Source organism: Dendropsophus ebraccatus, chromosome 1 (genome assembly GCF_027789765.1).
Source record: "Dendropsophus ebraccatus isolate aDenEbr1 chromosome 1, aDenEbr1.pat, whole genome shotgun sequence".
Classification (NCBI taxonomy): Eukaryota; Metazoa; Chordata; class Amphibia; order Anura; family Hylidae; genus Dendropsophus; species Dendropsophus ebraccatus.
Window position 1 is genome coordinate 28,883,695 of NC_091454.1, and position 72,089 is coordinate 28,955,783.

Sequence of the window (72,089 nt, forward strand, 5' to 3'; positions counted from 1 at the left end):
CTCAGCCTGAAACAATTTCCTGCAAGCTTAGTAGGCCAGATACAAGTACACCGCAGAAGAGAGACGTGAGGTTAAAGGGGGATTCTGATTTCAGCAATTAAAACCTAATAGTATCAAATTATATAAATTGATTATATACTTTACGTATACCTTTCTTATAGCTATGTAGGCTCGTTGTTGTCGTTTTGACTATGAATTTTTTTTTAACGGGAGAAATAAAAACAACTTTTTTTTAGCCCCATGTGAACATGTGTCAATTCTGTAATACCCTAGAAGGCTATGTTCACACATTTATCAGTGTCCATTGCATAGCGATAACATAGTTGGCGGCTTTGCATTGACTTTAATGCAATGTAACCCCTGCAGTAAAGAGTGGACGCTAATTCCAACACAATCAGAGTCCATTCTTTACTTAAAAAGAACGAAATGTGAACATAGCCGGAGGGTGCGTTCACATGTGCTGGATCCATAGCAGATTTGATATCAATGTATCTAAATAACTGAACACAGCATCAAATCTGCTGCGGATCCTGTACGTGTGACCGCACTCTAAGGCCACGTTCACACAACGAATATTTTGAATAATTGCGTTGAAATAAATGGGATCCCAGCCGGAGTGTATACCCAAAGTATATGCCCTAGTGGCTGCAGCAAAAACTGACATGTCAGTTTTGTGCGGCCCTTATTCAATGAATAGTGGCCGCACAAAAGTGTCAGTTCACACAATGGAAAGTGCAGCTTTCCACACTTTCACACACTTTCACTTTACACACTTTTCACACTTTACACACTTTCCAGCTTGCCCACACTTCCCATTGTGTGCAGTGTTGAAAGGAGATGCCGACGCACACCGATGTGCCCACATCCCAATTCAACATAAATGAATTTAAATTCTAATTTTAAATTTTAAACGCCTTTTAATTGTTCGGTTTTTCTGCTCTGATGTTACTTGAGCATTAGTTATGAAAACTCTCAATGTTTATCACAAGTGGGTAACTGAGCGGAGAAAACATACCCAAACCTGGGACAAGAGTGATACTGTTTCTGGAGGAAAGCTACCATGTTTTTGAAGCCTGGATAACCCGTTTAATGGAAGGGGTGGAAATTAAAGGGGTATTTACTTCTCCATAAGATGATGTAGCTGATCTGTAATAGACCAACAGCTGGGACCACCTATCTCAGCTCAGCCCAGCCCTCAGCTATGTTTGGAAGCCCCATAGAGAATCAATGGAGCTCAGGTCATGTACTGTTTGTTTCATTAAAGGGGTTATCCAGCAACAATCTATTTCTTTTACATCAAGTGGTTTCACAAAGTTATATAGATTTGTAATTTATTTCTATTCAAAAATATCAAGTTTCCCATATTTATCAGCTGCTGTATGTCCTGCAGGAAATGTTGTTTTCTTTTCAGTCTGACACAGTGCTCTCTGCTGACATCTCTGTCTGAGACAGGAACTGTCCAGAGCAGTAGAGGTTTTCTATGGGAATTTGCTACTGCTCTGAACAGTTCCTGTCTTAGTCAGTGGTGGCAGCAGAGAGCACTGTGTTATATGGAAAACAACATTTCCTTCAGGAGATACATCAGCTGATAAGTATGGGAAAACAGGAGATTTTTAAAGTAGAAGTGAAGAAGTAAGAAGTAAATTACAAATCTATAACTTTGTGAAACCAGTTGATTTAAAGGAAAAAAGATTTTCGCTGGACAACCCCTTTAGTCTAAGGGGAGACAATTTTCCTCCATTCTCATAATCAGTATAAGTCGTAGTGGTCGGCCTCTCACAGATAAGCTTGTTATTGTCTATGGAGATAAGAACACCGATTTAACACATATTCTTTAATCAACCTATCCAACCCTTAAGGCCTTAGGGTCCATTTACACAGAATGATTATCTGATAGACTATCTGCCAAAGATTTGAAGCCAAAGCCAGGAATGGATTTGAAAAGAGGAGAAATCTCAGGCTTTCCTTTATGACCTGTTCTCTGTTTATAGTCTGTTCCTGGCTTTTGCTTCGCATCTTTGGCAGATAATCTGTCAGATAATCTTTCTGTGTAAATGGACCCTTAGTGTAGTAGCGCATGTTAACCAACATGCACAATGTCAGCCGACCGTGGTCTTTCAACATGTTCTAATGTTTGATCTGCTGCTCCACCAACAGGAGTGGTGGCGGCAGCAGACAGCGCTGACCCTAATAGGCCATCCGGACGATCTAAGGATCATCCAGGCAACTCCTCCTGCTGCTCCCCCCTCCCTGCTCGCTGTCTGTGCATGTAATAGCATAGGAAGTAAATGATGGGGAAGGGAGCGTTGACCTTACAGATCGGCGCTTGTTTCCCCCTGCAAATCGCCCCATGTAAGGGTAAGGGGGTGGATAAACCTGGAAAACTTTATAGAAATGTGAGGCATGGCAATGGCATTTTTAGGTTTATTTTATATATTACATTATGCTGAACAGTTCCAGTTTATTTTGAGCCTTAAAACCATTTATTGAAAAAAAAAAAAAATCTAAATATAATATACAGTTATAAACATGCGAGTCTCACGTGGAGATATAAAAAGCTTTTTCAATGTCAGCCAGGAAAAGGTTCCTACGAACAGTGGGATCTTACAGGAAACAAAGGCACTTTCACCTTAAAAATGTACAAACATTCCTCAGTAGGCGGCCATTGTTTTAAGGAACAATAAATCTGAGAAGTTTAATTTTAGGAGTTTGTTGTTCTTTAATATAAGTGAATAAGCGTTTGCTGAACATTTAAAGGTTTAGATGTTTACAAATTGCCAGTATTAATATAGCCACAGACGCATTTCGGCTTAGATGTGATGTTACCTCGAAGAGAACCTGCTGCTTTAATTAGTGGAATAAAAAGAAAAAGAGGGAAAATTGCATTGTAAAAAAGAGCAGATAGCTAGTAAAATACACATTTTAATAGAGCATTAAAATTTGATAATAGTTCTGCTTCATTAGTCGATTTCTCTAGAGAGAGGTTCCAGGTAATATTACTTACAACCAGAAGCTTTAGTAATGAGATATAAGTCTTGGGCACAGATTGAAAGAAACATATAAATTGGAAAAAAAAAAAAAAAACAATCTGGTAAAGAAAGTGTGGTTCGAACCTTCAAGAAGGCGCTTTCATCTACTGTATGTCGTATTGGCAGCCATGTCTTTTCTATTTGAAAATGCACCGAAATGGAACACCAGTGAATGACAACTTTGTTTATTGGTTTTGTTGGGAGGCGGTGGGTACGCTACCCCCAGGGGGGGATATTTTTTCAAGATCTTCTTCTAATATATATATACATAAAAAATAAATATAAATAAATATAAATATATATATATATATATATATATACATATACACACACACACACACACACACACACACACACACACACACAGTCTTCCAGTACTTATCAGCTGCTGTATGTCCTGCAGGAAGTCATGTCATCTTTTTAGTCTCTGCTGCCACCTCTGTAACAGGAACTGTCCAGAGCAGGGGGATTTGCTAGTGCTCTGGACAGTTCCTGACACAGACAGAGGTGGCAGCAGAGAGCGCTATGTCAGAGTGGAAAAAAATAAACAATGTTCTTTCTATGGTCATGCTATAAGTATGTTATGGCATTTGTCTTTATACTTTTTTAATTGTATCCAGTCATATACTGTAGCAGCAATTGTAAGTTGATGTGGATAAAGATGTAGCACACCGTACAAATGTAATACACACATGGTGGTGCAACATCAAGATAAAATAGTGTGCCGGCGCACAGTGTCGGACTGGACCATCAGAGGATCGGAGGATCCTCCAGTGGGCCCCCAACTTTAGAACCTGCACAAACACTGACTGACATGTTGTTTCTCACTGATTCTTCATCGGGGGGCCCACAGGATCATTTCCTATGGTGGGTCTCAGTTACCTCAGTCTGACACTGCCTGTGCGGTTGTCTTCTTTGTAGCACATTGCAAGGTGAGAGTCAATGCATACAGTACTGTTCAGGAGCGTAATGCTGTATTAATGCATGCAGTCCACCGTTCACCCCACAGTTGCCGACCAACTTTGTTTTATATAATTACAGTGTACATTTATATCTCAATGTCTTACCCTTGCATTTGGCTCAGCAAATATACAGCATTATATATATCAACACAAGTGTATATTGCCAGGCTGGGCAACCTCACCTAAGAAATTAAGTAGCCAGCATTACATATAGTATTGTATGCATTATAGCATTGTACCAACATTTGCACAGAATCCCTGGAGAGAGACAGGAGTTTTTGCCCCTGTACAGCACTGTATCCATTGTCGCTTAATACCTACTGTGCATTAGAAGAGAATCCCTGGAGATAGACAGTCCCAGCTCTTGTACAGTACTGTAAAAATTTCCACTTGGTAACTATTGTGCATTTGCAAAGAATCCCTGTTGATCAACAGGAGTCCTTGTCCCTGTACAGTACTGTATGCATTGCCACTCAATAGCTACTGGGCATTAGCAGAGAATTCCAGGAGATAGACAAGAGTTCCTGCCCCATTAGGGTTCTATTACACGCAACGATAATCGGCTGAATCGGCCCTACCTGGCCGATTATCCTTCTTTGTAATAAACAAAACAATCAGACAATGATCGTTGTCCTCGGCTGATCATTTATATAGGTTCTGACCTATAATTGTAGGACACCGACCGATTTCTTTTGCAAATCACCATCTGATTTGCAAAAGAAATACATTACCTATCCATGGTCCAGGGCTCCTCCTGCTCCTCTTCTCCCCGGGTCCCGCGCGCTGCAGCTTCAGAGCGGCCTTTCTTAGCTGACAGGCCGCTCAGGCAATCACAGGCCGGGACCGCCGCAGCCAGTGATTGGCTGAGCGGCCTGTCAGTCAAGACAGGACGCTCTGAAGCTGCAGAGCGCGGGACCCGGGGAGAAGCAGACCGCAAGAGGAACCCTGGACCCGGAATAGGTAATGTATGTCAGTTTAGCAAGGGCTGCAAGGACATCGGTAACGATGTCCATGCAGCCCTTGTTACACGATTATCGGGCCGTGTAATAGGCAGAGTAAAGAAGTGCCGATCTAGCAGATCGGCGCTCGTTTACTCCTATTAACGGGCCCCCATTGGCCCATGTAATAATACCCTTAGAGTACTATAAGAACTAAGTTCCTACTGTGCATTTGGAGAGAATCCCTGTTGATCGAAAGGAGTCCTTGTCCTTGTACAGTACTGTATGCATTGCCACTCACTACCTGCAGAGATTCCTGGAAATAGACAGGAGTCCCTGCCCCTGTACAGTACTATATGCAATGCTTCTTATTACCTACTGTGCATTTGCAGAGAATCTCTGTTTATCGAGTCCTTGTCCTTGTCCCTGTACTGTATGCATTGCTACTCATTACCTACTGTGCATTCCTGGAAATAGAAAGAAGTCCCTGCCCCTGTACAGTACTATACGAACTAATTACCTACTTTGCATTTGCAGAGATTCCTGGAAATAGACAGGAGACCCTGCCCCTGTACAGTACTATACGAACTAATTACCTACTGTACATTTGCAGAGATTCCTGGAAATAGACAGGGGTCCTTGTCCTTAAAGGGGTTGGTGACTTTATAGTAAAATAGGTCAGTACAAAGTATTAGTAAGTGTACTCACTGCATATACTGACAGCAGCTCCCTGTGTACCTCATAGAGATAAAATCAGACTCCCCTTCACCAGGCTGGGCTGCCCTGCTCTGTTTTGTTTCAGTCTACAAAATGGCTGACATGGAGTAGCATGTGACCAGGCCCTGTCCACTGTGTCCTCCATAGACATATACAGGCTCAGTGGTGGACACAGGGGGGCGGGGCCTGGTCACATGCTCCTCCATGTAAGCAATTTTATGGACCAAAACACCACAGAGCAGGGCAGCATAGCCTGGGGGAGGGGAGTCTGATATTAGCTCTATAAGGTACACAGGAGCTGCTGTCAGTATATACAGTGAGTACACTCACTAATACTGTACACTGAGCAATTTTACTAAAAAGTAGCCAACCCCTTTAAACATTACTATATGCATTATGCATACTGTGCATTTGCAGAAACTCCCATGTGATAGACAAGAATCCCTATAAAGTACTATATGCATCACCGCTCAGTACCTACAGAATCAGAGTGTCTGGAGGTAACCAGGAGTCCCTGTTCCCGTACAGGTTATTCCATGGTGGACTATGCTGACATCTTGGCGAAACAGAACTACAGACCACCTATCACAGTGCTGACCCCTTACTCTGGATGTCCTTACTGCTTTTACGTGGGGATAAAACAAGCATCAATTCTAATAAACAATATGACTACTTTAGCATGCACATAGTATCCACACCACTTGTAACTACAACTTTGCTTTCATCAGCAACTTCTGAAAGATTTTAAAACTTTTGAAAGCCATGTAACCAACTGCACGAGCCGGCCAGGAATCGACAAGGAAAACCAGATCAAATTAGCAACCGTCACTGAAATAGCTAATTAATAATTTTAATGTTATTAATCATGCTGCTTATAGCTTCCTGGCTGCGGGGCAGTCAGGGTGGACAGGCAATGGCGGTATAATTAGCTCATCTGTAAACTGAGGGCTGTTGACTTCCAGCCGACCTTGAGAGTTGTTTACAGTGGACCGTGCTGTCACTCTGACGGCGGTGCTGTCACTGCACATTCATCACATGACTGACAGCGTCCATCAAAACTTAACCTCCGTCAAAGCCGAATAGATAAAAAAATTAAAAAAATAAAATAAAATATATTCTTTGTAACTAGCTCTGCATAATCCCACAATTAACGGAGCTCTACTATAACTACATTTATTGGGCTTTAAAAAATAACATATTCTAATTGAATAAAATATAATAAAATATTACTTTCCGCTGAAGACGTGTCTTAACGGCTTCCGGCTAGAAGTAAGAGGCTGTGTATCAACACCATGCATCAACTGGAAGAGAAAATAATATATTCGGTATTAAACATTAGGAATGTTGAGATGAGGCTGTGACCTAATCTCATTACTGTTACAAACTGCTGCTGGAAATGCAGATCTGAAAGAATGCTATGTACTGCCACGTGAACCTGGGTTCATTTTTTTGCGGAATTATAGCTTGAAATTCAGCTCTGGGTTTGTTGATGCTATTTTAGAGAGAGATGGGTAATGAGATGAGATGCAACGTATAAATGGGGTATAGGCAGTATCCTATGTCAAACCCTTGTCCATGGGTTGGGTTTGATATTACCACTTAGCTCTATTGAAATGAATAGGACTGAGCTGAATTACTGTGTTCCTGGTGCTGTTTCCTAGATAACCCCTTTTAACCCTCTCCCGCCTCTGCAGAGTAAATTAACATTGCTGCAACCTATGCCCAATGCTGCAGAGATGTTAATTTTCAATGCGGCATGACACAGGCACAGAGGCTGTGCCTGTGTCATCAGCAGCGGGTCCCGGTCAGTGATAGCCAGGAACCAGCCGCAACTGTGAGCACCAGAGCCGCGCTTCATCGTATTGTCCATGACCATGAAATCTGCTTGTATCCTCCACAGTAGTCATTGTTTCCTATTTAGTCCTTTCTATTCTGGCTCATGTTGATGTATGCTGTGGATCTCCATTGTTGACGTCTATTACCTATATGTCTTATGAATTATATCACCATCATCAACAAGCACTGGCACATAATAGAACAAAGTTATCCTCATAACGCCACATTGAGGAATAGACCATTGAGGTCATACCAAAGGGCCAGAAACATAAGGGACACAGTAGTGAAAACTGAAGTGTTAACAAAAAGTTCAGCACTTACCTTTCTGGGTCCCCGTAACGTGGGGTGTTATCCTTGCGACAATTGTGGTAATTGCAGGTATGTTCAGAAAGGACAAGAATTTAAACACACTGGATTAGAAAAAAACTACAAAATTTATAGATTTATTAAAGGGAACCTGTCACCCCCAACGCCCGACCCCCCGCTATAGACCCTTATACTTACCCCTTCTCTCCAAGTCCCGCGCCTGGAGACAGTCCCAGGATGGAGATATCCCCGTCAGAAGCCCGGCGCGCACTCTGCAGAGATGAGTCCGACGCCCATAGAGAATGAATGGCTCCATCTATTCTCTATTGGCGTCGGACTCATCTCTGAAGCGCGCGCACCGGGGCACCGACGGGAATATCTCTGTCCCGGGACCTGCTCCAGCCGTGTGAGTGAGCCATGTCTTTTCCTATGGAATATACATATCCCCTACGTTGATGTATTTCATTACAAATTTGCATAGGTCATCTTATCAGTGTATCAGGTGCAATTGTACACGTGACTAATTGTTAATCACATGATGTATATTAAGCACTTGTTTGCATTGAAGTGTATTCACTGGCTTGAAAAAGACGTCATTGGGACTTCAAAACGTCGCTTATGCTCACCGTGTGTTTTTGTATGGAATAAACCACCAATACAAGTTTATTTTCTCACAAAGTCCTGTGTTCTGCAGTCGTTTTGTATTTGATATCTCCATCAGCTATAATGAGTTTATGTACTATGTTTTTTGTGCTAAAGCCAGATACTACTGCTTCAGTTTTAATAGCTCTTTAGATTATTGCCCCTTCACGGAAAGCCATTTGACTGCAAGGACTATATTTAAAGTGATACAAAGCTTTAAATGTACTGCTGTATTATTTCAGGTGGAGTGATTTAGCTGTGGCATATTTCTCATTTTTGAACATGTGTATATATGTATTGTGCATGTATAATGTAGCACTTCCCATTGTACAGAATAGCCCTCTGTCCTTGAGTCATACCGCGATTGCTCTTAGGTGAATATTTAAACATATCTCTATTCAGTCCTTTTGTTACTTGCCTTCTCTTTCTTTACAGCTTTTTACAGCTCTTAAAGGGGGAATTTAATCTTTAAATATGATGTGCTAATGCTTGACATACAGTAAAATGTATCACTTACTAATGTAGTATCTATAGTTGAGATGCCTCAGTAAGACAGTCTTACATGCACTTACATGACCTGGCTCCTGCTAATAGTCCCCTATTTGCGTGGCTTCCCCTCTCCTCTACCTGGAATGTCATACATCCCATTCCTCTAGTGTCCACTGCTTGCTGGCTATTCCTCTCCCTCCCCATCTTAGGGATCTTGTAACACATGCTGGGCAGCAGAAAAGTCAAAATCTGTGACTAATAAAATACCAAAGCAGTTATGGAGGTAAATACAAAAGCATTGTCCGTTCGAGGAGAGAGGAAACATGGTAGATAGATAGATAGATAGATAGATAGATAGATAGATAGATAGATAGATACGTGGGAAAAATTTTAAAGCCCTCCCATCGCAGTTAGCGCTTTTTGTTAATCTAATGACCATGCAGGGAGGCTGTGAGGGACCCTGGGAGTACACGCAGCGCGAAAACGGCGTCTACCCTCATTGGATAGCTGAACCACATGACCTCAAATCTTAAATACTTGGCTCCCCCCTCTCGACAGCAGATGAGCTTTCAACCTAGATCTTGGAGCAGGGAGAGATAGTTTTTAGTAGCGTTTTGGTTAGGCAGGATTACTACTGAACCCAAAAGTCCTTTTCAGGGCTAAGATCCAGCGAAAAAGTCATCTCTAAATCCAAAGCACTTCTCAGTGCTAAGAAATAGATGATATAACAGCAGCATCAGCATCAGCAGCAGGTGTATTCATTCCAGTACCCTGTGTGTACTAGTGACTTATAGTGTCCTTGTTTAGCACCACTAAGGGCATGTTATACATATTGTTCCAGTAGCCCACTAAGGGCACCTGATATATACTGTTTCAGTAGCCCAGTAAAAGGCACGTGATACATATTGTTCCAGTAGCCCAGAAAAAGGCACGTCATACATACTGTACTGTTCCAGTAACGTTCATACAGCAGTACGCATGATATGCGCGAATAACATGACGCTCTGCGGACGCACATTGGAATCATGTATGTAACACTGCGCAAGAAATACGAACTAAATGTGTGAACATTGCCATAAATGTTCATAAAGCGTTTGCAAATATTTTTCCTTCGCAACAGCAGAGAGTGGCATTATACTGCGATTTTGGGGTGTTGGGTGCACCCAGGCATGCCCCCCCTAATGTCCCAGTGTCATTCCGGAGGTGTTTGCATCGTTTAGGGAGGTTTCATGTGGGACGTGGTGACCTCCAAGTGGTCGAATTTTGATTTCCAAGTGCTGCAATTTTTTTTTCCCATAGACTATAATGGGATTGAATACTCGTTTGAATAGTCGAATATCGGTGACTATTCGATTTGAATTCTCGAAAGTCGAATATTTCACTACTTGCTCATCTCTAATAGATAGATATTTGCCCTGGCAGTATTAAAACAAAGGTGCTGCACAGAGCTGGGCAAGATAATGAAAAATAATTACTTCTGATCTACCAAAACATCATATATAGTGACCATTTAGATACATAGGAACATGAATAACAACAAAAGTAGGTATTCTAACCGCTTCAGCTCTTGGGTCTTTTATTCTGCACTCCTCTGCTGTTCTTCCTTCTTTGATGATGTCCCATTCCCTGCTCATCCCACAACAGAGCTAAATGGAAGAGTGTGACTTCGTCAGAAGATTAGTCAAATTCGTATGGTGGAAAAAAGAACACATAGGTAGTACATGCCCTACTGCCCTTATGACCAAATGAAGGTTTCCTTCCTTCCTGTACTTGTTTGTTTATGCTTTTCTTCATCCATTGGCTGGTGAGCATGTTCTATCATGATATGCGGGGGATGATATTTTGGCTGGTGGGGTTTGAGTGCCAGGGCTGATGTTCAGTCCTAGTCAGGCCCTGCAGCAATAGTAACCTTTAGAATGGATAACTTATGGGGTGTCAGGGATGAGGGGCTTTGGTTTAATTCTGGGACACAGAGAGGATAGTGTTAATATAATTCTCAATAACACATGATTTACAAAATGCTGATGTTGCTTATCAGGGTGGGTCACTCTGACCCATCCTCAGGACACTTATCTGTGCTTTGGTTTACAGAGCACAGATAGGGAGCTACAGACACATCATAATTGAAGATAACTTGATTGAATAAATAGTAACAAACTGATTAGCGGGAAATCGATCGATACCAACCTTTAACCAACCACGATTGGATGTTATTCTTATTAATTTCCCTTACGCTGCAAATAAGATATTTACTCATATTGATCACACTGCGCATGACCGGATATAATCACATGACTTCATCTATGGAAAATACCTAAAGATTCTTGGTTAATGTTTAATGAGGTGTACACCCCGCAAGGGGTATAAAAGATGATGACTTTGTTGCAATAAACATGCTGCTACTCAGAACCATCTCGAGTTGTCTGCATCCTTCTCGCGAGTTGCCCCTCCAATCTGGCTACCATCCAATATACCTGAAGGTCTTACCTGAAGACCACCCTAACAGGGGCTACTCCCTTCACCAAGTTGCAGTCTTATGGAGGGGTTGCCTTAATGAATGAAAGAACATGGGCGGGGTTCTAGAAGAAGAGGTGATTTTGTAGTCACAAACGTTATCTGGTCCTGGTAACCTGCAGAAAAACAGGGAACCAATACACACATTTTCATTATGGACCTGATGAAGAAGGATTGATTTCTTCAAAACGCATTGCCAAGTTCTTCAATAACAGCAAGTTGTTTTTTTTTTACTTTACAATTGTCCATTATCAGTTCTTTTCTGTACTGAGGGTTATCAAGACCATTAGGGATTGAATCTACACAATCACCACTTCTTCCAGGACTCTATGTACAACCTACACAATCACCACTTCTGCCAGGACTTTGTGTACCTTGAGATATTGATTAGTCGTCTATAAAATTAAATTGAAACAACATTTTCTAGTATGGACCAAACCCAACACCAATGGGTGCGATCTTCTGAAACAATGTTCTTATAGTGAGTAGCCAATAATGCAGCACCTTCCAATAATGAGATAACACCAATGTCACTTGTTTATTATCTAAGAAAATTGCAGGAGCCAAGTGTAAAAACAATGTTTTCTGCTATTTGCCAATATCCAGTGTATACTAGCACTTACAGTGCTTCTCATAATAGGTCTATAGGTTTACGATGATATACCTATTGCTATGCGTTAAAGCTATACATTCACTAAAAAAAAATCACTGCTAAATACGGTATACCAATACATGAGTGCTGAAATTAACAACACTAGTAAGACATTTAATCAGGGGCATTGCTAAAGGGGGTGTGGAGTTAACATTTGCACCAAGACCCCATTGCCGTGGGTTACCCTACTTCCCTATAATAAGTCATTAGTAGTATTAATTGCAAATTGGTGATAAGAGCTGGTAAAGATTTTGCAATGGGCCACAATTTATAGGATTGCGCATGTAACAATTGGTCATTTTCATTAATATTTCCCATTTTAAGACTCATTCTTTCCAATAGAATCATCCAACCAACTAATCTTTTTTTTTTTTTTTTTTGCACTCCCCTTGCCCAAGGCTAAGTTTGCTTGTATAGATTTTACTCTCACTGAGATTTACTTTCCTTTAACTCAACCCATCAATTACTAGGATTTGTTTACACCGCACTAGCACAATAATACAAAGAATAAGCTAAACTACTCAAGAAATGAGAATACTCATGCATCTCTTGTAGAGCGACCCAAATATTCAGGAATATTTGGCTATTCAAAGCTAAACTAAAAGCAAATGAATGTAATACCAAAAGGGTTTCTTGAGACCATGATACATACTTTGCAGTTCTATAACTTTTTTTTTCTTATTCTTCTATAGTTACCCCAATATACATTGCTACGCCACTGAGAAATATATATATAGGTGACTCCTTTATTAAAAAAAAAAAAAAAGAAAAAATTGCCACCCATACCCTTTCCATGTCAATTGTACATCCAACATGGCCCATCCTGGAATTCCAAACCTTCCATGCCCCAAGCTTGGATTACACTCTTTTACCATTTAGACAGTCTAGGACCACAATCCTTATAACAGTGAAACTAAAGTCCCTATTCCATGTCAGCGCTCATTTGCTCCTCATTCCCCGCTCGCTTCTGCTACTATTACACGCGGCAGCAGTGAGTGGGGGAGTCCGAGGGGGGCTGCCCTGGTGATCGCTAGATCGTCCGGGCAGCCCATAGCATACAGCAGCGGTCTGCTGCCGCCGCTCCTACTCCACAGAGCAGCGGCAGCATATCGTTGCTGCATGAGTCGTTTGTCTTTGACCGTGTTTGAAAGACAAACAACGCAACGGTCAGCTGACATGAACGATGTCGGCTAACACTAATGCCTCTCGGCTACATTTAAAAACCAACGCCAGGATGTTGGTATATAATTTGATCAAACCATATTGCCTTATGTACCACTTGCAGGTCCCCTGGATCACATTAGTCCCTACACTAACCCAACACTGTGTCAGTCAGTGACCTCAAACACCGCAAAGCAAGCACAAGCAGGTAAGGGAGGCCATGGAATAACCCTACAACCCCAATGGTTTTGGGGGAGCCCTTTGGGGATTGGTCCTGTGACAGTGGGGTTGCAGGGCAATTCTATGGCCTCCCTTCCCTTTTTGTGCTCACTTTTCAGGGTCAGTGTTCATTGACTGACACAGTGTTGAGTTAGTGTAGGGACTCATGTGAACCAGGGGACCTGCACGTGGTACATGGGGCAATATGGTTTGATCAAATTATATACCAACATTCTGGCCTTGGATTTTTAAATGTAGCCAAGAGGCATTAGTGTCAGCTATAAGTGTGAGGTGCAGCAGCTCCTTTCTCTCCATGTCCATATTTTATGTTTCTTTCTTTTCTGAATGTTAGCACTCCTCCTGGTTAGACCCATGTGACCCCAATCAGCAGGAGGCACTAGTGCACACATGACTATTACCTTCGATTGTTCCCATTCTACCTGCAGGAGCAATGGTGAGTGATAAGGCCATGTTCACACTTGGTGGCAGTGCCTGCTTGGTTTGGGGGGGGGGGGGGCTTTGGGGATTGGCCCTGTGACAGTGGCAGGGGCAGTTTTAACTTCACCATGGGCCCCGGGCTGTTCACCTCCCCCCCAACCCACTGTAACTATGCCTTCACTAGCTTTAGTCTTTTTCCTCCATAATGCAGCCTGTAATGGACCTGGGGTGACATGATTATCTCTTGATAAGGTCCTTAAATATGTTCTATAATGTTACTGCATTGTCTCCTGGCTGCAGTTTTGCCCTGATTTGTGCAAAATTGCAGTTAAAAGCAGCAATTTTTATGCAAATCATGGCAAAACTGTAGCCTGGAGATAATACACCACTAAAAGTAAAAGTCTGTTTTGGGGGCCATTGCCCCCCCCCCCCCCCAGGAGCTCAGGGCCCTGGGCTACTGCCCAAAATGGACCTTTTAAAATCTGCTACTGGACAGTAGGGTTGCAGGACCATTCAATGGCCTCCCTTCCCTGTTTGTGCATGCTTTGCAGACTCATGTGAGCCAGGGGACCTGCACGTGGTGCATGGGGCAATATGGTTTGATCAAAATACATACCAAGATCCTGGCGTTGTTTTTTTAAATGTAGCCGAGAGGCATTAGTGTCAGCCATAGGTGTGAGGTGCAGCGCTCCTTTCTCTCCATGTTCGTAAAGTTGTACATTTGCTGATTACATCAGAAAATAAATACCCCACCCCAATCCACCAAATGAAAGGCTCTAAATAGCCAAGAAATTAGTATGAGAAATGATATAGCGGTTCTTTGAATTACAATAAAATCACAAAAATAGGTGTGTTTTTTTTTTTTTTTTAGAAAACTACTAATTTTCTATACAGAACAGAAGTAAAAATTATTTGTTAGTTTGATACTGATACTTTGTTTAACAATGTATAAAAATTGACCAAAAAATCTTTAAGAAATACAATGCATGACTTTCAACTGAAAAGTAAATGGGGTTCTCTAATTTAGAAAATTCTTAATTTTTTCACTAAAACATTCCATATACCCTATCATTGATTAGCTGTTATCTGTGGGGAAACCAGTTAATAAGTGTTCGATTTCCCTACAGCACCATCACAGGTGAAATAAAGCATTACATTCAAATCAATGGGCTGTCTGCGTAATGCAGAACATGACAGGTCCTCCACAGCAAGGGAAGCTTTGTATGGACTCTAGTCAAGAAATGAAGATTGAGCAGATGACCCTTTTAATAATTTAGGACTGCCTAAAAGAGAACATAAAAATTGTTTTTCTAGACTGGACAACCAAGCTTCTTTTACTATGTTCCAAACCTGGTCACGTTTACCTACCCATACCAGTGACATGTCTCAAAATAGGAGGAGAATTAGGTGACCCAATAAGTAACCATCGTATAAAATGGTAGTCACTCTCGAAAGTTGTTTCATTGTTCATTGTTGTAATGAAAGAACAATTGCTTCATACTTTTTGCTCATTTTAGTGTTGGTCGAGACATCTGTTCAAGATAAAAAAGACCATCCTGAGTTGGGAATCCAATGACTGCGCCCGCAGCAGGTGCCGAAGCTGCTCTATGGAGTGTGTAATATTGTCTCTATATAATGACATGCATGTATGCTTTCTTTCTACAAATATATAAAGTTGAACTCTAAAACTGAAACCGATTGTTCCCGTTGTCTATAGAATATCCATATGTATCCATAGGCGCTTAGATCATAATCTAAAAATACATGATCCATAATCACTGGATCAAGCAATGGTGGGCTTGTTACCAACACATTGATATTAATTGTGCAGCATATTTGAGAAAACAGCAGGACGTTTCAAGACACATCAGGCAAATGTTCTGGGAATTATACCCCCGGAGCTTTCTTCATACACTTTAATGGATTCGGAATATTTTGGTCTTCATAAAATTTTTTATAGACCATAAGATCTGCAGGGAGTATATTATAGACTGTAGAAAGCTGTAGGACTGTGGAGAACCCATAAGGAAAATGGCATAATTGCTTTCAATAATAACGGAATATATTGATACATTAACACGGGTGTAAAATAAACATTGATTACAGAGAAACATATGATGAACTTCTGATTGTAATTCAAAACTTTCTATGTATTTACATGTAATAACCATGGGCATCTGAGTGTAGCCACTAATCTATTATTCCGCATGAAAGAATGGTTCAATTGTCAAGTAGTTCTAAGGAAGTTGTTATATTTCATTAAAATATCATTAAAGAAACTCTGTAATGGCGGACCGAATTTACTGTACATTAATGCTATTTAATTACTTAAGGAATATATTCAAGAGATAGAAAAATAGATAGATAGACAGATGATACAAGATATATAAATAGATATGAGAGAGAGACACACAGATAGATGATAGATAATTAGATATAAGAGAAATAGATAGATAGATAGATAGATAGATAGATAGATAATTAGATATAAGATAGATAGATAGATAGAAAGATAGGAGATAGATAGCAGATAGATAGATAGATAGATAGATAGATAGATAGATAGATAGATAGATAGGAGATAGATAGATAGATAGATAGAAACAGGAGGAAGCCGCATATCCAAAAGTTCATGGAGCAGGTGCTGTACGGAGTCAGTCCCCTGGCTCGGGATCCCCAAAAGTATGTAAAGATGTTCCGCAGCACACTTTGTATTTTCCTGTATTTCTTGGAATAAATCACCTTTTTCACGTATGCTGGTGTGCTGCGGAACATCTTTACATAGATAGATAGATAGATAGATAGATAGATAGATAGATAGATGATATTGTAGATAGACAGACATATTAAACAAGATATATAAATAGATATGAGAGAGAGACACACAGATAGATGATAGATAGTTAGTAGAGATGAGCGAACCTGGAGCATGCTCGAGTTGATCCAAACCCGAACGTTCGGCATTTGATTAGCGGTGGCTGCTGAACTTGGATAAAGCCCTAAGGCTATGTGGAAAACATGGATATAGTATAGTTACCCGAAACCGGTTCGCTCATCTCTAATAATTAGATATAAGAGAAATAGATAGATAGATAGATAGATAGATAGATAGATAGATAGATAAATAGATAGATATGTATAGATAAATAGATGATACTGTAGGTAGATGGTCATTATGGTGGAAAATAAGTATTTGGTCAGTAACAAAATTTCATCTCAATACTTTGTTATATATGCTTTGTTGGCAATGACAGAGGTCAAACGTTTTCTGTAAGTTTTCACAAGGTTGGCACACACTGTTGTTGGTATGTTGGCCCATTCCTCCATGCAGATCTCCTCTAGAGCAGTGATATTTTGGGGCTGTCGCTTGGCAACACGGACTTTCAACTCCATCCAAAGGTTTTCTATAGGGTTGAGATCTGGAGACTGGCTAGGCCACTCCAGGACCTTGAAATGCTTCTTACGAAGCCATTCCTTCGTTGCCCTGGTGGTGTGCTTTGGATCATTGTCATGTTGAAAGACCCAGCCACGTTTCATCTTCAATGCCCTTGCTGATGGAAGGAGGTTTGCACTCAAAATCTCACGATACATGGCCCCATTCATTCCTTCATGTACCCGGATCAGTCGTCCTGGCCCCTTTTCAGAGAAACAGCCCCAAAGCATGATGTTTCCACCCCCATGCTTTACAGTAGATATGGTGTTTGATGGATGCAACTCAGTATTCTTTTTCCTCCAAACACAACAAGTTGTGTTTCTACCAAACAGTTCCACTTTGGTTTCATCAGACCATAGGACATTCTCCCAATACTCTTCTGGATCATCCAAATGCTCTCTAGCAAACTTCAGACGGCCCGGACATGTACTGGCTTAAGCAGTGGGACACGTCTGGCACTGCAGGATTTGAGTCCCTGGCGGCGTAGTGTGTTACTGATGGTAGGCTTTGTTACATTGGTCCCAGCTCTCTGCAATTCATTCACTAGGTCCCTCCGCGTGGTTCTGGGATTTTTGCTCACCGTTCTTGTGATCATTTTGACCCCACGGGGTGAGATTTTGCGTGGAGCCCCAGATCGAGGGAGATTATCAGTGGTCTTGTATGTCTTCCATTTTATAATTATTGCTTCCACAGTTGATTTCCAACCTGGTTGCCTATTGCAGATTCAGTCTTCCCAGCCTGGTGCAGGGCTACAATTTTGTTTCTTGTGTCCTTTGACAGCTCTTTGGTCTTCACCATAGTGGAGTTTGGAGTCTGACTATTTGAGGGTGTGCACAGGTGTCTTTTTATACTGATAAGTTTAACCCCTTAGCAACCCATGACGTATCTGATACGTCATGGTGCCGCAGGGGGTGTTCAGAGCGGGGCTGATCCCGGCTGACATGTGCAGCCGGGCAGTGCCTCTATTAGCCAGCGCAGGTCCCGTTGACGCGCCGGCTAATTAAGCCTCTAAGTGCAGCTGTCAAACCTGACAGCTGCACTTAGATGCTGTGCTCTCCCTTTTCCTGGTGTCTAGTGGGACGGACCTCCCCCCCCCTCGCGATCGCGATCAGTTTTACCATAGGGTGAACGGCGTAAATGCAAAACTCCCCGAAATCAAAACAAATTCCTTTTTTTTTTTCAATTTGACAGCGCAAATGATTTTTTTTCCAGTTTCGCAGCATATGTTATGAAAAAATATTGCCTGTCATTGCAAAGTACAATTGGTTTCGCAAAAAATAAGGGCTCATGTGGGTCTCTAGGTGAAAAAATGCAAGTGCTATGGCCTTCTAAACATAAAGTGGAAAAAGCAAAAGTGCGAAAACGAAAATTGGCTTTGACTTAAGGGGTTAAACAGGTGCCATTACTACAGGTAATGAGTGGAGGAAAGAGGAGACTCTTAAAGGAGAATCTTAAATCTTGATTGTTTGTAGGTGACCAAATACTTATTTTCCACCATAATTTGCAAATAAATTCTTACAAAATCAGACAATGTGATTTTTGGGATTTGTTTTCTCATTTTGTCTCCCATAGTTGAGGTCTACCTATGGTGTCAATTACAGACGCCTCTCATCTTTTTAAGTGGGAGAACTTGCACTATTGGTGACTGACTAAATACTTTTTTTCCCCACTGTAAATAGATATGAGAGAGAGACACACAGATAGATGATAGATAATTAGATATAAGAGAAATAGATAGATAGATAGATAGATAGATAGATAGATAGATAGATAGATAGGAGATAGATAGATAAGACAGATTTTAGATGCATAGATAGATAATAGATTTCATCTTGCACTGAAACATTAAAGATTGTCAGCACAGAAAGACCATCTGCTCTGTCTATTCTGCCCTTTTATTATTTCTTCATTGTTTTCCCAACATATTTTTGCTTCATCTGATAGTATTGTCTGTATTGCTCATTAGCATTTGGCTTTCATTTAAAGGGCCAGTGTGCTGAGAAGTTTTACTTCCTCATTCAATAGACTTTGACCCAAGGCTATTCACAGATCCAACTACCATCTTATGTGCCTGTTTTATACAGAAGTGTTCTACGAACCCCTTTATTTTGACCCTGACCTTATCTGATCGCCTGTCGCTGGCCCTGATCCCTGACTATCCTATATGAGTGAATGCGTGAGTGAGCAGCAGCAGAGAGCACTGTGTCAAACTGAAAATAGTACATGACTTCCTGCAGGACATACAGTGAGTGAAAAGTACTGGAAGACTTGATATTTTTTAATGGAAGTCATTGACAAATCTGTATAACTTTCTGCCACCAGCAATTTTTCCCCCCTCCGGAGCACCCCTTTAATTGGGGTGCCAGAACCCTTTAAAGGTAAACTCACCAGTTTAGCAGAATCTAACCTGCCAATAGCCCCCTATTGCTCACAGGGCAATGAGGAGGAAGGTATGTATCTCAATACTCAAGGCCATCTCTGTGCTGTTACAGTACTCCAGACCAAGGAATACACTGCTAACCTTGCCACCATTGCGGGAGTCGGCCTGCTCCTTCTAATCATAATCAATGGAGCGGGCAGACTAAATAGGTGCTATGGGGGCGGGGCAGTGCTCCTAACGGTGCTCCGAGGATTACACTGCTAACAGCACAAGAACGTCCCTGAGGAGGAAGGTAAGAGACACTGTTAAAAATATGGGAAATTGCACCAACGAGGAAGGTAAGAGACATTTCTTCCTCCTCTGTGTCCCATGCACAATAGGGGGCTATCAGCAGGTAAGATTACTCTAAACTGCTGATAGTTCCCCTTTAAGTCAGCTGAAGCACAACCTAAATTTAATACAGATATGAGATTTTGGAAGGCCTATAGGATTTAAATAATAGATTTTTATTAAAATCCAACAGTTGTAGAAAGAGCCACAAACTGCATCAAAAAACAACAGTGACAATAGAGAACTAGAATTACCGGAATTATCACTCTCACTATCACACATAGCAAAAATATTGAAAAGTCCTTGATTTACATTCGTGAATTATTCAATAGCCTTGTCTCTTTAAGAACTGTAACCTAGTTCACAAATCCTTACTTCCCGATACTGTACTGATCTGGATGCTCCCGCGAACACGAGGTTGTGTTCCGAGCAGAAGGTGAAGAGACACATTCATCATGAAGGTGACAGCAGATGTGTCCCTGATAAGACTATAATGCTTTATGCAGCTTGAATAAAGACAGGTGGCAGCCTTGGAGGTAGGATGTGACCACCCATCTCTCTACTACTGTTTGTGTTCCCGTCTAATCTAGTAAACACGTGAGCTGGCCAGACAGCTGTGACCAACAGTCTCCACATCAGTGCCTCAAATGCCCTGGGAGACAAGTAATAACTTGATTCCATAGATGATTATTGACCCGAAGAGAAGGGTCAAAACACTAAACAAAGTTATTGGTGAAACGGCCTTTATAGGAGAATTCATCTCATGCTTTTTATAGAATATACATTAGATCTATTTTTTACTATTAATGCTAATAATGTTTCGTTAAGGGTCACGGCAGTTTGATCTAAACCATTGTCATATAGAGCAAGACAGCGTTATCATGCAGCTCGAGTCGGAACAGACTGGGGTGTTCAGATTTAGAATAAAAAAAAAAACATCACCAATCACCTTATAGATTTCATTGGATACCATGTAATGCTTCATTCCTCCTTTGGTGGCAGTGTTGAGGAATTTAACACAGGTTGTGGACTTCCCCAGGTTGTAGCTGATCACCAGGGATTTAAAGGGGTACTCCAGCAAAAAAAAAAAAAATAAAGAAATAAATTATTTCAAATTAACTGGTGTCAAAAAGTGCCAGAGATTTGTAATGTACTTTAATTAAACAATTTCCAGTCGGGTTACAGTACTTATCAGCTGCTTCACATCCTGCAGGAAGTGTTGTATTCTTTCTAGTCTGACACAGTGCTCTCTGCTGCCACCTCTGTCCAGAGCAGTAGCAAATCCTGATAGAAACCTCTCATGCTCTTCAGAGGGAAAGAATACACCAGTTCGTGCAGGAAAAAAAGCAGCTGATAAGTACTGAAAAACTGTGTTTTTTTTTTTTTTTTTTACAAATCTCTGGCACTTTCTGGCATCAGTTGATTTGAAAGATTTTTTTTTTTCTGGAGTACTCCTTTAAGCTCCCTGGACTTATAATGAAGTTCCTCGCATGCAATGGCTCTATCTAGAGATCACTGCAAGTTTCAGCACAGAGACCCTTATCAATCAAAACTTTTTGTCATGGATCAATACAGCCGCATCACGGGGGTGGGGAGGTGGTGGGGGGTGTCACACTGGGGGTCCACTTCCAGTGCTTTATGCCAGGAATAGACTAGCGTCATGTGTGGAAACGGTACAAAAATAAAAAGGATCATGGCAGGGGCATTCCCGTGCCGGCGCCGATCCATTCATGCTGGTACATTTGCTTTAAACTCAACCAAATTGTCCTTTGAATTTGGTTAAAGGAAAGCTGTCATGAATTTCATGCTGCATGAGCCGCGAGTCAATGGGGCGGTCCCAAGTGGCTTGTTCCTGCCCACTGGCCTACATCCAAACAGGGAACGATCTATCAATCAAAGCTAGTGGGGTGAGAAGCCCAAGGGAAAAAAAAACAGATATTAGATGCTTCACTAACAGTGAAGGAGTTAAATTAGACCAGGACTGGATGAACTCCCCTTAGAGGTTTATAGAACATTTCAAGAGATCTTGGGCTGGGGTAGTTTAAGAATTCTGTATGAAGAATCGTTCTCGGTAGGGAAGATTTCTGCAGTCTATGTAAGACGCACTTGTGTAAATTTTACAAAATGAGAATCATGTTTCGAATGTAGAATCTTATTCTTTGATTAACACAGATGATAATACTTTAACAAAAGTATTACCAACAAATTTAGGTTAAAGGGGTATTGCAGTATCCATAAACTATATTTAAATAAAGATTACTTCAAGATATACTGTATAATTTACTAAGGAGACTTACGAAGGACCGTAGTATGCTACTACCGCCACTTGGTGTGACTATTTTCCAGTACCCTACCAAGGTGAATTTGCAGGAAAAGTAATGCATGGGTTAATTGTTTTGGATTGATTATATATTTTATCCAATCCTTTTTGAGGGTACCTCACACAAGGCCCTCCCCTCCTGCCCCTCACACAAAGCCCCACCCAGCCTGTCAGAGGCCTTATATTTAGAGCCAAGGTGGGTTTCCCTCAATCCTGGAGTTTCCTGGGGATGTGAGGGCAGAAGTGAGTTTCAGTTTTAGTTAGTTATCAGCTACTAGTCGGTGGAGAGAGAGAGTCTAGGTTCCAGTGAGTGAGTTATTTATTATACAAAGAGAGTTCCAGGGCTAGCCATGTCTGCAAATCGCTACGATTCCTGAAGGGTCACCCCAATGGCTAGCTTACCTGGATATGGGGCCTGCATTCCTGACCGTGTGTCACTCAGTGCTCACAGGATAGCCATGGGGGAAGTCCATCCCTGTGGAATCAAGTAATTTCTATTGCCATTCCCAAGGTGGTCAGGGCCCCCTCTTGTTAAGAACCTTCAGGTCTGGATTATCCCCCTTCCCCCGAGTAACAACACTGCACCGAGCTAAAGCTAAGTCCTATATTAAGTTAAACTTTACAGCGTCCAGCTGCAACTTAACCCTAACTATCTATTCCAAGTAAACCCATGGTCAACCCCCTTTCTAAGGGATCTAAAACAGCAACTATATTATCTACTGTACCATTTACACTTGTATTCAAGAGTTAATATAAACAATACACATTTTGTAGCTTTTCTATTTTTCATTTCCAGTCAGAGGTGAAGCATGCTGAAGTCAGCCATTTTAGTGATAATGCAGCGACTCAGGAAGGTCAGATGTTATGTGGTTGGGCTATATGTTGTAGTATCACTACGGCACTTGTCATGGAGGCCAAGGGTGGTGGGTTGCCCACATCTGGATAAACTGACATGGCCCCTATTGTTTTGGGGTTTGTGTTGTGCAGTGTTGCTTGCTAATGAGCAATACGTTGTCTGCTGCCAGAACAACGGCTAGCAGCAGTCAATGGAGTCCGATCCAGTAGGGCAGGTGAGCGGAGGTGAGCCCTTGTCAAGGAGAAGTAGCAGCGGCCGGCTGGGGCTTGATGAGGGTAGGCAGTCGCCTGGGTATGGGTCCCGGGAGGCTGATCAGGCCGGCAGAGGTAAGCCCTTGGGCAGGGAGAGGCAGCTGCTGCACAAGCCAGCGTTGGCTGGTCAGGTAGAATGAGCGTAGATGGCAGCCTGGTAATGGGTCCCAGGAGGTAAGGCCGGGCGGGCAAAGGTGTTTTATGTGGTGGGGAGACCTAAGAGCGACATGCCGGCATTTGGTACCAGCATGTTCGCTTTATAAGACACTGAGTCTCCCACCCCCCACTTGGGGGAGGGGGAAAGCGCATTTTGTAAAGTAAAAAATAAGGTATATTTATTCTCAGCAATTCTGTATGTTAGGCAAAATTAGCATTTGTAATATTAGAATAGAATATATAATCAGAAGTCTTTCTAGGGTTCTGATTTGGTGAGAAAAGCAACCAAGGATAAAAAGTGACTGTAGAGACCTATAGAGGAATGGGGAATTCAAGTAACCTAATTATACTCTTTAGCTCAAATGAAATTGGCATTTGAAGGAAAGAGTAAGGTTATTCAGAAACAAACATTGGAGCAGAATATACCTATTCATATATTATTATGATATATACTCCAAGAAGCAAAAGTCAGGGAATTCTGAAAACTAATGATTGATTGACCTGTTTCTGATATGTAAATTATTTAAAAATGTTAACAAAATATTCAAAATACTATGTGCAGATGTACACACTAATACCCCTTGACATGCTATCAGTCAGGTTACTCCTGTTTTTTGAGGGAACGTTTGCCACACTGATGCAAACCATCAGGATTAAAAATGAACACATGAGTAAAGAGTAGAGATGATCGAATCTTGAAAAATCCTAGGTTCGATCGAACTTGAACATTCCCGAACCTTCCGCATTAGATTGCTGATGCCTTCCCGGTCTGTGCGTAAGGAGGAGCGTGCCCAGCGACCATCTGGAATTACGGGATTCAACCAAGGTAATAGGCTGAATCACGGAATTCCAGGTAGTCCCCAGGCACGCTCCTCCTTCCCCACAGACTGGGAAGGCATCAGCAATCTAATGCAGAAGGTTCGGGAATGTTCTAGTTCGATCGAACCTAGGATCTTCCGATGTTCAATCATCTCTAGTAAAGAGGCCCAATGGGAGTCTCAAAATTCTGTTTAGCGGGGGCACCTGGTTAATCTGATAGTGACAGTCTGACGCCCAAGAGTTATGTAAAACCCCCTGGGGAGCCAGACTGTGCTTTCTTGGGGAAAAGTAATACTTACTGCTCCGGTCTTCTATCTGTCCCTATCCCTATCTGTGCAACCCTTTTTAGAACCTGGAAAACCCTATAAAGGAGCACCCAAAAATGCTATTTTATGCCTAATGCTGTGTCCTTAGGGGATGAGCCGTGACACAAGGATATATCTAATTTTTACATCTGGTGTGTTAAAACGAATGTCTCCCTCTTACTGCCTACCCAGCCGGGGGCAGAGTAGAACCAGAAACTACTTTTGTTGCCTGTGCATGTATTTTAGTTTTATATTAAAAAATGTATAAAGTCAGGGAGGTGGGCCTATCTTTCCCTGTGGACATTGCTGCTTATGCAGAGGGGTGGGCATACAGTACAGTGAGGCATAGCGGTGCTAGGGCCCAGGAACTCCTGCCTCCTTGACACAAGCTCAGTAGGTGGTCAGGTGGTGATTAGAGTTGAACAAACTCTATGGCTATGTTCACACTGTGTAAAAAAAAAGAGAAAAGGCATCCATTTTTTTTAAAGACCTCCGTTATTACCAAAATATGATTGAAGTCAATGGGATGCATTGAAGTCAATGCAACGATGACTGCCTAATACACATAGGCGGGAATTTATGAATTCGTACTCTAGGGAGAAGGTGCAGATTTGTCCCTTCTCCAAAACTTCAAATGACGGATGTTATTTGATACTCAAAATGACAGACGTGATTTTAAGGGGAAAATTTTTCGCTCAACTCTAGTGGTGACAGATTCGCTTTAAATAGTCTACAAGTTGGCCAACTTTTTGGCCTAAATACATAATCCTAGATTTTTGGAATTCATGAAAACATGAATGAAATATTGAGGGTTTTTTTTCCGGCCAGGCTAATGAAAATACCAACCTATGGTGGTCAGAGATAAATATTTAATTCACAATTTCTGAAGTTTTGCACCAATCTTCCCAGCTCTTCCTCATTACAGTAAATGAATGCTCAATGTGTCAGGTTGAGTATCCTTTTCTGTTTCAAAACTACAGCAAAGTGCTTCAGGGAAACTGTGATGGTTTTAGTGTCATTTGCATGAGTGAGCAATAAAATGGAGGTTTTACAGAGTATTAAGATAAGTTAGAGGATAACCACCACGGTGTAACATCATTCGGATTGATTTGGAAATGTTTGAGCCTCGGTAAAAATTAAAACAGAATTTTGTAATGAAAGATGAGATCAATTTTTATTACTAAAATATTAATCTAAATTATTTACATTTTATATGTTTTGCAGAATATTAAGCCTGGACAAATCTGAAATGTAATTAGAATCAACGCTTGTTTTAATTTGTTAACTGAAATGAATGGATTTGGATTGCGGAGGAGATAGTCACCGTATTTTGTTCAATTCAAAAATCATTTTTTTGTCAAAAATGTTTCAAATTTCAACATAGAGTAATGAGACAACTGTGAATAAATCACATAGTCCCACATACAGTGTAATAACACATTTATAAATGATATGAGTACACATATCATTTCCTTTATCAGTGTGTTAAAGGAGAAATCCGGTCATTTTGAAAAGCAGACAGCCTCAGGGGCAGGGGGGAATGTAATATTGAGATCTAACACACCTCTCCCTGTGCCCACGGTGAGTGGCGGGACCAGCCTTGGGACCCCCTGCTGGTCTGAGTTGTGGTGAAGTAACAACTTGGGGGAAAACGTGTGTCTCTGCTGATGGACAGCCCTCTCAGCCAATCAGTGACTGGAGCAGCGTCCTGCCCCAGTCACTGACTAGGTAAGCGGCCAGTCCATCAGCCTGGTTGTGACGTGTGCAGCATTGGAGATCCCGTAGCCTGGGCGGGGGGTCCCGGAGCAGCAATCTGGCGCTGAAGGGGAGCGGGAACAAGTGAGTTAGTACTCTTTGTTACTTTCCCCCCTGCTTTAATAATTTCTTATTAAAGTATTGTATTGGCCCCAAAAAGTTATACAAATCACCAATAAATATACACTTATTACAGGAAACGCACATAAAGGACTTTTTTCCCTGCACTTACTACTGCATCAAGGCTTCACTTCCTGGATAAAATGGTGATGTCACGAACGGACTCCCCAAAGCTGTGTGGGCTATGGCTGGTGGAGAGGATAATGGCACAGGGATGCTCAGTGTCCTGCCAGAACCCTGTGTCCCTCAGTGTCCCTCTGCCATCATTCTCTCCAGCAGCCACAGCCTGCACAGCTCAGGGAGTCGGGTCGTGACATCACCATTTTATCCAGGAAGTGACATAACCATTTTATCCAGGAAGTGAAGCCTTGATGCAGTAGTAAGTGCAGGGGAAAAAAAACAGTAACTATAGCAGTAGCTGCCGCTTCTAACTTGGTCACTTTGTCATCACCGCCATGCTGTGTCTGGCATAATTTAAGGGAGGCTCACGTGCTACCGCTTTTACCTTGGTCACTCTGTCATCACTGCCATGCTGTGTGTGGCATAATTTTTGGGAGGCTCACCTGCTACCGCTTCTACCTTGGTCCCTCTGTCATCACCACCATGCTGTGCCTGGCATAATTGTTGGGAAGCTCACCTGCTAACACTTCTACCCGTCACTCTGTCATTACCGCCATGTTTTGTCTGGCATAATTTTTGGGAGGCTCACCTGCTACCGCTTCTACCTTGGTCACTCTGTCATCACCGCCATGCTGTGTCTGACAAAATTTTTGGGAGGCTCACCTGCTACCGCTTCTATCTTGGTCACTCTGTCATCACCGCCATGCTGTGTGTGGCATAATTTTTGGGAGGCTCACCTGCTACCGCTTCTACCTTGGTCACTCTGTCATCACCACCATGCTGTGTCTGGAATAATTTTTGGGAGGCTCACTTGCTTCCTCACTCACTTTTATTGGTTCTCTTTGTCCTCACTGCCATGCTTTGTCAGGCCTAATTTTTGGGAGGCTCACTTGCTACCTCACCCACTTTTATTGATTCTCTGTGTCCTCACTGCCATGCTGTGTCAGGCCTAATTTTTGGGAGGCTTACTTGCTACCTCACTCACATTTATTGGTTCTCTGTGTCCTTACTGCCATGCTGTGTCAGGCTTATTTTTTGGGAGGCTCACTTGCTACCTCACTCACTTTAATTGGTTCTCTATGTCCTCACTGCCATGCTGTGTCAGACTAAGTTTTTGGGTGGTTCATATGCTACCTCTGTTTTAATGGTTCACTGTGTTCTCAACACCATGCTGTTTCAGGCTAAATTTTGGGATGGTTCATATGATACCTCTGTTTTAATGGTTCTCTGTGTTCTCACCGCCATGTTGTCTCATGCTGAATTTTGGGGTGCTTCATATGCTTCCTCTGTTTTAATGGTTCCCTGTGTTTTCAGAGCCATGCTGTGTCAGGCTAAATTTTGGTGGGCTTCGTATGCTAATTCTGTTTTAATGGTTTCCTGTGTTCTCACTGCCATGCTGTGACAGGCTAAGTTTTTGGGGTGCTTCGTATGCTACCTCTTTTTTAATGGTTCCCTGTATTCTAAACGCCATGCTGTGTCAGGCTAAATTTTGGGGTGCTTCATATGCTACCTCTGTTTTAATGGTTCCTTGTGTTTTCAACACCATGCTGTGTCAGGCAAAATTTTGGGTTGCTTCATATGCGAACTCTGTTTTAAGGGTTCCCTGTGTTCTCACTGCCATGCTGTGACAGGCTAAGTTTTTGGGTGGTTCATATGCTTACCTCTGTTTTAACCAGGCTGTTGCCCATAATTTTGCATAATGGTGCAATAAGGCAGCCTCAGAGGTATCCATACATGCTGCCCCTGCTGTTTCCTGTCCATTTCCGTGGTGTTTCCATCATTTTCTGAAGTTGACAGGTTTTTACACGATCTTCCCTCTACTGAACTTGGGGCCCCTGCAAAAATGCTTGAATTTCCCATTGACTTCATTGGGGTTCATTACTCAAAACGAGCACTCGAGTATCAGGAAATATTTGTCTCGAGTAACGAGCACCCGAGCAATTAAGTACTTGCTCATCACTAGTTAAAAAGCATCTGTTTGGGACCAAGGGAGAGCATATACCACTTACGCCCTATGACAAGTGCTTAGCGGTACACCAACACCTGCTCTTGCAAGATCCACCTATCTCTTCCTGTATGGTAAGTTGTGTTGCCGTCGTTCTGATCTGATCTGAAAACAGAAAGTTACAATTATGTTCAAGATTTAAATAATTTTTATCGCAGATCGCCATGTCATTTGAGAAAACAGATTTTGCTTTAATACATAAAAATTTACATCTTCTTTGTTGAACTTTTCCTGAATGTTAAACGGTTACATAATAAACCCACGGAAACGCTGAGACTCTTTGGCACCATCTTCCTTACAATAAAAGATTGCATTAGTGTTCCATCCATAAATTACATGCCTTAATAAAACATCTTTTCACAGGTCCTTATCTTCATCTAGACATGCTTGGTTTAAATATAAACAGTTTTAACAGATGATTGTGTTTATGTCCCCCCTCCCTGTTCCCTTTTATCCAGGTCCCCTGCTGCCGTTCTCTACACCCCCCCCCTCCCCCCGCACACAGCTGACCCGATTCGTGGTGGGAATAACCTGACTTAATCCCATGCCTGTTTGAGTTCTTCTGACCTATTTGCATAATGTGTGTGCGGTTAAATGAGAAGTGAGCACCTAATTAAATCATGCACCACAGATAAAGGATTAAAAATATTCATCCTGCTTAAAAAAAAATGTACTAATTATTTCCTTCATGTGGCTCCCTTCTCTGTAATTCCATGTCATTTAATCTGCTAAATGCTTTCCCTTCAGAGGCTTTATGTTTGTCTGTTAAAGTCAGAGTTGACATAGCAGGTTGAAAAAAAAAAAAAAAAAAAACTAGGAAAGTTCAAAGGGTTTATGGCCAACTTCTGACTTTTAGAAGACCAGAACGTGTATTGTACTTGGGGATCAAACAAATAATGGACGTTACTGTAAATGATCTGATCCAATGGCAAAGGTGGACCATTCCAAAGATAAAAGGATATAGTGAGGCAAAACATTTTTCTATTTTTTTTTTTTATCTTTTTCATTTTCTTTATTGCATAGAGAACCACACATTTTTTTTTTATATCCATCCAATATTCCAAGACAAAAACAAATGTACCACTTATATCAGTGAATTTTTTTTTTCATACTACCTTGTTGGGACTGGCAAGAACATCTCAGTGTTGCGGTCCATTTTTTAAAACACTACCGGGTTCCTGCCATCTGCACCGGTTTCTAATATGCAAATTGGGCTGCTCTATGCACTGGAGGTGGGTCCGGCGCCTGAGTACACCAATGTCCTCTCACCTCTGTGATGCAGCCAAACTTGATTCTTATGAAGGCGTGTCATGGAGGGGTACACTGGGGGCGCCACTCCCCACTCAGTCGGGGCCTGAACAACCATATCCCTAGAACCTGCATAATACTGTGAGAATGGCAGGTATATTTAACTTTTTTAATGGTGCGTTCACACCTACAGGATCTGCAGCTGATTTTCTGCAGCAGATTTCAGTTAAATAACTGAACACAGCATCAGATTTGATGCTGTGTTCAGTTATTTAACTGAAATCTGCTGCAGAAAATCAGCTGCAGATCCTGTAGGTGTGAACGCACCCTAAAGGTATTTATACCAGTGCTCTGGTCCTTTTTTTGAACCACAGACCAGAACAGCGCTGGTTTATTCCCAAGCACAGGCACTGGGGGTGGGCCTGCAACCCTCCAATGTGATGACACCTCTCCCCTCTGTCCATTGATTCTAATATAGTCACATCACAGAGGGGAGGGGAGGCACGCCCGCATCCAGTGATTCAGGCCGGGGTGGTGGCGGTGTGCCAGTCTATTCATGTAAAAAACTTAAAGTGATGTACCTTATGGTACATTCGCTTTAAGGCTGGGTTCACACTACGTATATTTCAGTCAGTATTGTGGTCCTCATATTGAAACCAAAACCAGGAGTGGATTAAAAACACAGAAAGGATCTGTTCACACAATGGTGAAATTGAGTGGATGGCCGCCATATAACAGTAAATAACTGCCATTATTTCAATACAACAGCCGTTGTTTTAAAATAACAGCAAATATTTGCTATTAAATGGCGGCCATCCATTCAATTTCAACATTGTGTGAACAGATCCTTTCTGTGTTTTTAATCCACTCCTGGTTTTGGTTGCAATATGAGGACCACAATACTGACTAAAATATACGTAGTGTGAACGCAACCTAAAGATGGGTATACTAGATTAAATGGAGGTGGGAGTGGAATCACTCTTTCTATATGGTATTAATAATACTTAAACATATCATATAATCCAACACATGCCCTATCCCATATAATGCTGTTGCCAATTTAATGCCAGTGGTGACACAATACATAGTTTCAGTTTACTTTTATTCTACAACACACTCCTTATATAAGAATGAAAATGCTATCTTTTAGAAACATAAAAAGTAGAATTATCAGAGACCCTAAAGGAAACTGAGCAGGTTTCTGGCAGAGAAACTATAGGCTGTTGTCAGATTAGCAAAATGCCACTTACCTAATTATGAGATATAATAATAAGTGTATTCACATATACTATTAACATACCAGTAGGTAATAAAAGGTGTAAATTTATCTTTACACGTAACCCATCATATAACACGTCAATTCACATATGCAGGTAACATCTACTTAAAAAGTTGAGTGTCTTAGCGAATTTCATCATGTACTAACAGAGAGCTGCAGGTCTTAAACTTCATTAACATTCAGTGATGTGTTAGTTGCTTATCTAGCATCTCCTTGCAACCCCTGCTGGCAGGGCATCTGTACCTTGCATGCCATGTTGATTTTTTTTATTGTGGGAGATACAGTTCTACTAGGTAAGTAAAGCAATGTAATTGCATGGCTAGTGAGCTTTTTATGGATATCTTAACTAAATCTGAACTTGTAGTTTTTATTCCTAGGTGGCCACACATTCCATATAGCACCTCACAGTTATTGCAGGTGCAGGTGCAAGCAAACTGAGTCCGGCACTTAAACAAGGGTTTAATCTTTACTTGTAAATAACTTCAATAAAATACATTAACAGGACCACTCACAGGTGCTAGTGCAAAAAAAACAGTGTTTGAAGTAGAATTTAGGTAAAAGTTAATAGTAGAAGTCTGGCTAATTAAAAAATCTGGCAGCCAGCAGGGGCAGGCGGTATTTGATAACCAGTAGGAACTTTCCTCTGAGTGGCAGGACTGGCCTCAGGATCCCCGCTGGAAGGCATTTTCCCCCGATGACGTAACAACTCTGGGTAAAGTGCCTGTCCCGGCTGATGGACTGGCCGCTCAGCCAATCAGTGACTCTAGCATTGTCCCGCCCCTTGTCAGCGCTAGAGATACTTAAGCCTGGCAGGGGTCCTGAGGCCAGTCCCACTGTTCCCCTCGGGCACGGGGAGAGGTAAGTTCCTACTGGTTATCAAATTCACCCCTGCCAGATTTTAAATTCTCTTTTAAGAAGTAGGTAAAATAAGACTTGGTGTACCAAAAATAGTTAAGGGTCCATGTAGGGACCCTTGTTTAATTAGTGCAGTACTCTAATGGGATTGTAGAAATCATATTTATGATCTCTGCATATATGATCACCTTCTACCCAACCATCTCGGAGACTGCCAGGTTGGGTAGCATGAGTCCTAGGTCTCTGTCTCTAGGTAGAGATAACTCCTGAAGTTTTCCCCAGGTAGTCGAGTGTAGTCAGTAGAATACTTCGGTTCTCAGCAACTATGTTCTACTGGGGATCAGTCCTTCTTCCTTTCCTTTAGGGGGTGACTGTCCTTACGTTAAGAAAGATCCCAGGCGTACACAAGGGTTTACCCAGCTCATGGTTACCCCACTTCTAAGGGTCTAGCAGTGCATACTGTATGCTCAGTCTCTCTCACAAACTAGAACTCCTCTCACTATCTTGACTGTATCAGAACTAACGAAAACAGGAAACCCCTATACTATGTAGGAAGGAAGGAAGGTAGAGAGAGTGGGTAGAAGGTCTGGACCTGTGATTGGTCAACACAACAACTAGCTAAACCTTTACATACTGCAGCACAGGGGGAAAGTGTGAGAAACCTAGTGGCTGGAGTAAAAATTTTGGTGTGGCACCTGACAGAGGTACTTTCACAAAGGCGGGTAAACAAATTAGTGAACCACGTGTACTGGGACACTAAAAATGTATTCAGAAAGTAATGTGCTTCCAAACACAACTGGTGGGGGATTATTTCTCGTGAAAATTAAAAAATTCTATCAAACAAAGCAATTATTTTTATTGACATAGGGCATACATGGAGTAGAATTAACTCTGGTGGGGCCCTTCATAGTTGTTGTTATTATTATTATTATTATTATTATTATTTTTTTTTTTTTTTTTAACAATCATAGCTGCATCACATTACCAATTTGGTGAGGGGGACCACTGGGCTTCTTGGTTTAGTGGCCCAGTTGAAAGTGGGACTGAGTAGGACCGCCCACTTTAAGCCAAAATATGCAAAAATTTTAATAAATAAAAATACACATTACTGGCATTTTTACCCCAAAATATATATTTTACTGGCTGGCAAGTCAAACTGGTGTTTAATATGAAGTGCAGACTTCCTTTAAGATTTTGGTCTGGTTCTAAGCCATTTATGTATATGCAAGAATGTAATGAAAATCTAAATGTATTAAACTAAATCCAATCACTATGAGTTTCAAAGCCAATTCATCAGACTTTCATCACTCCCATACTTTATGAAAGTCATATTATTTTTACAGTAATACTGTATATGAGAAGGGGCTTAGCTTATAGCAGTGGTGCTGTTATTAAATGCTAGTCTGGTTATTAAATGACTTTTTCTTATTTTATACCTATGCATAAATAGGATATTGTTAGGTAACACTTTGGGCATTGTGCTTGTCCAACATCTAGACTCAGACGGCCCCTTCATTATACCCCCTCTCTCTGTCCAGACCATTTGCAGGAACATAGCAGAAGGAAATTTATGTCACCGTCTTTAAGTGGCCTGCTATTGATTACCAACCAATGTTTCCTTCATTTGCAGGGGTCTTATGAATAGAAAATGTGGCCTGCTGTAGACTGGAACTGCATTGCCTTCAACAAGGAATCCAGGTTATGTTTGGGATCTGAAGATTGGGTCAGGTTTGAAAATGGAGGCCTTCAGTCCTGCCTTTGTTTTGGAGGACACACTGCCCCCTGGTGGTGTGATAACCTGGAAAGCCACTGCATATGACAGTCAGTCACTGCTAGTAGTGATATTAGAGACACTTCCAGATCAGTAATAAGTACATGACATCCTACGGCCACGTTTTGTTTTTCATGGCTTTAATCTGGCTTTTTTTTATGCAAGATACTATTCACCTACATACAATAAGGGCTTCTCAGGAACATCTCCACCAGAATGTAACACTTTGTTGGTTGCCCAGTTGCCATATTTATCGCCAATCGAGTATGGCACCAGCTTTGAAAACTTACGAGTGTGCAGGATCTACAGGTCTAGCTGTGGGCAAATATAATGAAGGATGCCACAAGTAACCTATATTTCTTCATGCCTAGTCAAGTCTCCCCTTGGGCCCACAACTAGTTCACCAAAGTCTCTTAATGAAACATGGATTCCCATGGTATGGCTGAATAACATTGATTGTCTTGTGTTAAAATGGATCATATTGAATATACACCTGGCACCAAATCAACCATTTTTGAAGATGTCTTGGAAGAAGGAGTCATGGGCAAGTATAAGGATCTTAGTGATCCTGACAAGTTGTAATGGTTAGATAACTGGGTCAGAGCATCCTGTGGAATATTCCTGTAAAATGGTGTTTGGTACCTACCAAAACAACAGCAACAGGTCGTGCATTGCTCCCAAGACTCATTAATGGACGTTAAAGTTTAGCAGATTTGCTCCTATACTGCAAAAGAGCTGCTATAGGGCAGATTGCTGAAAAAGTTGATGCTGGCTATGAAAGTGACTCACATAGAATTGAAACTTTCTGTTTATAGTGCTGACTGATGAGCTTGATAATTCTGACCCTTGAAGAGCACAAAGAGCACAGTAGACTTATGAGCACCAAAATGGTCCATGAAGAATTGGAAGAAGGTGTCCTGGTCTGATAAATTATGTTTTTTTTCTACATAATGTTGTTGATTGGATACAGAGGTAAGGTGGCATCAGAATGCATTATGGGAAGAAGGCTGAGGCAGTGCTTGGCAATTCTTGGCAATATATTGCTGGGGAATTTAGGGCATGTGGATGTTAGCTTAACAACTACAGCCTACATAAACATTGTTGTAGATTAATCAAACCCACTTTAGGTCAATAGTGTCCTCTAATAGCAGTGGCCTCTTCCAGCAAGATAGTGTCCCCGCCACACTACAAAAATTATTCAGAAATGGTTTCAGGAACTACAGAGCCTCCAATTTCCTTAAATCTCAACCTTATCAACCATCTGAGGGATGTGCAAGTAAAACAAACCAGATTTACGGAGACCTTGCTTTACAATTTGATTTGTTGTTAATATCTTGGTCACCTTCCCAGGTCTTGCAGAGTCCATGCTCTTGTCAGGTCGGAGCTGTTTTGGTGGAACAAGAAGGACTTACCCCACACTGCAGTTTCCTATACACAAGTAAATTTAGGATGAACATAATTTTTGGTGTTTCACAAATGTTCCAGTTGTTACCAACTCCACGTACTAAGTTTTTTCTCTCGATTACTTTTGTAGCTACTTTTAATGAGGCGAGTTGTTTAAGTACCTCGTTTATATTTAATCAAATCTTTTCTGTTATGAGCGCTCCTGATTAAATATCCATTGATTGTCGAAAGAACTCTCATTGAAGTTTAATAGGTGCGGAAAAGGTAAGACTGCTTGTCATGTAATTAATTTATAGAACAATAAGTGTATAACTGAATTCTTATTAATATATGAAAGAGTTCCCTACATAATAAATCTGACCCAGATCAGATGGCTGACAGCTCGAGAGTGAATCCAGGTGAACTCCACCACTTTCACAAAGACAACTCACAACGTGATCCGTTACTTTTGCGATGTATTCCGTTACATTGGTGTCATAATTATACATTCCTGTAGTTTCATGCTTTGGTGGTAGCAGCTCTGAAATACACTTTATAAATGAAACCAGAATCTGATGTAAAACGTCAACTACTTCTGTAACCTCAATAGACGGTAAAAGAGATTAGCATGTGTGGGCGGCTTTTCCTGGTCACTCCTCCCCTGTTCGACCTGTTTCAAATGCACTCCTGTTCTCGCTTGAGGTGGGACCTCTTCATATCAGGCATTTATGGCATATTCTCTGAGAACACCCAGGGTTGTAGCTTTAGGTGGTACATAGGTAGAAATCACAAGTTTTTCTGAGGGGTCCAAAGGATTCTCTGACACTGGATAAAATAAGAAATCCATATCATAAATGGTACACGGCAGGTAAAGATCCCTTTCACAAATCTTGTTTTAAAGTCACTATCGTTATAATTTTCAAAGTGAAAGTTCACTAGATGTGATATAAAGAAAGTTTGCAATTTACATTCATTATTATTCTTTTTTTTATCATGCTGTAAAACAAAGCTACTGTATACTTGCAGAAAACCTGGTCCAGTCTCCTTGAGGGTGCGTTCACACCTACCGCATCCGCAGCTTATTTTTCTGCGGAAATCCGCAGGTCTGGTAGTGCAGATTTCAACCTGCGAGAAATCCGCATATGTGTGCGTTTTGCGTTTTTTCTGCAGCAAGTTTATCGCAACTGAAATGTCAGTTAAAAATGTCTCTCATTCTAAACGGACATTTCAGTTGCGATAAACTTGCTGCAGAAAAACCGCAAAACGCACACATACGCGGATTTCTCGCAGGTTGAAATCTGCACTACCAGACCTGCGGATTTCCGCGGAAAAATAAGCTGCGGATGCGGTAGGTGTGAACGCACCCTGAAGCAGGTTTTAAGTCTTGTGTTGGTTCAAAAAAGAAAAAAAGACTATGAAGTCCGGGCCAGTACAGATTGTCATCGCTTAATGTGTCTGTCAATCGCATGACTGCCTTCTGTGAGGTGTGAGCAAAGATGACCTGGGGAACACGGGACTTCCCGTGATTAAACTCTTTTTTTTAAAGTGCCTAAACACGAGAAATGCTGTGTTTTCCATGATAAAAAAACAAACAAACAAACAAAAATGTAAATTGCAAACTTGCTTTATTTCACATCTACTGTTGATTTAGATTTTGAAAGTCATAACAACAGAGCTTATGGACTATAAGCTTTAAGTTAAAGGGTTATTCCCAACTTTAAAAGTTATTCCCTATCCACAGGATGGGGGAATAACTAGCTGATCCAACCACTAGGACCCCACAAATCCAGAAAACATAATAAAAGTATACATTAAAGAGGAACTATCAGCAGGTTAGACAAATCTAACCTGCTGATAGCTTCCTATGAGGCAAGGGGCACTTACCTTCATCCTCAGTGTAATTCCTGTGCAGCTGTTAATGTAATCATGTTTACGGTAAGGCCATTGTGCTCGCCTCTAATGATTTTCATCGGAGTGGGCTGGTTTGGTACTCTGGCAGCAGTAGTTTCAACCCAAGTGCTCCTGACAGCCCTAATGGACACACAATTACATTAACAACTGTACAGGAACAGTGCCGAGGGCAAATGTAAGATACATACCTTCATCCTCACTGTGAGCAATAAGGAGCCATAAGCAGGTAAGATTAGTCTAACCTGCTGATAGTTCCTCTTTACAAACATCTGTGAAACAATGGGTGATTCTAAAGGGTTCCCGGACCTATAGTGCAGAAATGTATTTGGATGCCACCACTCCTAGATCATCCATGATCAGCTGTGAGTTGTATTACCAAAAAAAATTTAATCATTTAGGAACCAAAGCAACTCCAGTATAACTTGTGAACAAAGCAAGGAAGAGTTTCAATGACCTCCATGCAGCCCTGACCACAACCACACCGAACACCTTTGGGATGAAGTAGCCCAAACTCAGTATCTCCCAAATGCTCTTCAGGATGAAGAACATTATAGAACATCTTCCAAGGAAGAATGGAAGCTGGTGTAATTTCAACTCTATTTTAAGACATGTGAATTTCGAATAGAATGGCCTAAATGTTGTGTTTATTAGAGATGAGCGAACCGGGTTCGAGTCGATCCGAACCTGAACGTTCGGTATTTGATTAGCTGGGGCTGCTGAAGTTGGATAAAGCTCTAAGGTTGTCTGGAAAACATGGATACAGCCAATGACTATATCCATGTTTTCCACATAGCCTTAGGGCTTTATCCAAGTTCAGCAGCCACCGCTAATCAAATGCCGAAAATTCGGGTTCGGATCGACTCGAGCATGTTCCAGGTTCGCTCATCTCTAGTTGTGTTCAAAAACAATAAGAAAGTGAATTGGAAAAAAACAAACGTGTAACATGTAGGTGCCCCATATAGGGTATGTAAAAAATATAAGGCCAACCTTGGACCTAATTAGTTGCTATCATTGCATTTAGTAGGATTATAAAAAAGCATTAGATTTTTTTCTCTCTTTTTCTTTCCTAGAAACACCACGGTTGTCCAGGGGCTATGCCTGTTATTACAGCTCAGCCCCTAACAGATGCAGCCGACGGGCAAGCGAGGCACGTGTTCTGAACTACAGTCAATCATCAATTAGCTTTCTCTTTCTATGCAATTAAGACAATGAACTTCAGTGAAAGCTTCGGAAATTGGCTTCTGCATATTTAAAACAAACAGTACATAAAACATACAGTCACTAATTTCATATTTCCATGCTTCTTTATCTGTTCTGACCTTGGAGAAATATAGGCTTGTAAGTTGTATAGATGTTTAATTAACTGCCATTAAAGTCTGTACATGAAATGAGGATGTGAAGAGATATAAAATAAGCAGCGGCTTGTTTTTCTGTTTACTCTTAATAATTATTACGGAACTATTTATTATAATAATTAATGATTGAAGCCGGTAATTTGACTTTTTCATTTATTTAATTGGACAGCGGTGTATTATATTTACAGAATTAACACCATCAATAGACATTACGGCTGAAAACAAACACAAGGTTTTGTATTTATGGACTATGGTGTGATCGGGAAATTATGTGGAAGGAGAGTTAAAAAAAAAAAAAAACATAAATAAACTAAAATTATAGGGTAGGAATGGATAGATTGTCTTTAATAATTTAAAGTGCATAGGAAAATGTTACAGTGAGACTCGGAGGCAGCAATTGTTCATTTTATTTCAACACAGATCAGTATAAAGATGAGAATGAGTAATCACCATACATACCAATTACTTAGTATTAGCCAGTTAGGATTCAGGGTTGTTTTTCTTTTCCACTTTTAGCCTTTAAATGGTCACTGTTGTTTCAAATAACTTCCCTGGGGGATTTCTAATATCTTTCTAAATTACTAAGTTTACCAAAAATTACTCATTACCCAAGAAAGACCTGTAAAGTCAGGGACACTAGGTGTCTCAATTGCTTGTAAACTGTCTACCTGTTGTTACAGGAATTCCATTTCTAAAAGCAGATAGACCAAGATGAAACACAGGAAGTAGGAGCAGGGCTTAGATTACATTATGCATAGGAGAAAACCTGGAGTTTAGGCATACATCCTGAGCCTGTTTGCATCCTTCAGTGAATGTGTTCTACCTGAAAAATAGTGTTGAACAGATAATTCAAAATTTTTGGGTTCAGCAACGGTAGCTAAATTCTCAATGTTTGATTCCATTGATTCCACGCGGCTACAGAGGTTGGATGTTGTCCTAGAGAATCCTGGAAAACATGGATACAGCCAAATGCGGCAGCCCTAGGGTAGCATCCAACTTCTGCAACTATGGGAAATCAAATGCTGAGCGCTCAGGTTCGGATAACATTGCCTAACCCAAACATTTTGACAGATCCGCTCAATATTACTTCCATCAAGGCTTCCATCATTTCTGTGATCATCCTAGTTCTGGGCAATGGTCCCTTGTGTTAATACTCATGTTCTTATTACATAAACAGTGGTGCCTCCTGAATGTTGTCTACCTTTCCTCCCTCCTTTTAGTCAATGTCATTATCTGTAGCATACTGCTTAGACCATTGCTGCTTTTACCATGTTACCACTTCCTTACAGTGATCCAATTTGTTGCTGTTTAGACATTATAAACAGTTCAATGCTTAGACCAGGGGTGCATTTTATTTATTTTTTTTTGTCCAGTGTCCCCTTCACAAACACATGCTGTCTTAAGTACTATACAGTTAATATCCCGTTTAGAATGGTGCCAGCCTGTTTGGTCCAGTGGACTTACTATGTCATGACAAAGCAAAGAGGAGGTGGGCTTGTAGGAGTTGCATAAACAGTGTAACTTGCAGGGCTACACCATTTACTGAACTCCCATTAATGTCAATGGAGTAATTGAAATTGTGTAAGACAGTTACATTGGGTTAGAAAATTAGAGAGGCCTTGATTTGCTTAAAGCGACTCTGTACCCACAATCCGACCCCCCTAAACTGCTTGTACCTTCGGATAGCTGCTTTTAATCCAAGATGTGTCCTGGGTTCCGTTCGGCAGGTGATGCAGTTATTGTCCTAAAAAACAACTTTTAAACTGGCAGCCCTGTGCCCAAAGGTCAGGGCTTAGATTGTGTATGCATTAGGCTGGCACCACCTCTCTGTGCCTCCTCCCCACCCTCTTCATCATTAGGGATGCTCCAGGCAGATTGTCTTCTTTTCCTCAGCTGTGTGAATACAGAACATGGGCTGGATCGTTAAGGCACCTGTGCAATGTTCAGACAGGAGAAAATGTTTCAGTGGCATTCCAAATGATAAAGAGGGTGGGGAGAAGGCACAGAGGGGTGGTGCAAAGTTAGGGCACAGATACTCCAAGCCCCGGCCGTTAGGAACGGGGCTGCAAGTTTAAAAGTTGTTTTTTAGGACAATAACTGCATCATCTGCCCAACGGACTGCAGGATAGATCTTGGATTAACAGCAGCTATCCAAAGGTACAAGTGGTTTGGAGGGAGGTCAGATTGTGGGTACAGAGTCACTTTAAATGGAAAAGAAAAAGACCTTTAAGAAGAGAATAGCCCAGATGGGGCAAAAACTGTCTGATTTCTCCAGAGCAACCAATCAGAGCTCAGCTTCACTTAACTAGTGCAATTTGCAAAGTACAAGCAGATGTGTGATTGGCTGAAAAGGTCTGAAGATTTTCTGAATCCACACATATAGAGATGAAGCTCTAAAATTCACAATGGCCGACAAATTGCTGTAGTTCGTATTCATGTCGCATTTTTTTATATCCAAATGTTGTATGAACCTTGAATAAGTAAAGTCTCAAGAACTCAAGAAAGCTTACTGTGAGCCAAATATGAATATAGTTTTTTTTTTTTTGCCTGGTATTTCATAAATGGTAATTTCGAGTTTATCCAGGTATGCGTCATTTGTATGTAGAGTTTACAGCTTTCATTTGATTTAGCTATATATTATTAAGTAATGCAATGTAACTATTACATGACTCCCCTTGACACAGACAAGAATGACAAAATACACCTTCTATTTATTTTTCTCACAGAGAAAAACCTACAGGGAACCTTAAGCATTGATGAGATTTTGAGAAGTGAGTACACAGAGCATAATGAAAGCTGCACTGGCAAAACAAGCAGTGCAGCCCTGTGCCCTCCAGCTAACACTGTGCTGGTCTTTAGGTAGCAAATCTGCTGTGGGAAATTCTCATGGGATCGAACGGCAGGCGCGGGAGAAGGAACAGCGAGCACAGATAAAAGTCATCATTGTAGGATGAGGCTCTGCTTGCCAGTGCTATGTGCCAGCAAGGAACTAATTGGCATCTCGGTTATAATACTGACATATCCATTACAGAACAGATGTGTGTGCATTAATATGATATTCAGAAAGAGAGAAGTAGACCGCTCTCTTCTAACAAAATAGAGTTTTTGGGACAACCCCAGACATTGGTTATTAAGGAGGTGCAAAAGCCCCCTATGTCGTATTTAAAAATATATGACACAATAGAAATACAGAGCCATACAGGGGCAATACAGGCACGGAAGACGAGTTTTCAGGACAACTTTAAAGCTAATTAACTCAGAGGTCAAAACTAGATATGAACAACCCTGCCTAAATTTCTTTCAGGAGTCATCATATTCAATTTATAGTCAATGTCTGATTCAAATTCATACAGGAGCAGGGTCTCCCATCAAAAGAAAGAAGTCCCTGCACCTGTAAATTGGGCAACAATACATTTCTTGTACATCTCACTTCTCAGCTACATACAACGAGCTGAATGCAGACTACTAGGCACAATGAATATAGTCAATAGCAACAACCATCATTCACCTACACCACTAGGTACTTGGTATATCACAGCAATGTTAGTTAGAGGGGGAGAGGTTTGGGCAGCTTTGCTATAGAGAAGGGGTTTTCTGTGTTCTGCCCACTTTATTGGCACAACCCTGAGGGACAGTGCTCCATGGCAGGGCTGGCCTTTAGGGTGTGTGACCTTGCACAGGGCGCCTCACTCCCGGCCAGCTGAGGGGGGGGGGGGGGGTAGTGCTCCAGCAGGCAGAGAGCTGCACTGCACACCTGAAGTTAGATGGCCTGTGTGTCTGCGAAGCACCCCCTGGTTCCGACAGACACACAGCACATCTAACTTCTGTTTCTAGTTAAAAGTGCAGTGCAGCTCTCTGCCGAAGCGCCCCTGGCTGCCCTCCTCCCGCAGTACATCTTCTCTCCTCCCCTGCGCGGCGCTGTAGCATGACATCACCCGGACTGCTTCTCCAATCAGTAAGGGGAGGTGCGGTCCAGGTGAAATCATGCCACACCGCGCTCTGGTAAGAGAACTCTCAGCGGGGTGGTAGTTGTTTGGGGAGCTGGGGGAGGTAGTTGTGTGGGGGCTGGGGTGGTAGTTGTGTGGGGAGCTGGGGGTGGTAGTTATGTGGGAGCTGTATTTGTTTAGGGGGCTGGGAGTGGTAGTTGTATAGGGGGCTAAGGATGGTAGTTCTTTGGGGGGCTAGGGGTGGTGGTTGTGTGGGGATTTGGGGGTGGTAGTTGTTTGGGGGGGCTGGGGGTGGTAGTTGTGTCGGGAGCTGTAGTTGTAAGGGGAGCTTGATGTGGTAGTTTTGTGGGGGACTGTAGTTGAGTGGGGGGCTGGCAATGTTAGTTTTGTGGGGGGCTGGGGGTGGTAGTTGTGTGTATGCCTGGGGGTAGTTGTGTGTATGGCGGAGGGTTGGGTGATGGGTGTTGTCAGGAGGGGTGGGAGGCTGAAGGAGCTTTATGTTACCTTAAGTAGAGGGAGCGCAGCAAAAAAAGGTTTTGCACAGGGCACTATTTACCCTAAGGTACCCTAAGTGGAGCTAAGTTTCTTTATTCAAAACCTCTTCCACAATTTAGGGGAAATCATGTGTTTTTTAGGGTTTTTATTTGAAATTATTTACAAATTCCTTCCTTTCTCTTAAATTTAGTTAAAGGAGAAGTCCAGGAAAAATTTTTATTTGAGTATTGTATTGCCCCCCAAAAGTTATACAAATAACCCATAAACACTTATTACTGGAAAAGGGTTATAAAGTGCTTTTTCCCCTGCACTTACTACTGCATCAAGGCTTCACTTCCTGGATAAAATGGTGATGTCACGACCCGACTCCCAGAGCTGTGCGGGCTGTGGCTGCTGGAGAGGATGATGGCAGGGGGATGCTCAGTGTCCCTCCAGTGCCCAGCAGCCACAGCCCGCACAGCTCTGGGAGTCGTGACATCACCATGTTATCCAGGAAGCCGGACTTAATAAATGTCCCCCAATGTGTCTCCTTGCCAGAACAGCTAACAAAAGCCAGGAGTTAGAAAAGTGAATTGCAGCTAACAGATTCACTTTAAGGGTTCCACTTTTCATGATACCAATTTAGTAAAAAGCTAAGTTCACACAACATAATTTTTCTATTAATCATGGCCATTGTTGCCGATGTTGCACTGCAATCAATGGAATCCTGGCCAGAGTGCATACACATAGTATACGCTCTGGCCAGTATCATTAGTGGCCGCAGCAAAAACTGACATGTCAGTTTTGTGCGGCCGCTATTCATTGAATAGTGGCCGCACAGAACTGTCAGTTCACACAATGGACAGTGCAGCTTTGGCTGCACTTTTCATTGTGTGCTATGGTGAATTGGGATGCGGGCACAAACAGATGCGCCCACATCTCAATTCAGCAAATATGAAGTTCAAACGACCGGTACTGCAGTACCTGCTGGGATAATCTTCACAGACACCAGCCGTTCTGTGACACGGCCAGGTCACAGAACGGCTGGTGTCTTACACTGTGTGAACCCGGCCTTATAGTGAAACATGCTAAAATAAACCTTTAACAGTCTGCAAATAAAAAAACCCTGGATAGCTACACAGAGATTTATAGCATTTACAGTACATCTCCTGACAGTATTGTAGAATCATAAGTGGCACATATTAATACAACCAGGTCCTTTGTTTCCTATAAGTGACTCTTCCATGATAACATTCTGGCAACTGCAATTTATTCCTTTGAATTGCCAATAGTATGTGTTAATGTCAGAAGTCAAAATGACTAAAGCTTGTTTCCGATGAGCTACCAGTCCTGGGAATGACTGATTCCTTTTAAAATGTAAAAATAGACTGATAAACAACAGTAACAATCAAAGCATTCATCTCATATCTGGTAAAGTAATGTTCTAGAATACTCCAATGGTAACAGTCAAACAAATATCGTATTTACATTGAACAGATATATTGTGTAGTCCCCTCATGTGCTGGCAAAACATCTCTGACCCACTGTGACATGGATGCCTCAAGACCTCGGAACGTGTCGAGACTAGAGATGAGTCAACCTCGAGCATGCTCAAGTTCATCCGAACCCGATCGTTCGGCATTTGATTAGCGGGGGCTGCTGAAGTTGGATAAAGCCCTAAGGCTATGTGGAAAACATGGATATAGTCATTGGCTGTATCCATGTTTTGTAGACAACCTTAGAGCTTTATCCAACTTCTGCAGCCACCGCTAATCAAATGCCGAACGATCGGGTTTGGATGAACTTGAGCATGCTCGAGGTTTGCTCATCTGTAGTCGAGACACAAGCAGAAAATGTTTGGCAGTGGGAATCGTTGGAATGGCACCATTGCAACAGGCAAGGATAAGAGATGAGCATTTGAATACTGGTGGCTGAAGAAGTTGGATGCAGTCCTAGGGAGTCCTAGAAAATCTGGATATAGCCTATGATCATATCCATGTTTTCCAGGCAGCCTTAGGGCTCCCTCCAACTTGTTCAGTGACTGATAATCAAAAACCACACGCTCAAGATTCGCTTATCTTTACCAAGCACATTTAGTCCTGTAAATTTTTTATGGATTGGACATTTTGCACATCCGATCAAGATATGGAAAATTTTTTATTTACGTCAACACCTTAAACTCATGTTTTTCATATAATTCCAAGAAAGTTTTGCAGTGTGGCAGGAAGCATCGTGCTGAAAGAGACCACTGCCATTAGGGAATTCCTCTGCCAGGAACGTGCAGTAATGTTCATCTACATGAATGCCAGGACTCAATGCGCCCCATACCTCAATGAGCTTTTGACATCCTTGACTCTATGTTATTGGTTCCCCAATTGTCTCTCCTTGGAACACTTTTCGTAGTTAGTTACTAAGAAGGCAGCACTACGTAAGTTCCATAGTAATCACGGCTGTTGTTACAACGGCCGTTATTACTACGAAACTTACGTAGTGTGAACATAACCTTAGACTATCTACACACAGTCCAGCACTAACCATAGTTTACACATACACCACCTAAGAGTTAGGTCCCTATTACCTGGAGTCATAATTGGCCGAAGCGGGCTGATTCGGCAGATTATCGCTCTGTGTAATATAGACAATGATCATCCGATGAAACAATCATTAGCTGATCGTTTCTTTAGACCCTGACCTAAAATCATCAGGCACACATCGCTATGTGTAACAGTGATGTGCAGCCGATGGCTGACGATTGAACAATCAGTTAATACATTACCTCTCCATGCTCCTGGTCTTCTCCTGACAGGCCGCTTAGCCAATCATTGGCCATGGCACCGGGACGCATGCAGAGCGCAGGAGAATACCAGGAGCATGGAGAGGTAATGGACTGACTGTTTGGGTAAAGGTTGCACGGACATCACTAACGATGTCTGTGCAGCCCTTGCTAAACAATTATCGGGCCATGTAATAGAGTTGATCTAGCAGATCAGCGCTCGTTTACAATATTGATTGGGCCTTCATCGACTTTGACTTCATCGATATGTGTAGCCCTTTTGTACAACGTGAGCTCTGTTTTTCTCTGCTTTTGAATCTGGAAGACACACAGCTGTTTCATCACTAACACATTACAAGGATAATGCAAGACGTCTTAATAATGTAATCTTCCTACCCATACATGACATTCCTAAAATGTCTCTTTTGAACATAGAGACAGTACCCCTTGGGGCAACCGACCTACTGCAAGAAGCATGGCAAATCTCTAATGTTATTAGGACACAGTACATAATTGTATAAATGTCCTCTATCATATAATTATACACCGGAGCTAGTGACATACATTTATCTATATTTTTCTTTGTTCTTCATTTTTAGGAAATCCTGATATGTTAAAGACATGGTGACTCCGACCTTGTCCTACTATACATATGTTATGCAGCACAGCCCATGGCGACTTGTGAGTGATGTGGGCCTAATGTGCGCTCCCCGCAAAAAGGACAGAGAAGGAGTAATGCCAACGTTCATCCCTGGTTATCCCCCCCATGGCAGGATGCAAGGCCTTAAAGTAAGGCCATTATGTTTAATAGAAGCTGACGTGGAGCAGGAGCTGGCAGGAGACAGAGTTACACTCAGCCTGGAGCCTGCAGATGACAAGAACAGGAAAGAAACTGTCAACAACAACAAGGAGGAAAAGATTCTAAATGTGCACAACTAAAGAAATCTCTTATTAGTAATGGAGACAGGCTATATATCCGTATCTCTATTCTGCCTCCTTTTCTGATGCTGCAAGTATGTTAAACCTAAGTGAATTGTGTTGGATTTCCCAAACAGAATAACTACTGTTGATATCCGAGTGCAGAAGTTGCATCCAGTCTATAAGATCCCATACACTTTATACTATAGTCCACTGGTGGCGGGTTCGGCCATCAGCGTACGTTGTCCTTTCAACACCTTAATGTAGATAAGGGTCAGGTGTGATAAATTTTTACTGCCTGACCATTTTGTTCATGGGAGGATAAGCCGGCACTAGAGTAACATACTTCTTATCTTCCCATGGACAACACATGAACAGTCATGTGTATCAGATAGACAGGGAATATAATATTCAATGTTTATTGGAGATATATAGGCACCTTTAGGTTTTTTGAGAAGGACATAAATATTATATAGAGTCCAACAGCTCTATATTATGTTCAGAGCTGAAGTGTCAAGGAGACAGTGCTGAGCCACAGCATGCCTGCCTCTTCCCTCCCCCACATTTCCCTGCTCCCAGCACTGAGCCTATGGCAATCAGTCAAGGCAGGGAGGGAGGGGTGGGTAAGGAAGGTGGCATGCATACTCCAATTCAGAATTTCCTCCTTGACACTTCAACTGTGAGGTATAAAGTTGAAGGCCAATTGTAAAGCATTATGGAATATGCTAGCCGTATATAAAAGTTATTATTATTATTATTATTATTATTATTATTATTATTATTATTATTATTATTATTACAGCTTTGTGCTTCACAGTTCTGCTGTAAAAGATAAATGGACCTCTTCTACTTCATCATTTCCACTACTCAATCCCTTTAATTTTTTTTTATGTCTATGTATAGTGCTCCTGTACGGGTGGTCCACTAAGCTTTATGTCACCTAGGTAAAAGGTATCTCTGTCCGTTGTCACACAACGGGGACATATCTGCCTTTTGCATTTTCACCACTTGATGTCTCACTTTCCCCTATCTGTTTGTAACCGCACAGCTGGAGTAGTAAGGGTTAACTTGTGTACTCAGGGGCGGATTAACTTTATTATAAGCTCTGGGCTGTTCACCAAGCCTGGGCCTCACACCACCACACTGTAACTACGGCAGTACTAGCGTGGCATTCATAGTACAGAATAGATAATGTCATGATGTGATTATTTGCAAATCATGGCAGGACTGTAGCCAGGAGACAAAACACCAGTGAAAGTATAAGTCTTCTTCTTTCTTCTTCATTTTACACAATACCACCAATAGGAGGTTAGACCTGGTCAGCCCTATAAAAGCTTAGTTAGTTCCTGGTGGTGGTGGTGGTGGGGGGTCTTGGTCTTAGTCTTTTGTTAGTGGATAGCGGATAGAGACACAGCCAGAGATTTTCTTCAGAAAGAGACTTTCCTTATGATACACCACTAAACCCACAGGAGGGTTAATAGTCCTCTAGGGAACACCTTGTCCACTCCTGGCATCCTTCTCACTGTTGTCAGGACAGTTAACAGAGTCAAGGAACTGATCCACAGTAAGACAGAGAGTAGAAAGACAAAGTATCTTACTAATTTCACACGGCTATCTTGGGAAGTTTCAAGGAGTCTGCTACACTAAGTTGTATAGGCCTGGGGCTCCAACTACCCAATCTGGCACTCTCTGAACTGGTTTTGCAGAAGGAAGTCTTTTATATAAATGAGTATTCTCTCTTTTACCTTAAGTACTATTATTCACACTTATCCCAGCACAGTACACTACTTCCTTGTACCAGACCCCTAAGATGGTCCCTATACCTTCTCTAAGACATGCTTCACCTCTACTTTTACTCTCTACTCTTGTAGTCACCACTTCATGTACTACTGTCACCTGCACCTGGCAAGTTCTGTATTTTTCCTCAACTGTATTGCACTGAAGACTTTCAGTAAAAGTCACCTCTGTTTAAGTGCCAGGCTCTGTCCCAATTTTTCTGCCGCACCTGCACATGCATCTACACCCTCACAAGTGCAACCCTTACAAGTGCCAGTGCCCGTTCGTCTTGAGGTGGGTATCACCACTCTTGACCACTGTGACAATTGTTCCAGCAAAAACACCAAGCACACCTGCTGAATAACACCCTCAGCACCCCCGGCCACAGCATATATATTCTATGTATAGGACACAAGTACTATGTTCATTTACATTATCCCGCATGATGACGGTCAGCATGTATTACAATAACACAATTCTATGGCGTTACTGCTTACAAGCACTGTGGCTTATATACATAATACGATTATCCGGGAAAGCAGCTGTAGTGGTGTAAACACGATCACAGGGCCAGTCAATTTCACAGAGAAATATCCTGTATCAATGCAGGTTAAGAAGCTTCAGCTGAGTTTAGAGTTCACCGGAAAGGTTTGGAGATAAGTGCTTTGTGTCACATAGACGTCTGTAATTGTGCCAGTCTCGGGCATAAAGAAGATGACCCCTTGTCACAATTCTGACTTTGCATCTCACCTTTTATACGCACAAGCCCAGGCTTTACGGCGCCTCCATGTGACATCATCTCCACGAAGCAATTGACCTGTGGCTCCCGGTTATACATGGACATAAAGACAAAACTGAGCGAGGATCTTGGCATATATTCCTTCCTATTTTGCTTTCCCTCTATGTCTCTAGGTTTATCTTGCTAAATGTAGGTAATTTAACTCTTCCGCAGCCTTCCATTACTTTGTGTCAGTCTGTCTATCTCTTGCTGTGCATTGACCATAGACCTATTTAAGTCTAATTACATCTCTCTCCAAGTCCCTCAATTTTCTCCTCCACTGAATAATGCAATGGTCCTCAATCCTACATTTTGCTGTCTCTTTTCCCCCCCTGCACTCAATCTTCTGCACTTCGTTCCATATCTCAAAAATAAAGATAGTTATTCTACATGGAAATGCATTTTGGTAATGAGATATTATGTCTTTAGGGTTCGCCAGTTTTGGGGCTTGTGAATCTGATTAGAATAGTCTTATATATTAAACTTATTTTATTAAAATTCTCATTTGGAAATGCAGGAATGGAACATAAAAAATTTCCTGTGCACATTGCACTAACATATTTTTTTTTTACTTATAAATACATTTTTAGGCTATGTTTACACCGCAGAAGTACGGCCGTAGTTTTGCAAGGTAGGACATAGCTTTATTTTTAATGGGATCCCGGCCGGAGCATACACACATCGTATGCGCTCTGGCCGGGATCCCGTGCGGCGCCGGAAAAAACTGACATGTCAGTTTTCTGCGGCCGGAATTCAGCGGCTTCGGCCGCTCGCTTCACTGTGTGCTAAGGGAAACTCTGATGCGCCTGCAACAGAGCTCCGCCAGAAAGATCACCCGGCCGGTACTTAAGTCACGGAACGGCCTGTAGTTAATAGCCTTGGAAATGTTCTTCTTTTCCTTACAGATCCAGTCTTTGAGGCCAAGGTTTACAGTAGTACGATAGGCTTTAGGGCGGAGGGTCAGGGTCATACCTTGAGCCCACCAAAGGAAATGAATTAGAAGTGGAAATTATCAATGTATACAGAATTATTGCTTGTCTGTCCTTTATGAAGCCTAAGTATTGTTTTTATCATTGTTAACACAAATTAAATCATTATAAACTCATTCAGGACCGGACTGATTTTGGTCTTCAGGACCAGAGCCCTTTTTGTCTCACTTTATGCGGTTGTAGCTACGAGATGCTATAACTTTTCTTTCTGATTCTGAGATTATTTTTTTTATGTGACATATTGTACTTTAGGAATGTGGTAAATTTTGGCTGATATGCAAAAAAATTTTTGTGTAAAATGTAACAAAATTAGCATTTTTCTCATTTAAAATTTTCTGTGGCCACCGTGCAGGTTTAATCATGTAATAATTATAGTGCCAGCATCATTACACACGCGGCGATACTAAATATGTGTACTTTTATTTTTGTATTTTTTTCCAACATTTAATATTGTATTGGGGCTATGAGGATTAAATGTGAATATATTATTAATATTTTTGTGTGTGAGGGGGTTTGCCTGTAATAGGCAAAGCTGATCAAACAGCAACCATTGGGGCAGTGCGATCCACCACACAACCCTGATGGGGAACAACAGGAGGATTCTCAGTTCTTGTAGCACTATAGGGTTTGCAATCACATTGATGGCAGCACCAATAGGGTTAACTGCCGAGATCTGGGCTCAGCCTGGATCGCGGCAGTTGCGGCAAGTGCCCAGAGATCACTGACAGCCGTGCTCTCCTGCATATGACACAGGCGCAGCTCCTGCACCCGTGTCATCCCTATCACGTACTGGAACATCCATTTGCCATAACGGTATGCAGAATTGGACGTGACGGTATGTGTTTCGGTGGGAAGGGGTTAAAAGTGTTATCCAGGTTAAGAACAACATAGCCACTTTCTTTCAGAAACAGCATCACTCTTGTTCTCAGGTTGGGTGTGGGGTTTTGTAGCTCTGTTCCACTGAAGTGCATGAAGCTGAATTGTTATACCACAACCTGGGGTAGCTCTTTTATTGTAAGAAAGTACTAAGCTAATAAAATTTTAATGGGATTTGTCTTCTGCTGGACCTTTGAATTCTATTACAGTAACAAAACTGGGGCTCATCAGAGACTCCATTGGTAACCTGATGGGCTAGTCTGGTCCTGGAGATGGTATAAAATAGTAAATGAATCATAATATAGTAATGCTATACAAATCTGTGTCCTTTTTTACCTTTTCCCATGGCTCAATATATCTCAACATGTGTCAAAAGACGATTAGCTTAGAATAAAACCTGCTTTTGCTATTCTCTGTCAGGAGATGTATGTGTTATATGTGTCTATGGGTGGTCATCCAGTGGTTTTGATCGGTTGGGGTCTAACATGAGCCAAACAAGCAGGTTGAAGCATGCAGTAAAGCACTCTACTTCCTCGTTGTCAATTATTCCTGTCTAGTGGACCCATGGACGTATACTGAAGGTGCCCAAGCAGAGATCACTACAAGCTGGGGACTGAATCCACTACAATGCATTTTCCTGGTTCATTCTCATTATAAATAGGGATCTTCAAAACTTCAAAAATGATATGTGAAAAGTTTTTATTAATGACGGTACCCATTGAAGTTTGGGTATCCATTGGTTCCATCCATGGGTTGCGCTGGGTTAGAAATGTTCAGGAACCCAATTTGATTACAATAGGGGTCGCACTGTTTAGCCCATGGGGTCGAATCCATGGACGCTCAAACTTTTACCGTCAGGTACACTTTAAAGCAATCAAGTACTGTAGGTACTAAATGGAGGTCCAAAATATGACACCTCCACTGTTGCCCAGGGCTTGGAAAATAAAAGGATGCCTTTGACACAACTGGAAATTTCCATAGCATTAAATATTACATTGGTTTGAAAGGTCAACCCAAGTAGATATGAAAACATCTAACAAGCCCCAAAGTGGTATGAATTAGGATCAACTTGGCCCACTAGAGGATGTTCCATTGGACCCAGGCCATGAAAGGATGCCAGGCCTCTAATGTACCAGAATCACAATTCCCAACTTTTGACAGTCCCATTAACCACTTGCCATGAGGGTGTATTCACAAATAACCTATTACACCTTATTGATGATCTGCCTTCTGAACACAGTACAATGGTAACAACAAAGATGATGATAAAATAACAGTAGATGTTCACATGTCCTGTCGAGGGGAAGAATAGACCCCTTGGTAAGCACAGGGAACCCCAGTCTGACATTAGTTGAAATAGCTAACCAAGCCCCTAAAACACTTTTATCCCATTCATCTGTGGGGCCTGACATGTTTCCATGACCTTAGAACCATTCAGTAGGATTCACCTTTAAGTCTTCATACCTCTGTTTTGGTCTTTTATTCCACGGTGACAGCTTGAGGTTAAATGCTACATTTTAGCACTTTTCTTGAGGTTGGAAAATGTCATGTTTTCTTTCGTTGCCCTTTAAAGGAGGAATATTTTCCTTTTGTGTTCCGCATCTACGTATTAAAACAATAATAGAAATGAGTTACCTTGAAACTATTCAATCCGAATGTATTGAGAGCTTAAATTCTCAGAAAATAATAATTGCAAATTAATCAAAGCCCCACAACCGCATGTTTAGTTTTTCAATAAGAACATTCTTTTGTCTCGAAAAATTATTTTGTGCGGTATGTGGGTGGCAGATAATCCACACACAATCAAACGTATTGAAAATACAATCTGAAATATGAAATAAAATCCAAATTAATTAGTCAATTATGAGTCGCAATGCTGAAAAATAACACTTTATAAAGTAATGGCTTGACACCTGAGCAGTTACTTACTTTATTTCCAGTACTTTTCATATACAAAGACTTGAATATGTACCAAGGTACCAAAGTACTCAGTGTCTGACTGGCCCTGACTGACATGTTGTTTTTCACTGATTCTTCATTAGTGGGCCCCTAGGATCATTTCCTCTGGTGGGCCCCAGATACCTCAGTCCAACACTGAAAGAAATACAATAGTTTCTTTTTAGTAGTTTATGAACAATCATGATAAGTCTAAGGCCTTATTCCCACATTCCATGCACCCACTGTATATACGGATGGTGTGCAATAGTACAGATCATTGGAACTCCTGGCATTATGCATCACATGCATCATTATGATGCTGAGAGAGCTGAAAGGATTTAAATCTGCGCAGTGTTTAAATCTTCTGTGCACCGGCCATATACACGGATGTGCAGTGGAACGCGGGAATAAGGCCTCAGACCATGTCTCTACATTTGCGCCACCACATGCCGATAAAACCAAACACCATGTAATAACCGATAGTCGCACAGCCAATAATCCTGGTAACATCACACGACTATTGGTGAAAAAATGGGAGGCTGGTTTTGGCTACATACATTTCTCTACATGTGGGTGCATTGTCAAAAATCACATTTTTTTTCACGGTTATATTTCAGTCCTACACGAGCTGCAGAGTCACAGGGTAACTTTTGTACACAGTGTGCAACTACAACTCCCAGTGTGGTCTGTCTATCCAGCCTTTGTCCCCTTCAACTTTGATTCTTTGTGAAAGAGGGGCACAGTCAGCAGTCAGACCACATTGGGAGTTGTAGTCCTACATTATCACAGCTCTTGTAGGACTAAAACCCCTGATGGCAGTAGTTGTGTGTAAGCAGCCAACAGTGTACCCCATCCCCCACTTTATCATGATAGTGTTCTGCATATACTTACACAGAAGTCCCGGCAGGAGAGGGGGTCAGAGGTCATCCATCATGTGGCAGCTGAGAGGCCAGATAACACAGTGGCCTCTAGCTGCAGAGGTAGAGACATCTCCTCACTGTGCTGCCTCATGGTGACAGGGGAGAGGGAGGGGGAGCAGAGGAGCTTTATCTCCCACTACACACTACATGCTGGGGTCAGTGAATCCTCCCCAGAAGTCTGAGAAGTATGAGGGAGAGTTAAAGAAAATAAAACTTTTTTTTTACCCCTTCTCACTGAGAACTGCCTGTGGGGAGGGACACAGCAAGGAGTGCAGGAGGGTTGGTGAGGTGTGGGGACCTGAGGACAGCGTCGGCGATGGGGGAGGTGCTGCTTCGGAGATTGTTGGGTGGTAAAAAAGCAGCTACACCTCACCCCAGTAGACGGCCTGTAGATAGAGCGGAAGGTCCCAAATGAGTGACAGCCTGCTGAGTTATTCATGGTGCTGCACAGCCAATTAAGCGGCCGTGCAGCCCTCATGTTGGGGGAGGAAGTGGCCGCTGCTGGAGAGGGTCGGGATCAGCCCCTCTGACATGGCTAGTCCGGCCATGGATCCCAGCACCCCCAGTGCCTCAGAATACTAACTTACATGTGTGCACAGGCTGCTGATGCTGCTCGTTCTGGGCTGCTCCTCTTCGTCATGGGCGGTGGTGCACAGACTCGTCAGCCAGCCTCAAGCGCTCACTTCCTGCAGCCTCACCAGCTTCTTCTGAACGCTGCGCTGCATCCCGCCCACCTGGAGAAGCGTCCTGGCGCAGCGTCCACGGGAGAGCTAAGTGCCGGGACAGAGGGGGAGTTTCTGTATTATCTGGGACGTGGGGGGGCCGCGGTCTCCAGGAACAGCGCACCACACAGCAGCATACCACGCAGGGGCCCACAGGGCCCCGAAAGTGATGTGCTGCTGTGTAGCATCATGCATAGTAATAATGTGGGACGCGGGTGGCATGGGCCCCCCGGAGCCTTGGGCCTCGGGAGGCCGCTCAAACAGCCTGCATTATAATCCGCCACTGATTGCAGGAATCTTACCTGCAAGTCAATACTAAACCCCCTAAAGGAGCCTTGAAACTTGACAAGGGGTTTTCTGTCAAACCAGAATCTCTATGTCACAGCTAGTGGGACAGGGAACGGTACAAGACAGTGAGCTCTGAAACTCGACCCAACCAATGTTCCTGCCTACTTGCCATGGACGGCCCTAAACGGCCGTAGACAACTACGGAGTCAGTCCCTACACTGAATAAGTGCGACACAAAACAGAGACGGACAAACAAACACAATATAGACAATATAAACAGTCAGCTAGCCAAGTCAAAACCAAAACGGGCAATGCGGTACAAAGTCGGGAATAGAGTGGATAGTCTGAGGTCAGGCAGGAGGTCAGGGAACGGGCAGAACAATAGCAAGGAGATTAAGATAGGGAACGCTGGGAAAGGAGCAGTTGAGCTACGACTAGTTTACACTAATAGCCAGCAATTAGATGCTGGCTATGAGTCAACTTTATACTGGATCAGGAGCCCGTACGAAAGGCCGGCCTCCTGAAACCAGTCAAACTGCAGCTGTGGCACTGCAGGCTGAATGACAGAGCGATCTAAATGAAATACCATTCAGATGCACGGCCAGCCGGGTGCGAGTGACGTGAGCCCGCAGGTCTCCATGACGTCACTTGGCTCCGGTGTATACAGCGTATACTAAGTGTATACACTCCATCCGGGATTCCATAGGCGGCAACGTAATGTATATTTTCGTATTAATCACGGCCGTTGTTGCAATGGGCAACAACGGCCGTACTTTTACGAAAATCATAGCCTTAGGCTAACCCACTTCCAACGCACGCCAAATAAAAATTAATTAAAAACATCAGACAGCAGCGAGATCTGAGAGGCAGAGAGGGAGGTACAGTAATACCGGTAAGATATAAGGGCAGGACAGACAGGTGAAAGAGGTGTATTTTTTTAGGGACAGCGCCACTCTACCGTATATCTTTTTTCCATCCCCCAGACGCCTGCAGCTTGTTCTGAACTTCATATGGTTGCAGCACACAGCGGGAATGCGGGCGTTTTTTAACTCCTTCCACTGTATGCGGTGACCGTAGATTCTCCATCCCCAGGGGGCGTAACTAGAAATGGCTGGGCCCCATAGCAAACTTTTGATTGCCCCCCCCCCCCGACTGACCACTAAACGGTCAAGTGAAGTCATAACTACATAACTGCTAGCTCTGGTCAGAAGTGCTTGCAGTTAAAGGGACATTTGCAAAACCCAGGAGACCAGCAGGGCCACCCGGTGCTGCAAATGATGATGGCTCAGGGGGCCCAGTGTATTGCAGGAGCAGGCCATGGGGCCCCCTGATGCGGTGGTAGTTACGCCCCTGTCCATCCCGGTTCTGAGGTTTTTCAGCAACCGCCCTTACTGGGTTAAAAAGTAGTCTTATACACAGGAAAATACAGTAAATGGAACCATCCTGCCCCCACAGACACAGGGTTGGGAGAGAAACCCATGGTAGCACGGATTTCTCCCAGCTCGTTCTTCTGATCGATTACAGTCTGAACATTTAGACCATGGCAGTTCAAAACTTTTGACATGTTCCTGTGACATGTCGAAAGTTTTTTTTCTAATTATAGGCACACTTTAACTGTACAGCCATTTGTGTGTTAAATTGGGTTTACATTGCATTTCACCATTATGTCAGACACATATGCTAATGAATAGCAGGGTTTGCTGGCAATGAGTTTAATGGGCTGAACATAATCAATGTATATAACTAAAGTATGTCTCAAAAGTACTGATGAAACACAATGTGATCCTAGTCTTTTTTTTTTAGTTAGACTATGATTGTCTACAATCTGATCACATTTTATTTTATTAGTAATCGATACAGAAATCCTGTCGATACAGAAGTAACTATATATATATATATACACATATATAACTGAGATTGAAAAAAAAATGATAATTATGCTCAAAGCTCAGAGTTATGATATCTTACATTTATGTGTTTACAGTACATCAAATCCCATTTTCCTAACCATTGGCCTCGCCATCATCTGCCCCTAGAGATCACATATTTATTTATGTTTTAATATATATATTTCCTAAAATAGTGAAATTATTCTAATGATATGCATCATTCTCTCAGTTACACGCTTCTTATATCCCTGCTTCCCGCAGTGTTAATTTATTTACTATGTTTCCACTTTTCTTGAGTCTCCTTACTAATATTTTTTACTTGTTAAGTAGAACTGTGCACTATTTTCTCTCATAGGGAACAATTATTTTCTTTCTGATGTGGAATACAGAACATCGGTGAATATCCTGGGATGTACATTTATGTTCATGACAGTAGTTCGGTAATGAAACCACGGTATGATCACAACACCCCTTAGTATGACTGTATATCTGTCTGTATATCATTTGGATGTGTATTACGCACATTGCTCCCCTGCAGTAGATTTATTGATTTTTGTAGCTGGTGGAATATAAATGAAGCTGTTTCATCTTACCTATCTGCTAGTTTTTAGGAACACTTTTATATCGTTTTTTACAATATTATTATTATTATTATTATTATTATTATTATTATTATTATTATTATTATTATTATTATTATTATTATTATGTTTGGTGGTGGTAGGGATTATTTTTTTACTGTGCATTATACAAATGTGCCAATCCTTACATTTGAACTACCTTGATTAATAGCAAAGTGCTAACAAAGTTTTTGACTTTCTTTTCAAAATTCTTTTTTTTTATTAATTTATGGCTTGGTTTTGGTAGAACAAGTTATTGCATTTATTAGCTTGATGGAAAAATCTCCTTGGAAGAATAAGGAACAATCTGCAGTCTATAGTCCTTTTAGACAGGAAGACCATTGTTCGATACAACCTCCGATCTAGCAGATCTGGAAGAACTTATTTAATGATCCTTTATATTTTTTTATTTCTGTATACATTTTTGCACACCTAATTCAATGCCAGGAATGTATAACTTACAACCCAATGAAAAAACAAACAAAATGAAAAATTGTGCTAAACACAGCAATTTCTCAACTCACAAAGAGTCATCCTCCTGCACTCAAGAGAAGGAGGAAAAAAAAACAGTGGAGGAAACCTCTAGGGAACCATAGCTGAAGGATCGTTCTTCCCTTAGAGGGTCATTGGCAACCTGTAACTAATAAAATGAAAAGAAAATTGTACATGGTACCAAAAATATAATGGCAAATGGCATTATCCAAGTGATAGTTGTGAAATAAATATTAAAATGGGGAGAATGGGAGTGAAATTATTCTCTGGATCTTCTGTGAGAGAGGAGGGACAGAAAGCTAAAACAGAAAGTTACATCTATTCCTATACCCTTTCTCGTTATAATACACAAGGCATACATACACTCATCCCTCCTAATCAGACCTACCTATGCTTAAATCTATAGCACTATACAAGCAAGAATACAGGGGCTATAGCGCCCCCCCCCCCAAAAAAAAAAAAAAAAAAAAAAAAGAATCATGCCCCTTTTGCTTAGAGCTTCAGGGAAGTATTGTCAGTAACTTACCTGACCGCGCTCCAGCGTCGTCTGGTCCGGCTGGAGCGCAGCGCCGTCCTCCTCGGCCGAGCCGGGTGACGTCACAGAGACCCGACGGCGTCCCTAGTAACCAGGGAAGCCGCGGGTCTCGCGTTAGTGTACGTCGCCCGGCCAAGCAGCTGAGTGCTGTTGAGCTCAGGCTGAGTGACGGATCTCTCTGCCACTCAGCCTGCAGCGCACCAGCTGCTATGTGTCTGGATTCAGGAGGCCGGGCCAATCAGTCTTTGGTCCGGGCTCCTGATCCAGTATAAAGTGTTTGCAGTGTCAGCCTCTAATCGCTGGCTATTAGTTTGTTCTGATCCCAGCTCCCCAGTCCCTTGTATTCTGTCCTATCCTTTTCCATTTTGTCTTGCCTGGATTCTGACCTTTTGCCTGTCCCCTGACTCTCCGCTCGCTTCTGATTTTGTACTGCGTTGCTCGTTTGGTTCCTGACTCGGCTAGTTGACTCTCCGCATTTTGTTTGTCTGTCTGTCTGCGTTTTATGTTCTGCACGTATACAGTATAGGGATTGTCTTCGTGGTTGTCCGCGACCGCCTAGGGTCGACTGAGGCAAGTAGGCAGGTGACAGTGGGTGGGGTCAGATTTAGGGCCCACTGTCGAGTGTCTTGTCTTCACCTGCCGATCGTGACAGAATAGCCAGCCTGTACAGTTTCGTGACGTGCACCAGGATTTCTATTATGGATCCTATGAAAGCATTGTTGGAGCAAATGCAGAACCTAAACTCTATGGTACAGAGCCTTGCTGAACGGGTTCAGGAGCAGGAGGCTGCTCCCCGACAAGTTACTATGACCACCCCTTCCCCCCCTGAACCACCGGTACAACTCCCAGAAAAATTTAAGGGTGATAGAAGGAATTTCCGGACCTTCAGAGAGGGGTGCAGACTGTTCTTTCGACTACGTCCCCGCTCCTCAGGGGACGAGTCCCAAAGAGTGGGGATTATCATGTCACTGTTGCAGGGGCCACCACAGGAGTGGGCATTTTCTCTTCCTCCCAACGCCATAGAGTTAACCTCGGTTGATTATTTCTTTTCAGCTTTGGGTTTATTGTATGACGACCCTGACAGGACTGCTGTAGCCGAGCGACAATTGACATCTTTAAAACAAGGTAAAAGGCCAGTTGAGGACTATTGCGCAGAGTTCCGCCAGTGGTGTATCCCATCCGGTTGGAACGACTCTGCTCTGCGCTATCAGTTTCGGGTGGGCCTATCTGAGCAGCTAAAGGACTGGTTGGTAGCTTATCCTCCCCCTGAAACGTTAGAAGAGACCATGACGTTAGCCATCAGGGTGGATCGTCGTACGCGGGACAGACGTAGGGAGAAAGGAATCGTTGAACTCTGTAAAACCCCTACCTCTTTTCTGTCTCCTTCTAAACCTCCTCCTTCCCCGTTACCACCTCCGGAGGAACCCATGCAGATCGGGGCTACCGATGCGAAAACTAGACGGGCCCATCGTATGCAACATAATCTGTGTCTGTACTGTGGCAAAGCTGGACATCGTGTTCGGGAATGTACTTCCAAGCCTGGATCATCGCCGGAAAACTCCAGCGCCTGAGTGACTATCGAGGGGGTCACTCAGGCGCACAGGTACCACTCGATAAGAATAAATTAATGGTCCCCATCTCACTATGTTTGGGTGAGAAGTGTATTTCGGGAATGGCCCATGTTGATTCAGGGGCATCCGCTAATTTTATTAATTCCGGGTTTTGGTCCAGTCTGGAGGTATGTCCACTTCAGCTTAAATGCCCGCTGAGTATTACTGGGGCGGACTTTACACCACTGGCTCAAGGTAGAGTGAAATATATCACTCCTCCTCTAGAAGTAAAAGTGGGGTCGATCCATTCGGAGTGTCTTGATTTTCTGGTTATGGACAATTTGTCTTCCAATGTTATTTTAGGTTTGCCCTGGTTGACCCAGCATAACCCTGTTTTTGATTGGGCAAGCAGAGAGCTCGTCCAATGGGGGCCCGGGTGTGCTGCTCACTGTCTTTCTTTAAATTTAACAGGATGTTCTTCATTAGAAGGGGAGATCCCCGAGTTTCTGTCTGATTTTTGTGATGTTTTTGATGAAAAATCGGTGGATGAACTACCCCCTCATCGTCCATACGATTGTGCTATCGATTTGGTTCCTGAATCTAAATACCCGAAAGGGCGTATCTTTAATTTGTCTAGACCCGAAAGGGAAGCTATGCGGGATTATATTAAGGAAAGCTTACATAAGGGTCACATCCGTCCCTCCTGTTCTCCCCTTGGGGCCGGATTTTTCTTCGTAGGCAAAAAAGATGGTGGATTACGTCCCTGCATTGATTATCGGGAGCTAAATAAAATCACCATTAAGAATCAACACCCGCTCCCTTTGATTCCAGATTTGTTTGATCAGATTGGGGGGGCCCGGTGGTTTTCTAAGATCGACCTCCGGGGGGGCCTATAATTTGATTCGAATAAGGGAGGGTGACGAGTGGAAGACTGCATTCAATACCCCCGAGGGACACTTTGAATACCTAGTCATGCCCTTCGGGTTGTGTAATGCGCCTGCAGTTTTCCAACGCTTCGTCAATGATGTGTTTCGTGAGTACCTGGGTCGTTTTGTAGTGGTGTACTTGGACGATATCTTGGTTTTTTCTCCAGATTGGTCTTCACATGTCAATCATGTTCGCAGAGTTATGGAACTGTTAAGACACAATCAGTTATTTGCGAAGTTGTCGAAGTGCCAGTTTGGTGTTCAGGAGGTCTCTTTTCTGGGATATAAAATCACCCCTAGTTCTTTTGGTATGGATCCCCTTAAGGTGGCAGCCATTGAAAAGTGGGAACGCCCCAGGAATCTTAAAGCTCTTCAAAGATTTCTGGGTTTCGCCAACTACTACAGAAAATTTATTAAAGGCTTCTCAGTAATTGCTAAACCCTTAACCGATCTCACTAGAAGGGGTTCCGATATGGATAACTGGACTCCTGAAGCCATTCTGGCCTTCGACAAACTCAAAACATGTTTTTCTGTCGCTCCAGTGTTGATTCAACCTAACTTTGAATTACCTTTCATTGTCGAGGTAGACGCATCAGAGGTGGGTGTAGGGGCTGTCCTCTCACAAGGTCCCGTAACACTCATTAACCTCCGACCCGTTGCCTACTTCTCTAGAAAGTTCTCCAAGACCGAATGCAACTATGACATTGGCAATAGAGAGCTCCTTGCCATTAAGTGGGCATTTGATGAGTGGAGACATTTTTTAGAGGGGACTAAACACAAAATTAAAGTTCTTACCGATCATAAAAACCTCGTTTATTTAGATAAAGCCAAGCGCCTTACTCCACGGCAAGCCAGATGGGCATTGTTTTTTGCACGGTTTGATTTTGAAATCACCTTCAGACCAGGTTCCAAGAATGTAAAGGCAGATGCGTTATCTCGTAGTTTCAGTGTTAAAGAGGTCCCTGTAAGAGAATCCGAAACCATCTTATCTCCTGGGGTGGTGGTGGCAATTCTGCAGCCCGATCTGGCTGCTCAGGTGGTTCAGTCTCAGTCCATGGCACCTAGAAACCCCCCGGAAAATAAACTATTTGTTCCCCCTAATCTTCGGTTGAAAGTGTTGGAAGAAACACATTGTTCAGTACTGGCAGGTCATCCAGGTATTGCTGGTACCAAGTATCTACTGTCTCGTCATTATTGGTGGCCATCCTGGGCTACGGATACTAAACTGTTTGTAGAAGCTTGTGAGATTTGCGCCAGGTCCAAGGTTCCTCGCAGGTTACCGGAGGGACTTCTTCAACCCCTGCCTCTGCCTGCTAGACCTTGGACCCACATCTCCATGGATTTTATAACTGATTTACCACCCTCTAAGGGTAAAACGGTGATTTGGGTGGTTGTTGACAGGTTCTCGAAGATGTGTCATTTAATTCCTCTCAACAAACTGCCCAATGCTCGTACTTTGGCCTCTCTTTTTATTAGTCATGTCTTACGGTTGCATGGGGTACCAGAGAATATCGTGTCTGACCGGGGGGTACAGTTTATATCTAGATTCTGGAAAGAGTTTTGTGGTCGCCTAGGTATATCTTTGTCATTTTCTTCAGCCTTTCATCCACAATCCAATGGACAAACGGAGAGGGTAAATCAGTCACTGGAGCAATTCTTAAGGTGTTTCGTTGCAGGCTCACAGGAGAAATGGAGAGAATACTTACCATTGGCTGAATTTGCCCTGAACAATCGTGAAAGTCAGTCTCTCAAAATGTCGCCGTTCTTTTGTAATTTTGGGTTTAATCCTCGTTGTTCTTCTGTACATGCGTCCGAATCCACTAATCCATCCGCCGAAGGAATTTACAGAAAACTGTGCACAGTTTGGGCCCAGGCTCTGCAGAACCTGGTTAAAGCTCAAGAGAATTGTAAAAAACAATCTAATAAAAGACGCATATCTGGCCCTGAGTACAGGGTAGGTGACAAGGTGTGGCTCTCCACTAGAAATTTGAAATTAAAGACACCATCTGGTAAATTGTCTCCAAAATACATTGGTCCTTATCCTATAGTAGAAATCATAAATCCAGTTTCATTTAAGCTGCTGTTGCCTAGGAGTCTTAGAATTCACGATGTTTTTCATAAATCTCTATTGAAAAAATTTGTTAATCCAGTGATTCCGTCTGCTCCTCCCGCTCCGTTGGTCATTCAAGGTGAACTGGAATATGAGGTGGAGAGAATTCTGGATTCTCGTCGGGTTCAGAGTTCTTTACAATATTTAGTTCATTGGAAAGGATTTGGACCAGAGGAGCGCACTTGGGTAGCTAGTAGAGATTTGCATGCATCACGTCTAGTTAGACAGTTTCATCTGCAAAATCCATCTAAGCCTGGTCCCTTAGGTAGAGGTCCGGAGGCCCCTCCTGAAGGGGGGGGTAATGTCAGTAACTTACCTGACCGCGCTCCAGCGTCGTCTGGTCCGGCTGGAGCGCAGCGCCGTCCTCCTCGGCCGAGCCGGGTGACGTCACGGAGACCCGACGGCGTCCCTAGTAACCAGGGAAGCCGCGGGTCTCGCGTTAGTGTACGTCGCCCGGCCAAGCAGCTGAGTGCTGTTGAGCTCAGGCTGAGTGACGGATCTCTCTGCCACTCAGCCTGCAGCGCACCAGCTGCTATGTGTCTGGATTCAGGAGGCCGGGCCAATCAGTCTTTGGTCCAGGCTCCTGATCCAGTATAAAGTGTTTGCAGTGTCAGCCTCTAATCGCTGGCTATTAGTTTGTTCTGATCCCAGCTCCCCAGTCCCTTGTATTCTGTCCTATCCTTTTCCATTTTGTCTTGCCTGGATTCTGACCTTTTGCCTGTCCCCTGACTCTCCGCTCGCTTCTGATTTTGTACTGCGTTGCTCGTTTGGTTCCTGACTCGGCTAGTTGACTCTCCGCATTTTGTTTGTCTGTCTGTCTGCGTTTTATGTTCTGCACGTATACAGTATAGGGATTGTCTTCGTGGTTGTCCGCGACCGCCTAGGGTCGACTGAGGCAAGTAGGCAGGTGACAGTGGGTGGGGTCAGATTTAGGGCCCACTGTCGAGTGTCTTGTCTTCACCTGCCGATCGTGACAAGTATTTAGTGCAATAATGATGAATGCAGATGACAAATACATTACATATGCTGCAAATACAATAGAAAAGTCTCCAACTGCACACTTACATAGTCACATAGTGACATACAGAGGTTACATACTAACTATGTAAGTTCCCAGCTGCACTCTTACAATATCAAATGTTTTTAAAGGGGTTTATTCACTCCTCTATCAATTCTCACACTGCACAAATATAAGAAGCACTTCTTCAAGATCATGCAATGTGGACTGTAAAAAAAAAACTATTCTGACAATCGCTCTTTAAAGCAATTCATCTTCATTTGGTCCCAATTGATTTTAACAGAAATACATAATTCACAAGCAATGCCACCATTTATTCTCATTTTCAGCTGACCCGGTTACCTAATTTTTTTTTATTTATATAGATATTAATACAGGTTGGTCCGCTGGACCTACCAATCTTCTGAATTAGGCAACTGAGTGCGGCGGGAGTATTCAGCATTCACAGTAAATATTCAGAATGGCTCCACTTATATATTGCTGACACATAGCATGCATCGTGGATACTGTTAATAAGTCTAGCTGGTGCTGTCTAGACCTGAGTCTTACAACTGTAATTGGATGTTCTCTTTTACTTTTATATAGTGTGTATGTATTGTTTTTAACTGCCTTGATATTGGACATGTGGAATGTAAGATCTGTATCGGCGCCTATGCAGTTTTTAGAAGCATTGTAGAAAGTTTCCTCTCCACCCACAGCTCTCCTCTCACCTCCCACCACGCTCTGGTCCCCGGCCAGGTCTGTTTGGCGTCTCCCCTTCCTTGCTCTTCCCATCCCCGCTCTGTCTGGTGCGCACGCCCCCGTCTCCTAGGGCGCGCGTATTGGCTTTGCTTAAATTTAAAGGGGCAGTGCACCAATCACCTCCCTATAAATCCCAGCATGCCCTGCCCTTGTGTTGGTGCCTCTGCATGTTTCCCTTTGCGCGTGGTCCCAGCTGTCCGTTATTCCTGCCCGTTGTTCCTGCCCACGGTTCCTGCCCGCCTGTGCTTTCAGTCCTGAGCTCCACTGTGTTCCTGCTGCCTGTGGCTCCAGCCGTGAGTCCTGCTGTGTTCCTGCCTGCCCACCTGTCTCCAGCTGCACCTTTCCAGCCTCTGTTAGCAAGCCTAGCCAGGGGTAGCAATCTGGAGGTCGCCTGCTGCAGCAAGTCCATGCAGCAGGCTTTGGTGAAGACCAGCAGCCCCTTAGGGCCCTAATCCACCGGACGATTATCGTTCAGATTATCGTTAAATTGTTTGAATCTCAATGATAATAGTTTGTTTGAATAGCAGTTAACGATTAACGACTGAACGAGATATCGTTGATCGCTTTATAAGACCTGGACCTATTTTTATCGTTGCTTGTTTGCAAAACGTTCGCAAATCGTTCGCATTGAATAAGATGTCGTTCACAGTAGATAGGAACGCAATAGCGAAGAAATAGCGAAGAAAAAACAATCGCAAATATGATCATAAGTAACGATTATCGTTCCATGGAAATGAGTGAATGTTTTCAGGTCGCAATAGCGGTCGTTTGAGATCGTTAATCATTAACGATTATGTGAACAATAGTCATCCGGTGGAATAGGGCCCTTAGACTCTGCTTCCTGGGGCAGCTTACACCATCGCTTACGGTGGAACAGCGGAGCTACGACTCCAGTCGTTACAGTAAGGACTATAACAGGAACCACATAGCACATGACACATGATTTTTTTTAAGGACCGGGGCTGTGATGCAGCTCAAAAGCAATAGTACAGGTTTTTAGCCATGACGGCAGACTCTAATGGCGCTTAGCTCTACATACTGTATTTTTCCATCTTCTAACAGAATCCTTTCACTTGGAGATGTAGTTCAAAATGTAGACATTATTATCTTAAAACCTGTTGGAGATCCTGTCTCCACCTCGCCTGCAATCTTTGAAAAGAAGACCGAAGTTGTTAATAAAAATTTAAATTGGGCCGAGCGGCTTGTAGGCTGAGATGGTGTAAATTACAGTCTGTTTAGCTCCCATGTCTGTTCCACTCAAAGCTGATAAACCAACACTACGTCCGGAAGGAAATAATTCCAGAGCAAATATGAGACAGAATGAAGCAATGTTAGATATATGTGAATTCTGAATCAATATCATGTTTAATGAAGAGCAAAATGTAATCAGATTTCCTCACACTTCTTTGTAACCAAAGGATGTACACCCAGGGAGCTGCGGGTAGGACTCACAGACCTTCGGCCATTGTGTTCTCCGGCTATTTTCTACATAGAACATTTCTCCGTTTAAATGTATAAGATGCCTATTTCTTGTGTTACACTGATTCGCAATGTTACCATATTGATTAGCAGCTTCTTGATACCCTGACTATCCTATATGGAATACATTTCTCCCTTTATATATTTAAAACAATAAATGTTCATTGACATTTACTCTCAACTCCGAATCTGAATTCTTCAGACTAGTCTCCAAGTGCCATGTTTTGAAGGGTTTAAGTAGTTGCTTATTTCGTCATTACAGGCGTGGGGTATCATGGATCCACTATAGAAAGTAAATTTAAGGACAATCTCTATAGCTATGCACAACAGTCATAGGGGGTTTTGCCTTCCTCTGGATTAACACAGTAGGGTTTCTGTAGGTTGAACTTGATGGACTCTTGTTTTCTTTCAACCTTATGAACTGTGTTACTATGTCAGGTGTCACATTCTGGGATGATAGTTGTCTTTCCGCACTATCACCACTTGGTGTCTCTCTCTCTTCCTTGTTTATTGTACACAGCTGAAGGAAAAGGGTTAACTTTGCCTTGTTCACTGTTCTGTTTGGACAAATCACTGGTGAAGGTACCACGCACGCCACAGCCTTTTACACTTCTTTCTTCTCCTCTTTCTACTATATTTTTTACCAATTGGAGGTTAGATCGGTCACCACTATATAAGTGAGCTAGTTCCTGGTGGGAGGGTCCTTTTGGTCATTAGTCAGTTAGTGGCATTGAGGGAACATACAGTAGAGAGAGTTGCTGCTTCATTCAGCTGCCAGGCCTGGCTCCTGCCCTTCACCTGGGATGTGGAAATTCACAATGTCACAACTTCACTATTTGGGGGATCTATACAGAATAGTGCACTTTATTTAGTAAATGTTAGTAACTAAAAGGCTCTCTTTCCTGTTACACTAGTGGCTGTTACTTGTGCATGCGTTTGTGCACTGCATGGGGTACCTAAACAGGTTACTAAGCTATCTCAGGTGGCTCCTCATTGAATGAATGGTGAGTGTTCTCACTCCCTGTTCTATTAAAGGGGTTGTCCAGCGAAAATCTTTTTATTTCAAATCAACTAATATCATAAAGTCAGATTTATAATTTAAAATATCATGTCTTCCCATACTTATTAACTGCTGTATGTCATGCAGGAAGTGTTTTATTTTCAGTCTGGCACAGTGCTCTCTGCTGAAATCTCTGGCCGAGACAGGAACTCTGTCTCGGTTTTCTATGAATCCCCATAGAAAACCTCTCCTGCTCTAGACAGTTCCTGGTCTCGGCCAGAGATGTCAGCAGAGAGCACTGTGTAAGACTGAAAATAAATCAACATTTCCTGCATGACATACAGCAGCTAATAAGTATGGGAAGACATGAGATTTTTTAATAGAAGTAAATTTCAAATCTATATAACTTACTGATACCAGTTGATATGAAAGAAAAATATTTTCGCCGGACCTTTAAAGCGACTCCGTACCCACAATCTGTCCCCCCCAAACCACTTGTACTTTCAGATAGCTGCTTTTATTCCAAGATCTGTCCTGGGCCCATTCGGCAGGGGATGCAGTTATTGTCATAAAAACAACTTTTAATGCTGCAGCGCTGTGTCTAACAGCCGAGGCTTACATTTGTATATGCATTAGGCTGGCACCACCTCTCCGTCCTTCCTCCCCACCCTCCTTATTATTAGGAATGATCCAGGAACATTTACTGCTGTTTGAGCTTTGCACAGGTGTATTAACGATCCAGCCCATGTGTCGGGCTGCCACAGGTGGGGAATAGGAAGCAATTTGCCTGGAGTATTCCTAATGATGAGGAGGGTGGGGAGGAAGGACAGAGAGGGTGTGCCAGCCTAATTCATATACAAATGTAAGCCCCGGCCGTTAGACACAGCGCTGCCGGATTAAAAGTTGTTTTTATGACAATAAATCCATCACCTGCCGAATGGACCCCAGGACAGATCTTGGATTAAAAGCAGCTATCTGAAGGTGCAAGTGGTTTGGGGGGGGACAGATTGTGGGTATGGAGTCGCTTTAAAACAGAACAACTAACTTCTGTCAAAGCTCTCCTAGTCTTATATCTATGCCCCTGGTATACTGGGCTCTTTGTATGACTGCAACCTCTCCCATACTAGTAACCAGTTGCCTCTTCATCGTTCTCTGAACAGTTATCATATTTTTTTGGATACATTTTTATTATTTGTCAAATAGCCTGTGAGGCTTAGGTAATTACTATACATGTAATCTAAGTAAAGTTCACTTAGCTCTAGTTTAGATTTTATTAGATTGTAGCCAATTATTTTTTATTGCCTTCCACAATAGGCAATAACACCACTTGCATTTCATAATTTATTTTTATACTATAGAAAACAACACATAATAAATACATAATGAAATTATTAAATCACCACTTTATGAGCAGTAATAATTGGGACTAGATATTATAGTAATATTTAGATTAGAAATATATCTGTCTCTGCAGCTATTCTGACTGTAGTGAATTAGGACAAATCTCAAGTTACAAAGCTAAATGTCAAGCTACAAACTACACTTTGTGAACACAATCATTGACAAGTTATTGTACTGTGTACTATTGTATTACCACCCTGAGCCTCCTGACTAGAGATGAGCGAACCGGTTCGGCCGGTATGGGATCCGGTATGGGATTTTCCAAAAGTCCGAGTCCGATCGGATTCGGATTTTTGGAAGTCTGCTCCCAATTTTTTTTTTCTTCCTTTCTAAAATGGCAGCCGCCATTTAAGAAAGCAGGAAGTTTTCTGGGTGGGAAAAGCGCTTTCCCATGATGCCCAGATCAAATCATATCAGCAGGAATGTTGCACTAGCCCACCCCCTGTGTGACGTCGGTATTGCTTTAAGAGGAGCGGTCACATGACCGCATGACGCAGTCTGCAAAGAGAGAGGAAGGAGACTGTTAGCAGTGCACAGAGCTCGTCAGTGACAAAACGCTGCTGCTGCACTGAGAAGATATTGTACAAAAGCAAAGACACAAAGATTATTAGGAAAGGAGAGAAGAAACATATAGTGATTGAGAGAGAAAAATAGAGAGGGCGAAAGATAGATAGGTAGATAGATTAGGCATGGGAGAGCAAAGGGTGCACAGAACAAAAATGTGCTGTACAGATATACAAGTACTATAGTTGGACCCTTGGAAGAGTGTATATGACATAGATGTTTTCCTGAGGCACAAATATATACCTTGTGCATGTGTGTAGAATAAAACTCTAAAAAAAAAGTGCTATACAGATATGCAAGTACTATAGTTGGATCCTTGGAAGAGTGTATATGACATAGGTGTTTTCCTGGGGCACAAATCCAGTATATACCTCATGCATGACTACTGTTGCTCCTGCCTGGCCTCCATGTTGACTACTGCTGCTCCTGTACTGGCCTAAAATGACTATTGCTGGACCTCCACTGGCCTCCAATGACTACTGCTGCTCCTTCACTGCATTTATGACCTTTTTCCTGTATAGACCCTGTAATGGTGACTTTCCTGCATAGACCCTGTAATGGTGAATTTCCTGCATAGACCCTGTAATGGTGAATTTCCTGCATAGACCCAGTAATGGTGAATTTCCTGCATAGACCCTGTAATGGTCAATATTGAAGTCTTGTCTTGAATGACTTTGAGATATTGAAAAGATAATGATGTTACTGACATGTAGAGCCCTAAATTCAACCAAATACACTACCCCCGTATCATATAGATGCTTTAAACTATGAAATCCGAAGAAATCCGAAATTCGGTCGAACCGACTGGAAGTCCGGTTGGGACGAACTTTTGAAAAGTTTGCTCATCTCTACTCATGACAAGTGCTGCAGCGGTACCGCAACACCTTGCTCTTGCATACACCATCTTATCACAATACATTATACAGCACAATATGGTAGATATCATGTCTGGGAGAAGAAGTTTGCAAAGGAGCTATGAGAATAAAGATAATATAAACAAAAAATACAAAGTAAGATACAAAAAGTTACAAAAAGCCCTACTGAGGCGAGAGGAAAGCTTTTACCTTGTAGAGACAGTGGAGATTACCTGGAGGACATCTCACAGCTTGCAAGTACACTGCCCAGACTCTCTCTTTTGCTTTTCCTCTCACTTTGTATGCCCACTTTGTGGAGGCTGCTACCTAAAATAGTTTATACAGCGTTAGAAAATGTTCTATATAATGCTGCCCTGTTGGAAAACATAATAAACATCTCATTCTTAGACCCTTGTGCCCCCCCAGTGTCTTGTTGTGGCATTTACGGGGTGGCAGCCCACACTACGGAATCCGGGTGGATTACCCACTGCAGATTCTGCCGCGCGCACCTGCTTGCTTCTCTGCCTTTGCCATAGACTCCATTCTATAGTATCAATTCTTTGGCCCGACGGCGGAATCGGCCTAACCATAGAAACAATATATATATATTACACTTACCAGGATGCACACAAAGCAAACAGCGATTGAATACAAATTCTTGTGCAAACTGGCAGATATTCAGTAGCCCAACCATCAGTATTCCCTGAGTTGAAAAGTCTGCGTTGAGTGGCAGACACACTTCTCCCCACTATATACAATAAATCTGCTGTCAAACTAATATACATCATTGTTATAATTCAACCTCTATAAATAACTCTTGCTACTGGTCCCAGTGGTGCCCACAATGAGCACCTGGGGCACATGCCCAAGGCTATGCCCCCGGAGAGTCTTCCTATTACACTGAATACTATATAGACCACACACACAATCCATCGGCAGCAGCAGGTTAAATCATATGCAAACATACCAAATATTTTGTGACATTCTTTTATGCTATCTGACAATGCTGGATGTAATTCCATGCACTTTTAATATAGACACAATAATATCACTGCTTCAAGGGTTATTTTCCAATCATGCTGAGATAAAGACATAGAAAACTTCCAAGTGAGAGAATCCATATGAGCCCCTATCAGTTCTAGCGCAGACTAATCAAGAAACCCTTAAGAGTTGGCAATTCGCTCTCTTTTTATGATTATTAAAATCTGACACCAATGTATGATTTGTATTGGTTCTATGTTCCATTAGACAGGCATCTCCTATTTACACTCGGAGAGATGTACCTAGGGGCAGTGAGACCGCCGAGGAAGACTACAGTAGAAAGTCATAAAGAGGCAGAAATAATCAGACATAAAGGCTGCACCGGAGCGGAAAAAGATAAAATTGTACTTTCGCCTAGGTGATGTCAATTATTATCTCCAGAGCCGAAATAAACTAAGGGAAATATGTTTTTAATATCCATTATCTTATCTTCTTTTGTACATTATGTATTTGATGAAGTGACTGACCATATCTCTTTAAATAGGTTTCCCCATGAGACAGCTAAGACGCAAAATTAGCTGGTATACATAGACATGGCATAGATCAGGGATAGGGAACTTTTGGCCCTCCAGCTGTCTCAAAACTTCCGTATTTTCCTGCGTATAAGATGACTTTTCAACCCCGAAAAATCTTCTTAGAAGACAGGGGTCATCTTATACGCCAGGTATGGCGTACAGTGGGGCCGCGTCCCCACCGTATGAGGTGACCATTATAAACAAAACAGTTGACTCACCTGTGACCCGTTCCGGCAGCCACGCGTCTCCTGTTCTGTTCCCAGCACTTAAAACAACGGCCATTCTTGTCATAAAAAAAAAGAGCTGCATTGAAATCAAAGCAAACAGTGTCCATTGTTCACACAGTGTTTTGAACAATGGCTGTGAACATGGTCTTAGGCTGTGTTCACAGAGAGTAAAA